This window comes from Gastrolobium bilobum, unplaced genomic scaffold (genome assembly GCF_033153095.1).
Source record: "Gastrolobium bilobum isolate Gb01-03AN ecotype WA unplaced genomic scaffold, APGP_CSIRO_Gbil_v1 utg14709, whole genome shotgun sequence".
Lineage (NCBI taxonomy): Eukaryota > Viridiplantae > Streptophyta > Magnoliopsida > Fabales > Fabaceae > Gastrolobium > Gastrolobium bilobum.
Genome location: NW_026897963.1, coordinates 4315 through 66599, shown reverse-complemented (window position 1 = coordinate 66599; position 62285 = coordinate 4315). Strand labels below are relative to the sequence as shown.

The window sequence follows — 62285 nt, the reverse complement described above, 5'->3', positions numbered from 1 at the left end:
TATGGTTAATCTTTTTATGATTTAGCAGCTTTGTTTCTAGTAAGAAGCTGAATGCATTCTTGGGGAGGGGATGAACCTTTAGCCATCATTGTTCCCCCGCACTCCGGATTAGTCCCATAGCCGGCTAAAAGAGTCGAAGCTCGTGGGGATACCGGAGAGAGCCAACTCGTCTCAAAGAGATAATTAGGATTGGATAACTTAAAAAAAAAAAAAAAAAGCTTTTTTTATTATTGAAAAAAAAAATTAACAAAGATGAATCTAAGAGTGTGCCAGACCACGTAGAAATCGGCACGTCTAATATTCAATTTTCTGATTCCTGGGGGTGTTGTCTGCTGATCGAATATTGAGAATTTAAAAAACAAAATAAAATAAGCACTTGCGAGCAAACAGAGAATACAAAAGCAGGAGCGTAACTAAAAAATGTAGTACAACGTAGTAAACCCATAACACTTGTCCATTCAGAGACAATCTCGATTTGTGTTCTGTATGTTTTTATTTTTTAATTTAACAAAAAATGATTATCAATTGTTGTTTAAAAATTAACCTGCATCTCGATATTCATAAGTTAACGGCATTGAATAGACATCTTATGTAAACATTAAGAAAGATATCAATGGCATCTTATGTAAAGGTTATTTTGCAACTCTTCTTGTTACTGCAAAATATTAGAGTTTGCAGCTGACCCAAAAATTTAGTGGGTTTCACCATTTTAAAAAAATAAAATAAAGATAAAATATCAATGAGTGTGTGGCAGAAGAAAATCACTTCTGCATTCACAGCAGAAGTGATTTTGCCTTTTAACTTATCACTGATTTTGAGTTCCAGTTGTGTTAAAAGTTTGATAAAAGAATTTTATCATTTTTTTTTATTCTTTTTCAATTCAAATTGGATTAGTGAAGAAATAAAAAACGACACCAAATTAACAAACAGTAATGCTATGTCCATCAATGTAATTTGCAGTATCACTTATCAGTTTCCTTTTTATGAAATTTTCTCTTAATAATGTGGCTTGATTTTGATATTCGATTTTGACCGAAAATAAAACTCACCCCCTCCTTTTTATTATTATATGAATAGAATTAGAGGGGCGTGAACAGATCGTTTAATGATATTTGATACAGATTATATAAAGATTAGCTTTATTTCATCAGCATCTAATTTAAATTTCTAACTTACGGTGCTTATAGTGATGCAATTCTTTAATATTTTGTGTAATTTTGAACAATTATAACACGCTATTATAAGTGCTTGATTGAATCATTTATGAAAATATGACTACAAGCTAAAATTAAAAAATAATATTTAAGTCAAATTAAACTATTTGTTTTTACAATATGTCCCCATCCCCGCTCTAAATGGGAAGAAATATTCTTCAGTTTTGGTCTTCCTCGGCTGGCGAAATTCTAGTCTAAGATGTCTGACTTTTATGTAAAGTAACAAACCAAACATAATTTAATATTTGATTAAAAAAACTTTATACTACTGAATTAATTTTAAGAATAATTTGAAATGTAGGCTGCATTATACCCGTAATACAGAAGAATTTTCACTTGAAAAGTGTCTTGCTCTAACTCTCTTGCACCTGAATTAGTTTGAAGCTATTTTAAAATAAGGGACAGATACAATGGTTAAGGAGATATGTTCTTCATTTTAACTATTTTTATTTGAACTTTGAATACCCAAATGCATTATACTAATGCAAAATATGTGTCATTAAAATTGCTTAAAATGATTCAGTATCACTTAACACAAAAAATAGCCAATGCTTAAAATATGATTCTGTAACACTTTTAACACCAAAAAAATAGCCAAAAAATTTTGCTCTAAAAATGGATTGATTTGGCAAGATATTTGATTGTCATTACACACGTTACATGGAAATTGAATTTAATAAATATATTAATAACTTGAATTTAATAAATACAACTAATGATTATTTAACTAATCAATTTATATATAAATATATTTATTTTTGTTCTGGTTTATGTAAAGAAAATAAAACGTTGAGTAGGTCTAAGTGTGACGGTCTTCACCAGGATTGCTCTCTAGGCTAGACAATCTTGAAAATTTTAAATACGTGAAGAGAGGGGTGAGTTAAAATTAGAAGAGTTCTATTGAATTTAAATTACAATGTATTCAGTTGAAGTTAAAAGTTTGAACAAATAATACATGTTTGATCATTTGCCTTAGCACAATAACAAATTGAGTTTCCTGCTTAATTAAAACAATAAAAAATAGCCAACCAATACTGATAAGTCAGCACATTCTTATTTTTAACTTGTGCATTAGGCAAGTGACTGTGGCCAGATTTATCATTACAACAAACAAACAAATGGATGAACATGATATTGCTGAGTTCGAAGTTGCAAGCAATGTTATGTACAAATTTCGAAGTATAAAGATAACAAAGTAATCCTGTTGGACTTCAATCACTTTCATAGTCTTCATCATCTCCGAATGTAAAAACAGAAGCATCTGCAGCCATGGCCTTAAACTCACTTTCTGAGCTGGGCACCTCGAGACTGGACACTGTTCTTCCATCAGCATCCCTTTTTGGCTCAACTGCACTTTGAATTGTTGTAGAGCTCTTATTTCCCAAAGAAACTTGTTCTGTTGCATGTGTTAAATTTGAGATTTGGTTTGAAATTTTGTTTGACTCGGACTCTCTGGTGGCATTTGTAACTGTTTCAACTGCTTCAGAAGGTGCTTTTGTTTGCTTGCTACTTGAAGAAGCAGGATGCTCTGTCTCACCATCTGAAAACACATCGTCTTTATCACGACCCCCTGACTCTTTGTCAGGGTTCGGGGCAGGGGTGCTCACTTCAACTGGGGTGGGGCTAGTGCTGGTGAGACTGTTACTTGGACTCTCATCTGATTTCTTTGTAGTAGTTTCAGGTTTGGTAGTTACAACGTCACCATTATAATCCACTAGCACAACCTCAACCAAGAATCCTGGAGAAGGCAATTTTCTCTGCCAGAAGACCATTCCAACAAAAATATAGCTAATTACAAGATCCAATTATGAATGACAAACAGGGAAACACTATACTGAACAGAAGGCAGACCATGCTCTATTGTTACCAATAATGTCACCAAGTCTTTATGCTAAAAGAGTGTTACAACAAAAAGATTTAATCGTGAGATAGTAGTAGTATCATCAAAGAACCACAACAGTTTACCTTGTCAAAGCCATCGAGATCACTGGTATTCAATATTTTCCTATTTTCTGTCATAGTTGTGTTCAACCAACTAAAAGGGAAAATAGCTAGATATTTTAGTTCAACATAAGGAGGGCAGCATAAGCAATTGATCTTTGATGAAAAAATTAATTAATACCAGTAAAAATCTCCTTGGCGATCATGAAAATGGATTTTGAAGTCCCCAGCCAACTCTGTAAGACCAGGCTCTCCTGGCAAAGCAAAGACCATCACTCCCTTCTTTGGCGCACTAAACCAAAAATCTTCTGGCTGCAAATAAAGAGAGCTCATATCACACAGAAATCCCCACTCTCAGAAAAAAGGAACAAAAGACGTAACTTTGGCACAACAATTCAATCAATATTCTATATGACACCATGTTACTAATTAGACGCACCAAAAGTTCCTTGGTTCGCGGATGCTTTTTGGTTGAGAACAACACACCTACACATTAGGAAAGGGTTAGAGTCAACAGCAAATTAAGCAGTCTTTCACAGACTAAGATCTTACACTTCAACCTTTCAAAGTGATCATTTGTCAGCCTGTCAGTCAATTCTTGACACACAAAGCAGATCATATACTAAATATATATCCAGTTATCACTACAAATAACCAGTAATGCGCACAATTCCTTCACATTGTAGCATGAAAGAACATGAACAAAAGAACAGCGCAAATGGTAGAGATTCTCCCAGCTATTCTATCACTCGGGTCTCTCCCCTAGAAACTCCTGAGTTAAAACGTAGCTATCAAGTTTGGAAGGAGATCTTAACAAGGACATGCCTTCACAGTACACTGAAAGATCTGAGTGCATACCACCATATAGCTAAACCAAATATAAAACAGACCAAGATAGAAATAAGGAAAAATTAATTGTCTAGCGGAAGAGAGGAACCATAAACAATGTAAATATTAGCAAATTAGTCAAGAAACAGAATAAATTTTTCAACACTTGAACTTGAAGTAACAATAACAAGACATTATAAATCTACAAACAGAATGGTCATGGGCTATCAACAGCAGGGGGAAATTTAGTACAAGAATGTAAAGCATACCCCTATGATCTGAAACAGTTATGGAGGGCCTGATCCAGTAAGGGCATCTGTGAAGCCGGAATCCCCTAAGCATGCACCTGCACAGAATATGATGTCAGCACATAAAGACAGGTAAATATTAAAGTCACATCTTGGCTAGTATATACCTCCGGGCAGGTGGGATTTCGCCATTGAAGTAAGTCAAAATCCGTTCAAAATATTTGACATACCTCTGGAAAACAGAAAGTAAAAACATATGACAATAAGAAGCTAGAGGGAAGTAGTAACTCCATAATATCCAATTTTCCAAATAGTTAACACATTGCAAAGCTGAACTTACAATCTGACTAGGCAGAACAAGTCCTTTTCCATCAACACATCTTTTCTGATTATAGTAATCCATAGACTCCTCAGCAGTTGGGAAGAACTGCAGTAATTTAAGTCACCTAATCTTAAAAAAACTGAGAAAAATAACAAGATAGATAGTGAAATATCAAGCACAGTCATCATATTTTCAAGAGAATATTTAGAAACTATTCACCTTTAAGAATAAGAGTAGACTAGAAATCATCAACCCGGTCCTTGCCATTCCAGCCTTACAGTGGACAACCACGACATTCTCGATGTCTTCTTTCAACCATGAGTACGCACTTTGGCAAAATGATATAATTAGTTGAATTGGTGGGCAATTATGATCATCAAATGGGAAGCTAGCTACCTGAATAAGGAATTTGATATTTCAGATACAAGAAGCTGTTCATACAAATTCCATAGAAATACAATGTGGTGTAAAATCGTAGAACTCAAGTTAAAAGAAACATGACACAAGCAGTCTAGGCTGTCTAGCATCATGATCAAAAGTAGGAACAGATGGCAAGAATAATTTTAAATTGAAGAATAGATAATTTGAATAGAATACTATAGATAAATTCGATGGTTAAAACCAAAGCAATATATCCATATTAAAAGAATTTGTTTAGGCATTCATTATAGACAGACTTAAAATTTATAGCGCATAAATGAAATTTCAACCCTTAAACAGTTCTACCACATTTGTCCCCTCCAAGACGAGAATGAAAATTTAGAAATCACCTTCCCCTCAAACAATGATGCATCATACAGCCGCTCAGAACAAAGATTATATACTTTGTATTTCCCCTGCATATAAAAAATAAGTCAAATACAAAACTAGACAAGAAAATGATAAGTCAGGACAAATACTTAATGAGTTTCAAAGTTTAAGGCACTGTAAGAAAAGAAACATCACAAAGTCATGTAAGAAGCCTCCATACAATGAAACCTGTTATCGAACTACAGAATATGGAGGAGAGTAGGGAAGACAGAATATATGAAGCATTTGCTCATCACACAGAAAACATTTAATGATAAGTAAGGAAATGATAATAGCCAAGAAATCTTAAAATTAGTCTGCAGTTCAATATTTCCTTGACCAAATTAAACAAGGGTTCAAAATAAATACAAATGTTTTATAGTATAGACATTCTTAAATGAAATAAAAACAACATTCCATACTTTAGAACATTGATTTGTACAATCAATCAACTACAAAAAAAAAAAAAGACATAAGCATAAGAACTTGTAACTTCAGGTGTCAGAGTATGTGTTACGACCTTATGGTGAGTCTCAAAAAACTTAATCACTTCTTCCATATGATTTCTGTAAAAACCCTGCATTGCATATATAGATAGTCGGACTACAGGTAAGTGTTTAAGATGAAAACAGCAACCAAAACAAACTGCATACAAAATTCAATTACTTCGACATAACCAAAAAACCCAGAGCTCATGTCGCCAGCAGGAAACCCCATTGCAATGATGTTTTCTGTGATATATGTCATATCTAAATCAAAACCTCCTTCCTGAAAAAAGCATATAAAAGTAGAGAATAGTACATATAAGCCAAAAAGTTTGTTGAGAAGAGAACATAGTCATATACTCATACAACTCAGTATAAAACAAAGAAATATGAAAATCAAATTCAATCTACTCGCGAGTCACATTAATAATTATGAAATGAAATTTCTAATAGCTTTTCTCAACTGAAGAGGCTAGAAAGCTAATCATGCAGAGCACTAAATTATATGACGTGATTTAACAGGGAGTAGGAAAATGTCTGCAAACTTCAGGGCTTTATAAACTCAATACCAGCTATGAGGTCTAATCTAGAGAGCCAGAAAACAAAAAATATTGCTTAGTCCAACTTTTTTTCTGCATTAGCTAATAATTGTCGCATCACAAAAGTTATCTGTGAATTGCCTCCAAAGATAAGCTTCACCCACTTGTTAAGGAAAGGGAAGGCAACAAAAAACCAGGGATTAAAGCAATCATCCCAATAGAAGAGACAAAAAATTGTTCAAATGAGTAAGACTTTATAATTGGCAGCATTACAAGAATAACACAAAGTAAATCAGATTGAACAAGAACAACACCTGGTATCTGCGTTTATTCTGAGAAACAACATGTCGTGCCTTAACCTGCACAGCTTTCACCGCATTCTTAGAAGAGTCAACCAGGCCTTTTGTAATACTTCCAAACAAATTAGATTGTACTGCTGTTTCACTGGAACTGTCATCCACCACAGGAGATTTTGGAGACAACCGCAACCCTAAATTACTAGTGATGCGTGCAAAAGTTGATTTCCCAACATTACCATTTGATGCGTCATCTTGGGAACCAGAAAATGGCTGAGGAATTTTCAAGTTTTTGGCCCAAGATGATATGCCAGTGGAAGATAGTCTAGATGGCACTTCTTGAGCAGAATTATCTTGCCCAGAGGCTACAGCAGCAGAAGCTTGTCCATCTGTCTCTTTAACAGGAGTTAAAGTAGATGGATCTTTAATAGGAGGTGAATTAGAGACATCAGCGGGCACTGAATCCATTTGATTAAAAAAGTATCAATGGCAACTTATGTAGAAGTTGGAAGTCTTATCATTAGGTGGCCCTACAGTATCTTTCTGGTTGAGGCTGCAAATACAGACATGATGTTAATTGAACACGGGGACAACAATGCAAATAATATATCTTTTTTATATTTTCCCGATTCATTTAATAGTTCTTAAATACCCAACTAAAAAATAAGTCACAACAATATACTCTGTGGAAGAGAAAAAGTATGCCTATGCACTACTGGTATGTACAATTGAGATCGTAACTAAATTGTCTCTTATTATGTACGAATTACTTATAGTTTCTTTTACGTTAGATTTTGTCGTTCATTGTTAGCAGGCAATCTGTTTTATTATATCTATGATGACTCAAATTTATTTCATTTGCCCAAAGAAAAATGTAGTAAGTCCTTAAAAAGTTAAACCAAGAAAGCCATTACAATTACAACCCCCAAATCAATTCACAAATAGATATTACATCTTCAGCTATTAAAAAGTTTCAGAAATGATTTGAAAATACATAAATAAATAAATTGCAAGATTTAAAGGAATGACAAAAAAATAACAGCAATACCATATGCCATTTCTTCACATATACATAGCCCCATACCTTCCCTTCCCCCGGAAGCAATAACGGAGAAAATCAAATCCATACAGATATGCCATAATAGTTTTCTGGCACTTCACTTCCACATTGAAATAGCCGAAAAAATTACCTCGGAAACAAATAGAAACACTTGCAACACTTGTCAACAATTCAAAAACTATAAGTTTTTATTAGTCTCGTCCCCCTATTAAGCATCTCAGCTAAAAACATTGCAGGATAATTGATTTCAGTTAATTGAACCGCGTGATTCTCAACTTACAATCAAAGCAGAAAACCGAAATCACTTAATCACAAATTTGCACAGATAGGAACTCGAAAATGGAGCGCAATATGCTTAGGAAACGTAAAATCCCATTAACAATGGGGAAAGAAAAGGACAAAACAAGTAATTTCAGATCTGAAGATAGCAGCTTATCTTACCGTTACCGAAAGTGGAATCAAAAGGGAAAGGGGCAAGTGACGGAGCTGGTTAGGGTTTCGAAGACGAAAACGAAGACGAAGAGAACGGAGTGAGTTGAATTTTGTATGGTGACACATACTGATTCAAATGCACGAATGATGATGTGATGTCATAGACTAATGATCGGACGGTTGCCGTGAGCCGAGGGGTTATCCTCTCTTGTTTTGTGTGGCCGATTCTATTTTAATTTATTATTGATGTGTATTGTGCACAATTGCCTTGAATTTGGAGTTGGAGGTGCCAAAACGAATTAAAATTAATTTTTTGACGACTTCAGATACATAAATTAATTTGCTAAATTTGATAACTCTTACAGAAATAAATGAATTAAAATAAGTTGGATGAAGTGGAATGGGTTGATTTAGTTTTTTATTTATTTTTTAACTAATTTATAACTTCACGACTAATTATTTTTTTATCTCCTAAAATTTAATATTTTTTAACTATTAGATCAGATCCCAATTAACTGCTCTAAAACAAAAAAATAAAACTTTAAAAGAAATAAAAAATGTAACACTCTTGTTTCACATCCTCATCTCTTACTTGTTCATTTTCTGCTATGTTTTCTCTTCTCATTCTCTCACTTATGTCTTAGTTTAAGCTGGAGGATAAAAAACAATATCTTCGTTGTATTGTATCTTAGAGAACCTCATAGGTTATCAATTCATTTGAGAAAAAAGAAAAAAAAAATGCTCCTTTTTATTTTATTTTCTGTTTTTCAGCTAATCGTTTCATGCTTTGAATAATGATTCGATTCCCTTCGCAACGAGAATCAAAAGTTGAAGTACTGTGAGCACGAGCATGCAAAGTACAAACAGGCCCAGGTAAGTTTACACCAGAAAGAGGAATATAATCGAATATGGTACAGAAATCGAATGTTGCATCTCTATCTGCTGCTGCATATACATACAACCAGTTTTAATTATTGTGTTTCAGAGATGTAACGGTTAAATTGTGTGGGAATATATCTCTTTGGAATATTGAAGCAAACACAAAATAAATTCGGAGAGAATGAAGAATTTGTAGAGAGCTGTTAAAAGCCTCAATATCCGAAATGCATAATGCATGACTCGTGAGCAGTTGTAGAGCTATTTACAACAATCAGTTTGAACATAGAAATGCTCTGATTAATTTTACATGTGGATATTAAAGGAGACTAACACCAATACAAACTAATTAATAAGTTCAACAAGATGTCAGTCTCTCCCAAAGTCGGAGTTACAACGCCTAAACCACCCCACCCGTACTTCTTTCACACATAATTACTTTTCATGGCAGCTTTCCTTTGGGTCCAAGTACTTGTAGCAGGTGTTCTTCTCAAGGCTTTTACTCCAAATGGGTTGTCTTTACTCTGTTGAATGGAACAACAACATTAGCAGCAAAAAAAATAAAAAAACATAAGTCACAATAGAGATTGATGAGAGGATTTATATAGCAAAAACTAATGAAAGAGGATAACTACCAATCGGCAAGTTCCGGCTTGAGTATCACAGACAGGGTAATCAGGAGGGCAACAGCTGGAGCGATCATCACAGTATGTTGCAGACTCAATGGGGCAGCATCCCCATCCAAAGCAGAAGCTTCCATACTCAAAAATGCAGCAACATGTGGTTCCAGTAGAGCAAGAGTAGTACTCATCACATACAGTTGAAGGACTTGTAGGAGTTGGAGGGGAAGGACTAGGTTTTGGGGGGTTCTGACCCTTCTTGATGGGATAAGATGGCTCCATTGCTATCCCACACTTACCAGTCTCGGTTTTTAACACATTCCTCTCCATCTTAATGTAACCATCCTCACCCCATCCTGAACCCCAAGAGTTCCTTACTAACCAATAATCAGTACCATTCTCTGTTCCATATCCAACTACTGCAACACCATGGTCAAGTTCCGTTCCACAGAGGCCGGTAAAAACACCCTGCGTCAACAGCAAGAATCAAACTTCGAAAAATTATATACATTTGAGACAGCAGTCAGATAATGGTAAATGTTTTTTCTATCCTTCCTTCAAGATTGATGCTTTCCTTATATTCTTCAATTTTTATTTGGTTTATAACTTTTGTAGTAGTAAACTTTCTTGTGAATTAAAACTTCCTATTTGAATATTTCCTTTTACATCATGGAATTGGGTCAATTACAACAAATCTCGGTAGTTCTAAGAATTGGGTGACTTTAGTTGGTGCATAATGCGTTAATGCTATGCACATGTAGTCTTCAGTTCCATAATGTACTGTTCGATTATTTTCATCCCTGATCTTTCAATTGTCATGGCAGTTCATAGTTTAGGTAGACTTAAAGGACTAACTACTTCATTTGCTTGCAGGAAACAATCAAAAACCAAATTGTGAGCCTCTATCCCTGGCCTCAAACCCTGGAAATTACTACTCTTGATGAATCAACGTAAGTTTGTATAAAATGTAAAAATGCTACAGTTCTATGTGCTCACAGTCAAGAAGTCAGTCATTTTTAATGGTCTGTAAGCTTAATAAATATTTATCCTGCACATTTTTTCACAAATATATATATATAAACAAATAATGCTAACTGCTCCTTATCTAAAGAAGTTGCCATAGTTGAGTCAAGTTAAAACAAAAAATGCAGGGACAATTCATTGGCGGAGTCATTCACACCATTGGACCCACCGATTCTAATTACTAATTAACACATTTAAATAGTTAATATTAGACAATCTTATCCTACCAAAACAAATAATTGGAACAATAACTTGTACCTAAAATCTACTTACGGTAATATAACTTACCCTTGCATTATCTACGTTAAAATCATTGCGAACATGGGTAAGACAGATACATTACCGATTGATAAAGTTGAAATGCCCTGCCACCAGCTTCAATGGCAACACTAATTGGTTGGTGTGCAACAGCCTTCTTCATGGATTTCTCATCATTTTCCGGGACATCTTCGTATCCATCAATGGAGACTACCCGAGCATTTCTCTGAAGGATAAAAAAAGAAAAAAAGCTTATAATCAGATTAAGATACGTTCATAATGAAATATATATAATTTTAGTTGTCAATTGGATTTGGTTAAATTCTATGGAATAATCTTTTTTTTATTTATTCATTTAAGGACAAACCAATCCAAACACAAAGTTATCTCAAAGAGAAGAGATCAAACGATGGAATAAACGAGACATACTCTGGTAGGATCACATGTATTATCACGAGCACGATAAGGGTAATCTTCTTCTGTATCAATGCCTCCATTTTTTACAATAAAATCGAAAGCATAGTCCATCAAACCACCGTTGCATCCCATGTTATAACCTTTGTCACAATCCACCAACTCTTGTTCTGATAGAGAGATGAGGTCACCCGTTACAATTTGACTGATCCCTTCCACAGCAGCAACAGTAGAGAATGCCCAGCAACTCCCTTCATGAAAAATAGTCAATTCATCTCAATCAGCAAACATAGCTCAGACAAGAATTACATCTCAAATAGAAGATGATTTATCTAAACAAGGAAAGCTATAACCTTTATTAAACAAAAACAAAACAATACACGTGCTAAAGTTCGTTAAGGGATGGAAAATCAATGAATCAAATGAACAATTCATTAAATGAAAAAAAAAAAAAAAAAAATTGTTTGCAATAACATGCTCCATTCCCATCTCCATGCACAACAAAACCAACACAAATTCTATGAACAAAAACTCACCACATTGGCCTTGATCTTTAACAGGAGTAACTGCACCCTTCTCCCTCCAATCTACCATAGCAGGCAATTCCTCGCCATCTTTATAAACATAACGATCACTCTTCTTGGAGCCAGATAGAAGCCCTTGGGATCTGCGCATTCTGGTACCCAAAAACATGGCACGGTACTCCTCATTGGTGAGATCAGCAAACTTGTTGAGACCCAGTTTGAAGGTTGGGTTCCCTGCCCTGTTGTGCTCGTCAATGAATCGTAGGTTATCCTTGAAAATCTCAAACCTACGTTCTTTCTCCCCCAAGGCATTGTAGGCCTTACCATGTTTCACCAGCCACGCCTGATACATGTTCATGAGGTGATTCTCATTCTGGGACTCAAGCTTTGCATCGTAGTCGATGATGGACATGTCTAGGGCGAACCCAAGAGCCAAAAACGATAGAGAAAGCACGAGTGCAATCGAAAGATGCGATCTTTGAAAGAGACCCATGATTGTTTTCTTGAATTGTTATATGGAACTGAATGAAAAGCTAAGGTGGGGTTGGGTGGGGGAGAATATATATATAAAAAAAAAAAAAAGAGAGACACAGAGAGGGAACGCAAATTAGGATTGGTTTGTGGGAGAGGTTATATATGATAAGAAGAAAGGGAACGCGAAGATGGGATTGGTTCAGAAAACAGAAGCTGCGTTGAAATAGGAGTCGCTGTTCTTTCAATGTCTCTCAAACACCATGCGATGGAAAACGCTACTATGGTTGGCTTGGCTCTAACTTTAGGATTTCATTTAACCTCAATTGATTTTGTTTTGACGAGGAAGCTGTACTTCTTATCTTAATAAGCGTTTGGTACAAGAGAAATTTTTATTTGTCCGGGAATCTCAATTTTTAAAAATATGATTTTTGCATTCAGTTTACGATAATATCTGAAAATTTAAAATTTAGAAAAATTCAATTTCCCGGGAATCCCTCAAAATCCCGCGTACCAAACGCCCCCCGGTATTCTTTTGAATCATTTATATTATTTTTTTTTTAATGAAAAATTATTTTCTCATATTATTGTAGATTTTTTTGTCATGTTATGATAATCGAAATTTGTGATTTTTTTTTTTTAACAAGTTGTGGGACATATTACTTATTGTGTATATAATATGAACCATTATTATTTTATATGACATGAAAAAAGAGAAATCTTTTTTAATTATTTAATTTGTGATTTTTTCATTCATATTTTTTTAATACTGTTAAAAAATTAACTAAATATATTTATTCGATCTTTCTTAAAAGAAAACAATAAAGTGATAAAAAAAATAAGACAAAATATTATAAAATTTTATAACACTTAATAAAAGACTAAAGGAAAAATAGTAATAAAAAAACAAATAGAATAAGAAGAAAAATAGAAGAAAAATACTTAAAAATCTTTAGTAGATGGGGTAGCACAAACTAAAAAAAATAAAAATCAGAATAAGATAAACCAAAAAAAAAAATCAAATAATCTAAATAAAAAAGAATAAAATAGACCAAGAACAATAAAAAAATAAAAAATAAAATATTGGAAACTCGTAACTGTGATTTCTTTTTATTCTATTTTTATTTTATTTTATTTTTTATCTTAATTTTTTCTTCTTGTTTTTTGTCTTCAGTATATATAAATATTTTTTTTGTTTTAATTTTAATTTTAGTCTTTTTCTATTACTGTTGTAATTTTAATATATTTGATTTACTTTTTTTGAATAAACAATAGATATCCTCCACGAGAGAGGCAATACTGTTCGGGACAGATCCAGGATTAAAGTTATAAACTCTTTTCAAATATGGTACTGCGGAGGATCAAACAGGTACTCTCATCTCCATCTACTTAGCTTCCATACGCCAACGCAGGTATCATGATTTGGTTTCTTCTTCTTTTTTTGTTCTTATTCTATTTTCTTTTTTTGATTTTGACACATTTGATTTTTTTTTACTATTTTTTCTTTTAATCTTTTATTAAGTGTTCTATATTTTTATAACATTTGGTCTTACTTTTATTTTATCACTTTATTGTTTTTTTCTAAGAAGGATAAAATAGGTGTACTTAATTAATTTTTCAATAGTGTTAAGAAACGGTGTAGATGAAAATAATCATAGGAGATTAAGTAATTAAAAAAGATACAGGGTGTAAATAATTCAAAACAATAACATAGTGGGTTTTTTAACTTTTCCTTTTTTTAATATATGTTTTGTTTTCCTTCTCTGTTTTATTTTTTTTTTTCTAAATAAATTTTGATCCCGTACAAACGTGAAATTCTCATCTTATTTGGACATTGTAAAATGCAACAAAATAAATTAATTACTAACTCAATGTTTGTTAAAATATCCTGGTCATAAACAAATTTTTTATAGATCAATTGAAAATGACAGTTTGATAATACGCACACGCTGCTTACCTATTTCTTCCTACTCGTGTTGACTATAGCTCCTTTTTAATATTTATCACATTCTTCAGACGCAAAAAGTTGTAATTCCATTTTATTTAAAATTTGTGATTGGTCAACGAGAGAGGATACAATTGCTTGAAAATACTTCATTGATATAACCCGTTTTAGAAATCTTCAAAGAAAATGAAGGTATGCCTCAATCTTGGAAAGATAGCCCCATTTAATTTCATCTAAACTTTTATCTACTTTAAAAAGTGTATAACTTCAAAATTGTTAAAAGATGTGTTTGAACTTTGAAATTATAAAATAAAGACATGCGATCGAGTTTACAAGTAGGGATGGCAATGTGAGCTAACCAATTCCGTTTGTCTCTAGCTCATCACAAAGCATATCAACTTGGCACATTTTTAAAGTGAAATAAAAATTCAACTCATTCAATTTTAGTGTGAGCCGACGGATCAATCCGTTATTGGCTCCGTCACCCTTTGTTTTGTTCCTTTTTTTAGTTTGTTGGGTCATGGCTAACTTATGTTTAGCTGCTCTATTTTTAACACACACACAATGCCTTCTTGGTAAAGAACCATTTTGGTGAGGATTTTTTTTTTATGATTTATATTATTCTCTGACACACCTTTTACGAGAACAGTTAGCTCCTAAGGGATTGCTTGGTGCAGGGATCAAACTCTGCCTCAAGCAGTTTCTTGAAAAAAATTTGGGGGCCAGAGGATAAGCCAAAAAATCTTCGGTTGGGGGATTAGTCTCGTCCTTTCTCCGGTTGCGAAGCTTAGTGCACCCACTGTTACAATGAGGGGCTAGCCCAAACGGGCCGTACCCCGAGGGAATGGTACCCGGAAAAGGTTGAATGGGGATACCTCCTGGCAATGTACCAAAAAAAAAAAAAAAAAAGAATCAAATTGGTCAGTTTCTAGTTAATTAGTGGAGAAATAATAATAATAATAATAATAATAATAATAAATTTTGTAAAATAATAATTAAGTTATTGTTTAATAACATTTCGATACATACGTCATACACATTCATGCCCAAGAACTACAGGATTGAAAACACAGCTTTAAATTGCTTATACTGTATGAATAACAATTTATTATTTTGTAAGTTTTACTAAATTTGTGAATTTATATTTTTAAATGGGTCAGTGCATTAAATCAAAGTAAGTACTGCAGCGGGAACAAAAGTATTTTATAACTTTTTAATACTTGTACTATATACTTTTTTAAATAAAAAAATATTCGTCATTTTAAGACATATTTTTATATTATTTTAAGTGAAACTAACATATTTAGATGTTAAGTTCTTGGGTTTTTTACAATTTTTTCTCTACAACACTCTTTTTTTCTCACTCCTTCTAATTTTATGAAGGAAGAAAAATATAAAAAGCCAATAAATATATATATTATATATTAAAATATAATTATTTTATTTAAAATGATAATGACAAACATTTTTTACTTTTTAAAAATGGATCATCATTATTTAAGAAATAGTGATTGGATATTTATATTTTAAAAAAATGAAATAAGTCTACTCCTTAATAATTTATTGAGATTACCTTAACGTTGTTATAAGCAGATAATGACAGAATTATAAATTTTAAAATTATAGTAAAATATTTAAAAACAACACACACACAAAGTACTGCAGCGGTTTGTACTAAAAAGAATGTACTGCAGCGGTAAAAATGGGTTTTATAATTTTTTACAGTTGTGCTTTATATTTTGTAAAAATGGGTCACCATGTATGCTAGGGATATTCGCAATTTGCGTTGGGTCGGTTTTGAAACAACAATTATATGATCTATTTCTTTCAATTTGATCATCTAATCATTTATTTAGTTTAAAATTTTATTTTAAATACAATCCAATCTAATCTAATTTTATTCGATTTGGATTGAATCGATTTTCAATTTTTGAAAAGCCTAAAATTTCAGTCATACAAATCACTAGATGTATCAAAATAAAGTCGTTTAAAAGTTAGAAACCATTGAAAAATTCAAATCTTTAAACTAAAACAAATTTTAAAACTTATAAAGAGTTAAAATAGATTGATAGACAATAAAAAAATTAAACAAAATAATATACTGTCAATAACATTCAAGATTCCAAGTCATCATCTTTAACAAATAATAAACATATAATACTCATAATCAGTTCGAATTAGATTGATTTTCATCAATCAAATCAAAAACTAATTCAACTCAATTAAAATATATATTTTTTCAATTATTAATTTTCCTATTATTAATTAATTCAATTTTTAATTTTTCGATTCGGTGACCACTTTAAAAAAAAAAATGCTGCTATGTTGAAGTCACAATTATCACCCTTGGAAACATATCTTGGCGGTATTATCGAGTGATGAACACCCAAAATATATGCACCCAAACTTTTACCGAGTCATATGCTAGTTTTGAAATTGGAGCTCTCTACAAATCCACATCTCAACTTCCAATTCGCTAACCAAAATGTTGTTGTCAGTAACGAAATATAAATAAAACGGAGGCTATATCTATCAGTAACCAAATAAAAATTTACTCGGTTCGCATCCACAAATTCTAATAATTATCAGCCAAAGAACTATCTGTATTATCAGTTAAACTATATAACATGTTCAAGCCTTTGGTTCAATAGTCTCCGCCAGTATAATAAAGGCGGCACAATTCGTTCAAATAAGGCAACGAAACAAATCAAATGTTTTTCTTTGATATTGTTTATGAAAAAGAAAATATACAGTTTTTGGCAAATTATAAATTATTGTTGCATCTACATCTACTTATTTTTTTTTTCTTTATGAATTACCGAAGAACTGTCTAACATCTGAAGTGCCCTCCAAGAAAGTGAAAACATAACTACCTTCCTCATCACGTATATCATTTTCCTCCAATACAAATTCAACTCACGTGTCCCTGCATTCATTATAGGATTAATAAAGCATAAAAAACAAGCAGTATAGTTAAGGAATATGAAAAAAAAAAAATATAAATCCATGCTTCCGTTAATCTCTGTTACAGTTGTTTTGAAATGTTAGTAAACCAATATTAATTGAGTTATAAAATCTTATTTTTCATTAGCTAAATTTTCTATAATCTAATTTTACCTCATTAGGAATTTGAGGTTTAGAAAAACAACAGAGCTCAGAATAAAGCAATATATATATTATTGCATATGTCACCATTCTTTGCTGTCCTTGAGAAACCTCACTTGATGACTTTCAAGGGTCTCATCATAGCATTGTCTTCATGATCCAATATCTGCAAAAAAAATGGTATGTACCCATGTCACATCACATTATAAGAATAATTTTTTTCTTAAAAATATAGAGAATAATTTATTTATAAATTTTTTTTACAAATATTTATAAATTACATTATGTACCGAAATGTATTTGCCTTGAATGTGTGTTTCTATACATGTCTCATTTATTTTTATTTTCTAAACTTAAATTTCGAATCATTCTTTATTTTATATTCTTATTCAAATGTCTTTTATTAATAATCTCCTAAAAAAATATGAGCAGGCTTTAGTGTTGTTACATGCATAATAAATCTTAATCAAATTTTATTTATTCTGTAAAACTCCTATTTGTGATGCATGTGCTAATATAATGATAAAATATAAAACAGAAATAAGATTAAATAGAAAACCAAAAGAAACATTTTCATTGTATACGTGAACCAAAAGTTTTTGCTTTAGTAGTTAGAAATGATAAGCACTCACATGGCAATGATACACGTAGCCAGGCTTTGCGGTTGCATCAAATCCATACGATGCATTGGTGTGTATGTAAGAAAACCTCACCACAATCTTCGTCACACACCCGGGTCTTACCTTGAACACATTCTTCCACCCTTTCTCATGATCTGGCACCTCTATTTTATTGCCACGTGCATATTTGTCCACGTGGCACTTGATTGCATCGTTAAGTTTCATCATGCATTCCTTGAATTTATCTGTTTTCACCAGCTCTATCTGATCCAATACCTTGAACAAACCCAAATGAATGTGAAGCGGGTGATTATCATCCGTCAAGTTGATCACATACCACACTTCTGTGGACCCCTCCTTCGGCGTTTCTGTAGTCGGTGCTTCATACGGTTTACCATTTAGATACAAGTGGGTTGGCTCATCAGCGTCGCTCGTGTACTCATACATGGCAATGTATCGTGTTTGCGATACACTGGATAAATCTGCAATAGGGTATCCTATCAACCTTTTAGGGATCCGTGACGTGTCAACTTCTCGATCAGGTAGGATTAAGAATTTCATAACCTTGCTGTTAGCCTCATTGACAGGGTCACCAGATGGGTAAGGATACGCTGCATCGTTAGCTAGAATAGCAACGTTGCTCCTTGACTCAGAGAAGTCAACAATGATGACTGTGATCTCAGATGGCCCCACCAGAGTTTCATTGGTCATGACAGGCTTTTCAATGTAAGCAGAATCTGCTGCCACGTGTACGAATCTTAAGCCATTGGTGAAGAAAAACCTAAAGAATCTAGCATTGCTGGCATTGATTATGCGAAATCTATACCTACGACGTCGTACTGTGAGGCGTGGCCATGCTTTGCCGTTCACAATGATAGCATCACCAAAATACTCGGGCTGCCACTGTGGGTGTATGGAAGGATTGTTTCCAGTGGAATTCATGTAGATCGAACCATCCGTGCGAAAGCTACGATCAAACACGATCAACGGTCGATCGAGTTCATCACCGTGCGGTAGTCCAAGTGGGCCCTCGATCGAAGGGTGGCGAATGATGTAGGCCCCAATCAAGCCAGCAAGAAGATTGACTCTAGTCAAACCCATAGCATGGTCGTGGTACCAAAGATTCCCTGGTTGTTGATTATTTACATAGTGATATGTCTTCTTTGTCCAAGTGGGTCCCTTCTTTTTGTATTTAGCGGTGAACCATGAATTTGGGTTTCCATCACTCTCGGGCTCGTGAATCCCACCGTGGAGATGAACCACTGTGGGGACACCCCTCGTGGTGTTGGTCAATGCAGTGGGGATAGTTGGGTCCCACGGAAGTATGTGCTTTGGAGGGAGGTGATTCTGCCACGTCACATAAGTGTCAACACCATAAACGGCCTCAATGGTTGGACCAGGAACTGTTGCCGTGTGACTCGTTAATCCGTAAGCATAAACAGTTGTTGGGGGTAGGTCCCTGTGGAATTTCTGCAAAATGAAAAGACACGTTTTAGATAAACATGATAGCAAAGAAATGTAAAAAGGGTGCACATCTCATTCAATGTCCACATTTATCAAACTAAATAAAATATTTTAAGGGAGCGTTTGGTGGAGGAGAAATTTTTTTTGGTCCGAAAATTTTAATTTTCAAAAATATGATTTTTACATTCAGATTATGATAATATTCAAAAATTTAAAATTTAAAAAAATTCAATTTCCTGAAAATCTTAAAAAAACTAGAGTACCAAACGCGCTAAGATTTATATTTTTCTGCTGTTCTGCAGAGAATATTCTTAACTATTGCTATATATGAAATGTAATAAATTCAGATGAGTATTGTAGAGTGTTGAGCATCATAATTAAGACAATGAAAATTATGTCGGTTATAGTGGATAATGTGTTGTCGTGGCCAGACTGGATGGCACTTTGAGAAGTTCAGAGAACCAAATTCTTTGCGTAATTATCTAATGATCTAATCGTCAGAGCCTGTGGTCCACGAAAAGTCGAAAAATCAATGTCAATTAAAGAACATAAAAAGCTTTAACTTTTGGGCGAGACAGGGAGTCAGACTATAATACTGGGCAATTCCTGGTTTGAAGAAACAATTATGTTATATACACCAACAAGTTAAGTTTTTTTAATGAGTATTCTAACCGTACATTAAAAAGTGGAATTTTTTTTAATAAAGAGGAACTTTTGGGGGGTATCATAAATGTTTCATATTTTATTCAAAATCTTCCACTTTAATTCCTTAATTTATAAATTATTCTTAAAGTACTCGTTAACTAATTTTATAGTTATTGACATGTTATTTTACAATATTATTCATTTTTTTTATTAAGTATCTTTGTGTCCATCACGCCCAATAACTCGAGAGATTTATGCGCCAATAATTACTATACATGCATCATTTCTATTGAATAAAAAATTGGGACCCTGGAAAAATTGGCCATTAGTGAACATCACGATAAGACTAGTGCATCCTTTACAAACTGGGATTGGGTAGGTGGTAAAACCACTGTCACAGTGTCACATGCATATATATGCAGACAGTTTAAGTAAATTTACTGAATAAAAAAGGGTAAAAATTTATAGCATTTGGTGGGAAAGGCAAGGAGAGAAAGAAGAAATTCAAGAAAGAAAACAAATGGCAATTTTTTTTTTATCAAATTTTGTTGCCGTCGATGAGTGTCATTGGTGGACTTACATCTGGATCGTGATCATTGGACAAGATTACGAGAAACACCAGTATAAAAGAAAAATCATTTATGAAAAAAAAAAAAAAAAGCCATTTAAAACTAGTAAAGTTAGATCTACAATAGCAAAATATATTACACCGAGAATTTCAATTTTCATACTATCTTAAACTCTTCAGCTCATAAAAGTATAAGAATAACTTTTATATCTAACAAAATATATCTATTACGCAAAAAGGGCTTCTAGCTTTAAGCTAATCATCGAGTCAAGGACAAGGAGCAACTCATGTAAGCATGATTCTAAGTTCGGTAAGTAAGGTAAGGGATCATTGTTTGGGAATCAGTATGCTCTGCTGAAATCTGAATTGGGAAAACGTATGTGAAAAAGATATTATATATGTAGATTTCTTATTAGAAAGTGTGAAAAGTTGTAAAAACATCTTTGAATTAATTGCTCACTGAAATGAAATAAACTATTAATTTAACCTTCATGTTTATTTGATTAGAAACAATTTTATAATATCAAAACTCAAGTATTACCAACCATCAGTTGATCCACGTCAAATCACATCAAATAATTATCTAGAAGTATCACAATCATACAGTCCCGAAGAAAAGAAAAAATGACAGTAATCTAGAATTATGCAATTGATACGTTAGCTTGAGGACTATTTTAAATTTAATCTAAAAAAAATTCCACTTAAAAATTTTAAAAAGCAATTATGGAAACCAGCAAAGAAAGAATTCGGCATGGCACAGTTCAGAGTTCAGACAAAGGATACAAAATGAACAAAAATATTCACATTCATTAAAACAAGAAGGTTAATTTGAAGAAAAAAAGAGAGAGGCACATACCCATTTCTTCTTGAACATGCCAATATTGAGAGACTTAGATTTGGGGACGCCATTCAAAACCTGGTAGCCTAGGATTCTGGGCATATCAGGAAGTTCATCCACAAACATCTCCAACTTGGATGCATCGACCAGATAATTATCTGAAAACGATGAGGAGGTAACAGCACCTAAAAGAGCTAAAAGAGTGAGTAGTTTAAGGAGGAGTAACTTTATCTCCATGGCTAGCTTCTGTTCTCTGTTCACGGACGTTCACGCAGAGAAATAGACAAATATATATAGAGCTGACAACAAGGGAGAGGGAAAAGGGGTACTTGTAGGACCAAGATTGGTCGATATTGGACTATTGTCTAATGGTGTAGATTCTGCGTTGTGTGTGCAACTATTTAATATTTGGGGCCACGGGTGGGAAATTTCTTCAACACTAGGAAAGTACAACTATTTAATATTTGTAGGAAACTACTAAACTCGGTATTCCTTTCTAGTTTCTATGAATACATATTTTCTCCCACAAATACATATTTTTTTATAATTTCCTTTAAATCTCCAAAAAAAAAAAAATAAGGATGTACCTACATCAGTTATAACAAAGGTTTTCTCCCACAAATAAACTCCATGACAAAAAAAACAAAACAAAAACAAACAAACAAAATCGCCTTTTTTGTTTCCGGGGAAAGAATAATGAGGGGAAGTAAAAAATAAACAGAAAGTAGATGGGAAGGTCATTGTAAGAGATGTTCCTTTATCAGACTTTGATAATGAATGTTCTTTTCCCACTTAGCTTACATATATTCTTTTGCTACTAGCCCTATTTTTTTAGCTTTTTTATTTTAAAAAAAAAACTCTTTCATCAAGTGTTCTCATATATCAAATATATTTTTTGTTTAATTTTTTTTATATGAATTTGAGACACTCCTTATCAATTTTATTTAAGGAAAAATTCACCAATGCTCCTGTGGTTTACTTTAAAATCACTTATGTCTCTGTGATTTTTTTTATCACATATGTTCCTGTGATTTTTTATTTTTACAAAGCACAGGTGCATATGTGATAAAAAAAATCACAAGGACATAGATGATTATGAAATAAATCATAGGGACATTGGTGAATTTTTCTCTTTTATTAATTAATTATTGATTTGTTTTTTTGTTTTTCTTATTTGTTTTTTATAAATAGTTGATAATCTCCTTAGATACATTGCGAGATTTTGGCAATTAAAAACATCTGATTAAAATGTTCACTATTATTGTATCTTTTTAAGGTATATATATGTAATAACTTATACTGAAAGTTATGATTAATTTATAGCGTCATTTGGTATTTTGGTATAATGGAAAATGAAAAAGGTTCTAGTTATTATAATTTTTTTTTACTACGTGTTACTATCAAATCTTAATCGTTAATTTCCGTCAATTTAAAGGTTATAATTTATTGGGTCATATTTATTAATTAATTATTAATTCTAATAAATTATAACCGTTAGATTGATGAAAATCAACAATTAAGATTTGGTAGTAACAAGTGGCTTTTTTATCTTTTTGCCCTTTATTAATTATTTAATAACTATTTTGCCCCTTATTGCAAACTATCTACCAATTTGTCCCTCTTTAATCGATTAAATCAAAAATTTAATCAATTAAATGGTCAAATGAAGATTTAATCGATTAAATCTTCAACTTAATCGATTAAATCTTCCTCTTTATCAGAAGAACAACCTTATGTATGGGAGATTGAGTCGATTAAATAGGGAGATTTAATCGACTGAATCTTCAAGTCAACGATTTTTGCCTATTTTGATCATTTAATCGATTAAATTTTTGATTAAATCGATTAAAGAGGGATAGATTGTAGATAGTTCTGAATAAGGGGCAAAATGGTTATTAAATAATTAATGAGAGGCAAAAGGATGAAAAAAGCCAGTAACAAGTAGTAAGAAAAAAAAGATAATAACTATGTAAAATTATTGGGTAATTTATTAAAGTGAATAACATCTATCATTTTAAAGGATATAAGCTTATATCATTTTAGATCCTAACCGTTAATTTTCGTCCATCAACGGTTATAATTTATTGGATCAAAATTATTAATTAATTAATAATAAATTTGGCCCATTAAATTTGACCCAATAGATTATAACAATTGATGGACAGAAATCAACGGTTAGAATCTAAAATGATATAAATTTATATCTTTTAAAATGATAGATATTTTTCGGCTTTTTGACCCTTTTGCCCCTCATTAATTAATTAATAACCAATTTGCCCCTGATCAAGAACTATCCACCAACCTGCCCCCGTTTAGTCGACTACCTTGCTGTTTTAGTCGAGCAAATGGTCAATCTTCAGAAAGTGGACTACCGCAAATTTAGTCGACTAAAAAATCATCTTAATCGACTACATTTTTGGGATATTTAGTCGACTAAGTATCGATATTTAGTCGACTAAATATCGACGGATTTGTTTTTTAAAAACCCCCCATTCGGCAGAGGGGGAGTAGGATGACCTAATCGACTAAGGATTCGGCCCAAACCCCAAATCCGCAGGAGCAGCTGAAGAACGGTTCAAACCCTTCCTTTAGGCGTGTGGATTGCCCCCAAATTTGGTCCAAATCGTGAAATCTGAAGGATAGGTAAGGTTTCTTAACTTGCATTGTGTTTTAGGTTTAGGAATTTTTTGTATTTGTTTGTTGTCCGAATTTGTGAATTGTGTGAATTTACTAAGGTTTATTTTTTTGCATTGTGTGAATTTTTTGTAGGTTTGTTGTAGGTTTTGTAACCGTAATCTACTAAGGTTTATTTTTTTGCATTGTGTGAATTTTTTTGTTTGAAAAGTTTGTATGGGGCAAAAGTTTGCTTTTGGTTTACAGCGCTTATGTTGCAAGTTTTCATTACCATCATGACATGTTTCATATAGTTAAATGCTGACATGTTTCATTGTAGGTACCCTAAACAAATGACGAGCCGCAGAAGACCAAGCGATGAGGGCAATGAGTCACTTGAGAGACGCACCAAGCATAGGCAAGAGCGGCCTTCTTCGTCAAGGCGACAAGACGAAGAGCCTGATACTGTTGACCTCCCGTATGGGTATCTGTTTGAGGACGACCCTGCCGTCCACGCTTCATTCGTACGTGACCATTTGAACCGGCCGTTATGTGCTCCAAAATCTTTGGATACAGCCTTTTTTGATAAGGAGGGATTTGAAATTGTGGGGGTGTTGGAGGCGGCACATCTGAGGGTGTTGGCCGAGACCCTATGTCCGTATTCAGAGCTTATGGTGCGGGCCTTCTACCATAACCTCAGCTACGTACAGGGCAATCAAGGCGGCACATCTGAGGGTGTTGGCCGAGACCCTATGTCTTGTATGCATGGGTGCAGATGAAGATTGACCACAATCTAATTCAACATATATCTCAATAAAATTTTGAAATTTTCGGTCAACAATTGCATCTATGACACATTCGACATCTTCATCATCACATATATCGTTACCAATGTAGTAAATAGCATCCTTACCAACTGTTGTCTCTACCCTGGCAATCATCCGTTGAACGCATTGGCTGCCTTGCAAACCCAATTTTTGCTGAATTCTCTCCTTTAACTCATTGTATGTAGTGCCCCGTTTGATTATCAACATTTTCGTTTTTCTTCAAATTGAACACCATTGGGGCCTTCATAATGCTTTCCATCATAGTAGATCATTGTCACATACATGTTTGGACTTGTGCTCATCTTCCTCACGAAATTGGGACTTGGGTTCTGAAATTGGGGGTTTGGGTTCGGATTTTGGGGTTTGGAATTGGGCAATGACAATGATTTCACAATATTAGGTCTGTAGAGATTGTGGGATGAAATACAATCGGATTGAGAGGATTACACATGAACAAAGGGAGCTATTTAGGTTTACACAACAACAACAATCGAAATGAGACCGAAAACATGGAAAATATAGGGTTTCAGTCGACATTTAGTCGACTAAATATCGATACTTAGTCGACTAAATATCCCAAAAATGTAGTCGATTAAGATGATTTTTTAGTCGACTAAATTTGCGGTAGTCCACTTTTTGAAGATTGACCATTTGCTCGACTAAAACAGCAAGGTAGTCGACTAAACGGGGGCAGGTTGGTGGATAGTTCTTGATCAGGGGCAAATTGGTTATTAATTAATTAATGAGGGGCAAAAGGGTCAAAAAGCCGATATTTTTCCTTTATTAAATTCGTTTTCCACAAATAGCATATTAGTTCTGGAGAGGGGGAAAGAAATCGTCACGTGACTCGGTTCCTAATATTTCCTAACGTTCATTTAGTTTCTCGGTTAGCATGCCATTAGGGTGTGTTTGATACAGGAGAAAATTTTTGGTGACCGGGAATCATGATTAATGGGAATTCAGTAGAAATTGAGTTTACTTAGAATCTTACGAAAGATGTGTTTGGTTCGCCAAAATATTACCGGGAATACTGGGTAAAAATTATTGATTCCATATTTGGTTTAGAACGAAATATGACTTGGAATATGAGGTTATTTTACAAAAATAACCCCAAACTATTTTTACTTTTGTAATTGATAGATTGGGTCTAGATTTTTATGTGTATTGGGGTATTTTTGTCTCAAAATTTATTGTTGTGCTTTCCCTTTACTTGGTATTCTGATTGGTATTCCGAATTACCATATTATTTTTGGTAATCTGAATAGTGACTTTTCTTTATAAATCAAATTACCGGTAATCCTTGGATATTCGGGAATCGTAATTTATTCCTTCTACCAAACGTGGTAATTACATTTACCAAAGAAGGATTACCGGTAATCTCTCCAAAAACTTGAACCAAACACCCCTTAGAGTAAACAGAATAATTCATGCCACACTTTAAGTTTCTTAATTGACATTTACACTTTTCACATTAATTTTTGTGGTACACATTGCCCATATTCGCAAAGTGGTCGAAACTTCTGGATTAGTTGAAACTACAGTGCAACCACCGATTGAGCGGGCAAACTTGGTGGGTTGATATTGATACAGGTGGCTGAGAAGTGAAGTTGATTACTGGTTGGGTAGACCGAGATTGTCGAAGGAATTGATTCTCTCGTGTTTTGATTATGTAAAATTTTTGTATCTATTTTTTTTATTAATGATAATTAGATTACACTTATTTAATGAATATGAAAAAAATATAAACATAAAAATTTCACATAATCAAATTACATCAAATTTTAACATGAAAGAATCCGTTATCGTTTTACAGACTTGCAATTTGAGAAAAATGACATGACCTATTTAAATTGATTATATGAAAACTTAATCCAACGTATACATTTATTTATGAATTGATATGCATATTATTGATAAACATAAAAGAAAAATTAAAATAACTTGTCTTATTTAACTATTTTTAGGTTATTTTATCATTTAATGATTTTAAATTTCTTTAATTATTTTCTTTTTCTTTTTCTTTTTCTTTTTAACTTGCCATCTTACCCTTATTTATCTACTTATCTAAAATTTTGATTTTCTGTTCTCAACTATGAAACTCGTTTTAATTATATTTTTAATCCAAAAGGGACTAGTCTGCTACTGAAGACAAGAAAAAAGAAAAAAGAAAAAACACTATAGCTCTAATAAAGATTAGCCAACTAACAGAGAACACAATTATGAGATTAGGTATAGTGCTAAATGACTAAAGTTATAAAGAAAATAAAAAAGAAAAAAGAAAAACTTGACCCATTGTTAAGTGTTATAACGTGTTTGGAAAGGCGTTTACAATTTGATTAAATCGGGTGGTTTAAAATTTATGTCAACATATTTGGCAAACTACAATTTTGATGTCCAACCAATGTTGCTTTTGCAGTGAAAAGAAAAAGAAGAAGAAGAGGAATATTATTGACAAAAATGATTTCAAAATTTAATATTATGTTATTATTTATATATCAATATTAATAATTATATATCTAAGTGCATATATATTCATAGGGATAAGATCTTTGACACAAATTTACATTAATTATTGACCGTTGATTTTTGTCAATTTATGGTTATAATTTATTGAGAATTACTAATTAATTAATAATTTTAACTTAATAAATTATAACTATCAAATTAATAAAAAATCAACGATTAAGATTTAATGTCAAATTTAAAAGTTTGATATCAATGTTAAAAGATCCTATCCCATATTCATAATTTAATATTATATTATTATTTTGACAATATTTATATGTCATTATTAATAATTATACATCTATAGAGTAGTGCACTGTAACAACCCGTTTGTGATCGGTAATCATCAATTATGATATTAAGCATAGTTATAATCACAATAGTTCATTTAAAAACATGGTAAAATTATTTCTTTTTAATACCACTTACAAAATCTTTACGTTTATAAAATGTATGTATTCAATATTTTTCAAAAATATGATTGTAACTCAAAATTATTGCAGAACCATAAACACTATTGTTTAACATCATACAATATCCATTTAAAGTTTCTAAGTGGTTCCATAAACCAACGAAGCACAAATACACAATTTGACGTTTTACCAACTTAAGATACATTTAGTTTTCTTAAAACTGCAACTGGACTATTTGTCCATAAATCTCCATCTTTTGATATGTTATTTTACACCCTTGGATCTCCTCATACTTTCACATTCTCAAGAAATTCTTTTAGGATTTCTGATCACCAATAGATTTCGGGTATTTTTAATGTTGTAACTTTCTTGATTCGGTGTAAAAATAAAAAAGTTGCAAATCAAGCTCTTCCTACAATGGTGGTTCGGCCATTACACTTAAAAGAAAGGAAGAAGACAAGCTTTTAAGGCTAATTTCAAGACCAATCAGAAATAGCTATTTTTTTTGACTTTTTATAAAAGTTTCTAAAATTTCTAAATTCAATTTATTTATTAATTTTCTTGAAACCTAAATTAATTTCAAGACTTAGTATTTTCATAAATTCACGTTGCACAATTTTAGTTTAATAATATCACAATACAATGTATTTTCATAATTTCAAGCAATTTTTGCATAATTTCACTTTTGTCCCTATTCACAAACTCACTGTTTTTTTTCAAAAAATCAAAATTTATCAAATAATTATTTCTCTTGGTTCTAAACACTTCTTTCAACATATATCCATTCCTAGAATATTTATATACTTTTTGAGTCTCTCTGTAAAATTATACTGCGGTATTTCATCCGCTAAAAATCACAATATATCAATTTTCCATAAAAAGCCTATATACTTCCAAATTTCATTCTGAATCTAAATTCAACATTATTTTTCGCTAAATAATATTTAATTATACCATTTCATGATTTTAAGGTTCAGTAATCGTCAAATTACCATTTTGTGCTTCGAGAGTATTTTCACCCGAAACTTGGGATTTTCACCAATTAAGTCCTCTAATCCACAATTAAATCATAATAATGCATTTTTAATTATTTGAGGTGTTATATGCACCACCCAAAAAGACCAAAACCCATTGCATTCATTTTCAATGAATAAATAAGTGATTCTTTGCATCATATTATATTTTTTAAAAATTATTTATTTATTTTATTTGGATTCATCTATCATCTACATCAACTAATTTGAGATATAAGGTGTTGTTTGATGTTGATATTGATGTTTCTAGGGGTGTTCATTAACTGATCCAAACCGATTCAGACCGCGGTGATCGAGCCGAAAAATCGAAAATCGAATAAATTGAAAACTGAAAAAAAACCCGCAAATTTTAATTGGATTGGATCGATTTTTGGATGGGTTGATGAAAATCGATTCAATATTGAGTTCGGTATTTATTTAAAAAAAAAAACATAAAATTGTGTCATTTTAAGTAAAAAGATATACAATGAAAATCATGAGAAGAGAAAGTACATTTTTTAATTTAAATTTTAAATAAAAATACTAATTTTAATTAAAATAACTATCATTTAAAAGGATAAATATTTTTTCCTTTTCATATACAAATAAATCATAACTTAAAATAGGGACAATTATATTGTCTACATATTTAATCTTTCTATCTTTACTACTATTAGATTATATTTAAATCAACGGTGATAAATAATTAGTGTAATTAGTTGAGAAAAATAAGTGAGAGATATATAACGAAAAAATATTATTATATTGGAAACCGTTGATTTATATATAATAATAAAATAATAAGAATAAAAAAATTAAATTAATAAACAATATAACCCTCCCTTAAAATATGTATTGCCATTTTAAATACAAATTTATATATGTTTTACCGGATCTATGAAGTGAGAGTGAGTTTAAAATATATTATATTGCCTTATTAATTTTTTTTTTAAAAAAATATTTGGACAATAAAATGGATAAATCTGATCCATTAAAAAAATTAAAAAATTTAGGAATGGGAACTATGGAAGTGGAACATCATTGATAGAAAAAATGGAAAATGTGAGTGGCGACTAGAGAGCAGAAGATTCCGTTTTGTTACCCGCCAACTTGTTCAAAACGTCGTCCTCCATTCCCGGACTTACTTTCTCTCTCTTCCTCCTTTCTCTCTCTATAACTCACACCACAAAAATGTGCAGAGAGCAAAGCACTGAACTCCAAATCCACAATGGCGACCCTCTCAGAGACCTACGCGTGTGTACCCTCCACCGAGCGTGGCCGTGGCATTCTCATCTCCGGCGACCCCAAATCCAACAACATTCTCTACTGCACCGCTCGATCCGTCATCATCCGCAACCTCGACAACCCCCTTCAGGTCTCCGTGTACGGCGAGCACGCCTACCCCGTCACGGTGGCACGCTACTCCCCCAACGGCGAGTGGATCGCCTCCGCCGACGTCTCCGGCACGGTTCGCATCTGGGGGACCCACAACGATTATGTTCTGAAGAACGAGTTCCGGGTCCTCTCGGGTCGGATCGATGACCTTCAGTGGTCCTCCGATTGCTTGAGGATCGTCGCATGTGGAGAAGGCAAGGGCACGTCATTTGTTCGCGCCTTTATGTAACAATCTTTTCTTACTTTTTTCCTCTCTTTTTTATTTTATTTTATTAATCATACTCTAAATTGCACTTTTGTAATTCTATCATTTTTGAATTGAGATGAATTTTGTATAGGATGATCCTGTCACAGTCACTGGAAACTCAATTTTCAATATCGTTATTTTAGTGTGGTGGAAAAGTGGATATTAACAAGTAACAACATTGGCCAGAACCTTTTTATTTTTTAAATATTAAGCACATTTCTTCGTGACATAAGCACTTGCTACACGTGTTGTGAATATGACCATGCCTAGTAGAGTATCCAAACTAATATTATTGTTCTCACAAGACCAAGGAAATAGTATAAAAATTCTTTTCATAACAATTGTTTTTATTATAATTTTATGACTCAACTAGTGATTTTCTCATATTGCATTATTGTTGTGACTCAATTAACGGTGGACTTCACACTTATTTAAAAAGAAAAAGAAAAATTTGCACACAAATCGAAGGATCAAAAATGAGTGTTTTTCCTTGTTTGATGGCAGTTAATTACATTTTCAACTACACTGTGGCATCTATGGTCTATACGACCTAGTCAGGGCTAAAGTTCCATGCATTTCAGAGTATTTAAATTTTATTTCCTATGACCCTGCATGATTTGGAGGGATGTTACTATGTCATTCCCTAACTTTGAAATGATATTAATTTGTTTGAATTTGTGTACATCATTTTCGTTTTTTTTTAGTTATGACTTAATTCGTAAATTATACAAGGATACCAACTAATAATGCTTGAATTTGAATTAGCACGTTGTGAGCTTCGTTCCTCTTTTCTTAGAAGAATTGGCTATTGCATGCATGTGCAAATGTGCTTCCGTCTTTTCAACACCTGACCCCTCTTTGCATCTTTCATATATTTTGCATTTTAAGGTGGGATTCAGGTTCCACTGTTGGTGATTTTGATGGCCATTCGCGGCGGGTTTTAAGTTGTGCGTTCAAACCAACAAGGCCTTTCCGCATTGTCACATGTGGAGAAGATTTTTTAGCCAATTTTTATGATGGTCCACCGTTCAAGTTCAATATGTCCATCAGGTAAGTATTATTATCTGGGGTTGTATATATCTCTCTCTGATTTCATGGTGGATAAATACTTCAATATATTTTTCATTTTGTTTTCCCTTGTCTTCTTTTTTAAGGGGGTAGTGTATTATCATTTTCTATGAAAGGCGTTTCTGTTAGAGTTGGCATCTCTATTTTATTGGTAAAGGTATTAATTATACTTGCTGATTCTTTCTTCTTAGTTTCTCTCTCTCTCTCTCTCTTAAGCACACATACCCACACAAAAATGAATGTATGTCTTTTACTAGGCAGTTGACACATCAAGAAATTATATAAATAGACATGAACTCCACTCATGTCAAGATGAAGGCCAAGAATCAGAGCGGTGTTGTTTCCATTTCATAATTTAGTATATTGCAGGAAATCTTCCTTATCTTTAGGAAGCATGCATTGATGTCAATTCTGTATGATCATAAAACGGAAAGACACTATGGTATGCATGAAGATAACTTCATTGTAGTTTTATATTGTATGACCAAGACTCCAAGAGTATTATACCATGGCGTTACCAAATCTTTACATTTGAAAATAAGATCGAGTTTTAGCATGAAAGAAATGTTTTGGGTTGAGTTGGTTTTCATTTCCTTATTCAGGTTGTCATAGAAGACATTCTGTATATGCAGGGACCATTCGAATTTCATCAACTGTGTTAGATTTTCTCCAGATGGGAGCAAATTTATTACTGTTAGCTCAGATAAGAAAGGTATTATATATGATGGAAAGACAGGGAATAAACTTGGAGAGTTGTCCGCAGAGGATGGTCACAAAGGTAGCATATATGCTGTTAGCTGGAGTCCTGACAGTAAACAGGTGAGCTCCTGCTTGCATTTGAATCTTACCGTTTCAGGTAGACTTCCATGAAGGGGGAGGGGGGGTAGGTACATTACAGCGGTGACTGATGATATTTATATTTTTGAAAGTATAATAACTTATGAGCAAATACAAATCTCATCATGTAAGGAGGAAATTGTTTTGATCTTATGATACGAAGAGGTCTTCAAAGTTGAGAAGTGCTCCCTCTTGGAGCAAGGATTTCATTACTGCCTAAATGGCTTAGTTGCCTTACTGTCATTGCATTCTTGTAGTTGTTCTTATAGTGTAATATTCGGTTACTTGTTACTCATGTAAAGGTGAGGTGGCTAGTTAGTTAGTCTTAGGTGGCATTGTTTGTTACAAACAAGTGGTTGTATAAAGCTAGGACACATGGCTCATATGTGTCTTCATCTGAATAATAAACAAAATTGGTATTCTGTTCGTCGTGTCATTTCTTAAGAGTGTTGCACTCTTAACATTGGTGCTTTCATCTTCTTCTTGAATCTCACGTTGCATATGCGACTTCAAGAGGTAGCGGAGGAAGTAGGTTCCTTTCAGCAACGTATCGATAGCAGTCTAGAGGAGATCCAGCAAAAGTTTTCCGATCATCAAAGTCAGTTTCTGTCTATCAATACCCAATTACAACAGATACATGCAGCCATCGTTGGAGGAGATAATCGAACGGGGGAACAAGTACATGCAAGAGTTCAATCAGGTTCTTCGAGCATTGAGAATGTTGGAGTAGTGCATGCAAGGTACGATCCTAGTGATCCACGAAACATCATGAAGTCCATTAAAATGGAATTACCCTCATTTATGGGTACTGACCCAGTGGGTTGGATCTTCAAAACAGAGATGTATTTCGGTTTGCAACATATTCCAGAGTCCTTGAAGGTTCGTTTGGCTGGTATGAAGATGGAAGGCATGGCAGGACCGTGGTTCCAATGGTTATTCAATGGAGGTACCATTCAATCGTGGGACGATTTGAAGGTTGCTGTGAAACACAGGTTTGGAGGAACTGCTTACACGGATTTGCGTGGAGTTCTATCCAAGCTAATTCAGGAAGGAGCTCTTAATGAGTACATTCGTGACTTTGAAGCCCTGATCAATCAAGTGACTGATTTTTCAGATGAGGTCTTGATGAGTTTTTTCGTTTCTGGTTTACAACCAGATTTGAAAAGAGCAATTCAGCTGCATCGACCAACCTCCTTACACCAAGCTATGCAATTGACTCTTACGTATGAGGCTCACTTTGCTGAGTTAAGAGGTTTTTTTACTGCTTACAGTAATAAGAAGTACTCTCCTAAACCAATTTCTATCGTGGAGCAACAACATTCTTCTTCCAATTCAGTGAAACAGGTACTACCTAACTTACCCTTTCTTCCAGCTTTACCGTCTAATGTTCCATACAAGAGGGTGTCTCAAGAATACTTGCAAAAACGAAGAGATATGGGCCTTTGTTACACTTGTGATGACAAGTGGACTTCCAAACATCGTTGCAAAGCTAAGATGCTTATGTTGGTGGGTGATTGTGATGATGGGGACTTAGATGCAGAGGAGCAAATTGTATGGCAGCCTGATCAAGCTCATCAGGACTCCCAAGATGCAGCTCTTCATTCCATGGAAAATGAACTGAATCCTCGAGCTTTGAAGTTCCAAGTTCTGTTAGGGAAGAGGTTAGTTTCCATCCTCATTGACTCAGGGAGCACTCATAATTTTGTCCAAAGGAGCATTGCTGAAGAATTGAACCTCCATATGGTTAAGATACCCAGGATGAGAGTATTTTTAGGCAATGGAGAATTTCTCACTTGTGACAAGAAGTGCCCAGCAGTCTCTTTGTCTATACAAGGACAAGTTTTTGTGGTGGATTTGTGGGTGATTGAACTTACTAATCTTGGAATCATCTTGGGAATCATCTGGCTGAGTTCCTTAGGCAGGGTAATCCATGATTATAGTGACATGTCCATGGAATTTGTTTGGAATCATAACAGGGTTATTTTATCTGGTGACAATAAAAAAAAGGACACTGCACAGTCAATTGGGGAATGTTCTTATTTAGCAGCAAGTGAACCTGTTACTGAGGCAGATAAAATGCTACCTGACTTGCTGTCATTACAGAACCAAGTGCCTTCTGAGGTGTGGGATATTTTGGTGAAATACCAAGCTGTTTTCAGGTTGCCACAGGGTCTTCCTCCTTCGAGAGAGTGTGACCATGCTATTCATTTAGTTGAAGGAGCACAACCAGTTAGTGTCAAACCTTATAGGTATGCACATCATCAAAAAACAAAAATTGAAAAGCAAGTGGCTGAACTTTTGGCTTCAGGATTCATTAAAGCAAGTCACAGCCCCTTTTCTTCACCTGTTTTATTGGTAAGGAAGCAAGACAACTCTTGGAGATTATGCATTGATTATAGAGCACTCAACAACATCACTGTCAAGGACCGATTCCCAATCCCCACAATTGATGAGCTATTGGATGAATTGAAAGGTGCTGAATTCTTTTCCAAATTGGATTTAAGGAGTGGTTATCACCAAATTCGATTGATTCCCCATGATACTCCTAAAACAGCATTTAGAACCCATGAAGGACATTATGAGTTCTTGGTGCTCCTTTTTGGATTAACCAATGCACCATCTACTTTCCAATCAGCCATGAATCAAATGTTCAAGCCATATTTGAGGAAGTTCATCATAGTTTTCTTTGATGACATCCTGATTTATAGTCCTTCTCTTCGGGATCATTTAGGGCATTTACAAGTTTCTATGGAATGTTTACAACAAAACCAGTTTATGGTTAAGCTGAGCAAATGTGCATTTGCTTTATCTGAGATTGATTATTTGGGGCACATAGTGTCTAAATGGGGAGTGAAGGCTGACCCTAAGAAAATTTCAGCTATGTTACAATGGCCACAACCAAGGACTGTTAAGCAGCTTAGAGGATTTATTGGCCTCACTGGATATTATAGGAGGTTTATCAAGCATTATGCAGCCTTGGCAGCCCCACTCACTGATCTGTTGAAGGCTGATTCATTTGCTTGGAATGAGTGTGCTAATGAAGCTTTCATTTTCTTAAAACAAGCTATGACTTTCACTCCCATTTTGGCATTGCCTGATTTTTCCTTGCCATTTATCATTGAGACAGATGCTTCGGCAACAGGTATTGGAGCAGTTTTACTCCAATTGAACAAGCCAATTGCTTACTTTAGCAAAAAGCTTGGGGTAAGAATGAGATTAGCTTCCAACTATGTAAGGGAGCTGTATGCAGTGACTGAAGCTGTGAAGAAGTGGAGACACTATTTGTTGGGGTCCAAGTTTGTAATCAAAAATGATCATAGAAGCTTGAAGGAGTTGCTTTCTCAAACCATTCAAACTTTGGAACAACAAAAAAACATGTGTAAGTTGATGGGATGTGACTTCACAATCGAATACAAGCCAGGAGCTTCTAATATTGTAGCTGATTCCTTAACTAGAAGGGATGAGGAGGAGGACAATACAGGTAACATCTTATCCCTTTTGTCTTAGGTCACTTTTGATGTTGTCAATCAAATTAAGGAGGAGAATGTTTCTGATATTGAGTTATTAGAAATACACTCGAAAATCAGAAATGGAAATCACAATGATCCTAATATTACAGTAAGAGAAGGTATCTTGTATCATAAACATAGATTTTTGTTGAGATCCAAATCTCAAATCTGTCAATTGTTAATTAATGAGGCTCATGCTACACCTCTTGGGGGACATGCTGGTATCACTAGAACCTTTTTGAGATTGTCTGCATCCTTTCATTGGTCCAGTATGAGAAAAGATGTTACTATACAATGTGCAGTTTGCCAAGTTATTAAAACAGCTACCACACCTCCATTGGGATTGTTACAACCTCTTTCCATACCAGAAGGAGTGTTTGAGGATTTAAGCATGGACTTTATTACAGGGTTGCCACTCTCTAAGGGATTTTCAGTGATTTTAGTTGTGGTGGATCGGTTAACTAAGTTTTCACATTTTGGAGCCTTGGCTAATCCTTATACAGCAGCTAAAGTGGCTACATTATTCTGTGATATTGTAGTGAAACTTCATGGATTTCCTAAAACTATAGTTTCGGACAGGGACAGCATTTTTATCAGTCAATTCTGGTCATTACTCTTCAAGAATAGTGGTACAACTCTAAGAACTAGTACTTCATATCACCCCCAATCTGATGGGCAAACAGAGGTCACAAACAGATACTTGGAGCAGTATATTCGAGCCTTCTGCCATGATGAGAATCATAGATGGTCTTTCTATCTGAGTTGGGCAGAATTGCACTATAACACTGTTGTGCATTCTTCTATTGGCATCACTCCTTTCCAGGCCTTATATGGGAAGCTTCCAACCATGATTCCTCACTATCCTCAAGGATCAGTTCGGGTGGAGGCAGTAGATGTCACACTGTCACATAGGAATGAGTTGTTGACTAACTTGAAGAAGCATTTACAAGGAGCTCAAAACAGAATGAAGATCCAAGTTGATAGACATCGAAAGGATATTGTTCTGAAGGTTGGTGATTTGGTTTTGGTTAAACTGCAGCCATATAGACAGATTTCTTTGGCTAAAAGAAGTAACCAGAAATTGGCCAAGAGGTAGTTTGGATCTTTTCCTATTACTCGAGTGTTGAGTCCAGTTTCATACCAATTGCAACTACCAGATGGTTGCAAGATTCATCCTTCCTTTCACGTTTTTGTTTTGAAACCTTTTCTGGAGATCATAAGGACCTAGTCCCAACTTTTCCTATACTCATTCATAACAACTTACCAGTGCAGCAACCATTAGCTGTTTTGATGTCTAGGACTGTCAGCACCAAGACTGGACAGCAGCGACAATGGCTGGTTCAATGGTCTGATGCCTTACCCGAAGATGCTACTTGGGAAGAGGAATCAGAATTAAAACAGCTTTATCCAGGATTGAACCTTGAGGACAAGGTTCCTTTACAAGCAGAGGCGAATGATACGAAGAGGTCTTCAAGGTTGAGAAGTGCTTCCTCTTGGAGCAAGGATTTCATTACTGCCTAAAAGGCTTAGTTGCCTTACTGTCATTGCATTCTTGTAGTTGTTCTTATAGTGTAATATTCGGTTACTTGTTACTCATGTAAAGGTGAGATGGCTAGTTAGTTAGTCTTAGGTGGCATTGTTTGTTACAAACAAGTGGTTGTATAAAGCTAGGACACATGGCTCATATGTGTCTTCATCTGAATAATAAACAAAATTGGTATTCTGTTCTTCGTGTCATTTCTTAAGAGTGTTGCACTCTTAACATCTTACTTGTGCGCTTTTCGATGTTCAGGGCTGCTATTTTCATTCTTGTTTAAATTACATATCAATCAATTCCAGGTTCTTACGGTGTCTGCTGACAAATCTGCGAAAGTATGGAATATTCTTGAGGACGGTAGTGGAACAGTAAATAAGACTTTGGCATGTACTGAATCTGGGGGTGTGGAAGACATGCTTGTTGGTTGTCTTTGGCAGAATGATCATCTGCTTACTGTCTCTCTTGGTGGCGCGATTAATTTATATTCTGCTAAGGATTTAGATAAAAGCCCATTGTCATTATCTGGTCACATGAAGAATGTCACCGTTTTGACTCTGCTCAACCGAAGTGAAAAGATGCTTTTGTCCAGCAGCTATGATGGAGTGATCATTAGATGGATTCCAGGCATTGGGTACAGTGGTAAGTTTGAGAGTAAACAATTTGGATTTATCCACTTATTAGCAGCTGGCGAAGAAGAAGTCATTACTGCTGGGTTTGACAACAAGGTAACTGATAAATTTGCATGCATAAAAAATAACATGTAGATACATCTTCTGTCCATCTGTTTCGTCATTGATGCCCATATAAAAGACTGAAGCTTCACTTCTAATTTCACTGTGATTGCTGAATTATTTTTAGATGTGGTAAATATTTCTGATTGCATTTGAATTACATTTGGTAATAGCCAAACCTGGAATCTGTTATTTTTATGTATCATCCTGAAAGTACATGCAAAATCAATTACGTTGGTTCCGGTATTAGAGGTTGAACTTGTTTATATCTGATGTGAATCTAGGTCTAGGCCTCTGATTTTTGCAACTGTTATAATGGTGTTTAATGAATATTTGTGAAGCAATGCTCACTAGTGCATTTCACTGCAGGTTCAACATGAATTAGATGTAGTCTTCAATCATTATTACCAAATCATAATTTTGACTTCCAAATTGGAATTAAAAGAAGTTTTGTTCTTCTTAAATAGCTGTTAGAAGTCCATTTCTTTTTTGAAATGGGAATTTATAAGATGGAGATATTTCAAAATATGTGACTATTATTTTCGGATCAAGTTTTTTAAACACAGTTCTGAATGCTGAATTGTTTCTTAATGCTTCTTGTTTTGCTTTCTTTGATGTTTTAAACTACTGTTTGGATCATACATCCACAGTCAGGACATCTTTCAAATGAATTCTTTACTCAACGCCGAGCTATTACTCAATCTAAAGGAACTTCCCGCATATTGTGCATATTCCTTTGACGTTTAGAAACAATTATTATGTCTTTCTATCTCACAATAAATCTATGCATGTGGAGAAAATTTGATACTCTCAAAGAACAGTAGCAGTTTAAACTATCACCATTTTTGCACAATTGTTTTGTTGAAAGATTCGAGACACCTATACATTTTTTTTTATTTTTTTTTTTGGTACAGAAGACACCTATACATTACATGCGATACACTACAATATGTTTAACTTTGTCAAAAAAATAAATAAATGAGAGTCTAATTTTTATAAATTAGAAGTTGTCCTATACAATGCATTCAATTTATGGATTTTAATACTATAGTTAAAGAATATATAGATTTAATGGAGTGGGATATAGATTGGCGGACAGTATGTCTTAGAACGGAATGGAGAAAAGCTATAAGTATGGTGGAGGGTTAGACCCGTTGTTATTCCTATGTTCCAGATGGTCCCTTTTTAGTCCTTTTCTCCCACTTCTTCTTGTCCCTTTCTTTTTTACTTTTATTTATTTATATATACATATATTGTTATTTTATTTTATCTTATTTTATATTTTTATTTTATTTGTTAATTTTTATTTATTTATTTATTTATTTTTTTTATTTTTTATTTTTTAAACTTTTTTCAACCGTTTTGTATCTTTCATGTGGGTTCATCTACCACCGACCCCAATTAATTTGGGATAAAGGTGTTGTTGATGTTGATGTTGATGTTGAGTTAAAGAATATATATACATGTAACCAAAATACGCACACTAATGATTAGAAGTAGTCGAGATCTTCAAGGAGTTCCGTGACTACAATAAATGGTAAGAACTAAAAGAAGATATTAATAATTCTGGTGTTAACAAATATTCAAATGCTAACTGTAAAATTCATCTTTTTACTGTTATTTCCTTGATCTTTTACTTACAAGTAGTTGAAGTAAACTTGTTGATTTCTTGATTTTATAATTTAATCCGTCGAGGAGCAAATTATTATTGGGCTGTCAATCTTGTCACAAGTCAATTGTTTGTATAGTTATTTCTTTTACTTCTTCATAAGCATTAATGAAAGTTGAGCTTTCTTTTCATTCTAAACACTGATGATTATTACCTTGAATTGACAGTATTTAAATTTGAATGTATTAAATGAAGGTATACAGAGTTCCTCTTGATGGGGATAATTTTGGTCCTGCTCAGCATGTTGATGTTGGAAGTCAACCTAAGGATTTGAGCCTTGCACTAAATTCCCCTAAACTTGCTCTCATTGCAATTGAATCTGGGATTGTCTTACTTAACGGTTCAAACATTGTCTCTACTATAAACCTGGGCTTTGTTGTGACTGCATCTGCTATTTCACCTGATGGTAGTGAAGCAATTGTAGGTGGGCAAGATGGTAAGTTGCACGTATATTCTGTCTCAGGAGATACACTTACAGAACAGATCGTCCTTGAGAAGCACCGAGGTGCCATCAGTGTAATCAGATATTCTCCAGACGTTTCCATGTTTGCTTCAGCTGATTTGAATCGTGAAGCTGTTGTGTGGGACCGTGATTCCAAAGAGGTAACTTGAGCCCGAAATGATTGTTACATGAAGTTCAAGTGTTTCATGCCTGAATATTTTGGTTTGTCCTATACCAATATTTCCTATTTGAAATAAGATATATCTGTTTTTCTCTTCTTGATTGTAGTATTCTTGCTTGAGCCATCATGATGTGTGCGTCTAATTTTCAAGTATGTTAGCAACTTAGCTTTATGATTTTGTTCTAACTTGCTTACATAATGAGCGAATTCATTTGGGTGGCCACAATTCTTTATTTATTTAAGGGGGGATTGCAATAACTTCCACCAAGCTATGGCCAAATATCAAAAACCTTCCCCCTAGTTTTGAATATTACATGCGGCTTTCTTACTGATTATAACCATATTATAGAAACCTACCTCCCCTTTCGTCAAAAAGCATTAATTTTACTATATAGGCGTATCTTGAAACTTAATGTTCCCAATTTTGAGGATATAGGAGACATTATGAGGGGCATTACATTTCTAACCTTCCTTGTAAAGGTGGCACTTACACTTCCACTTGCTCGGGGGAAGGGTGATATGTGTTTTTAAATAAACTCTGATGAAAAGAAATAGATAAGGGAAAGACGCTGTATATTTCCCCCTTTTCTTATAGGTTAGCTTAATCTATAACATCACAAAAGTGCTATACCCATTTCTGACCTTTGTTGACAAGGCTTGATAAATAGACCATGTTACATGTGAGGAATGGTGGTATTCAGTGTTGTTAATGCTAAGTTACATATACCAGAAATCCATATATATGTAAGGGACATAATTTATTGTTGTGAGGATAATTGCAAGAAAGTTTAGCGTTTAAATGTTGACTATTTACGTAAGGGACACGCCGGATATGTCTAAACACACAATTAAAGATCTCTTACAAGACAGGTTTTTAATAACAGTGCTTCATCCCCTACAAAAACACAACAGAATTTGAGTTGTCAACTTGTTTTACATCGTGTTGGAAATGAATCCATCACAAAGTGTCCAACATAGACACGGATTATTTCTTCAAGTTCATGTACTTCATAGATGATAGTTGCTGAAATTCTTAGCTATTTTGACTGAGAATAAATTCTTCCTTTCTTGAGCGGGCATTTGACTGAAAATTTTCTCTTTCAGGTGAAGCTTAATAACATGTTGTTTAACACAGCACGTATTAATTGCCTGGCTTGGTCACCTGATAGCAGCCTGGTAGCTACCGGTTCACTTGATACATGTGTCATTATATATGAAATTGGAAAGCCAGCATCAAGCCGCAGAACCATAAAAGGTGCTCATTTAGGTGGAGTTTATGGTTTGACTTTTATTGATCAGGAAAGAGTGGTCAGTTCAGGAGAGGATGGTTGTGTTCGTGTTTGGAGTTTAATCTCAGAATAAACTTAGCATCAGAATCTCCCATTGGATGATGTAGTTTTGTGATAAGAAATTGATAGTTGTGCTGTATCATATGATGATCTTCAATGTTCTGCAATGGTTATGTAGGGGGAAAGAAAGTCAAGACTACAGTAGTTTTCTGTTGTCAACTCTTGATAGGTTTTTCATAGTACCGATAATCTTGATACTTTATCCGAGCTGGATTTAGATCTGCAGTGGTGGGGAAGTCTTAGTTATTTCCAAAGAAATTGGCAATAACTTGTCTTTGTCTAAGCAAAATATCAATGCAAGTAATGAAATAGCAATTTTGGTCCCTTTATTTTGCCCATCCAAGTAATTTACTCCATTTAGTTTCAATTAGGTCCATTAGGTCAATCTTTGTTCCTCTAGGCAGTTGATTATAGAGCAATTAAGTGCAATTCCTAACCTCTGCTATTTACTTAATGAAGAAGCATGGATTGTGACTGAGTCCACTCTGTATTAGTGGGGTTAGTAAAGGATTTCACCTGATAAAATAAAGTGTCAAAAATTTTCTTGTAAAGGGGAATGAGTTTATGTTGCTGGAGAAATCATTCTCCTCTTGCACTCAGATTGAAAATTCCGCCTCTTATTTTTTTTAAACAGTGGGCCTCATATATTTTGTCTCTGCAACATGAGATAATATGTCTCATGGAATAAGAGATTTGTATTTTCCTATAAAAAAACTCTTAACCATTGAGATAATATGTCTCGTGCAATAGGAGATTTGTTTTCCTTATAGAAAAACTCTTAACCATTGTACTTAATTTCTATAATAAAAACAGAGGCATATGCACTCAAAAAACTCACACTAGAGGGACCAAATTCCTAGATAAACAAGAAAGGATAATGGTTCCGAAGATTTTTTTCTCCCGATGACACAACAAACAGATGGGTTCCACATGTTTTTAGTGGGTCTCAACTACTGCTTGTGTTAGCAGGAAAAAGAAAATCTTCTTCGTGCCAAGAAGAAATCATTAACCCAAACAAAAATAGAGGGACAAAAGTTGAAATCAAGCGTAAATACTGAGTAGGGGAAAGCACGGGAATGAACGTAGCAAAGCCACAATTGCCTGCATCAAGGCACAAAATCCTAGAAGATATCTAGTTTCAATCTTGACTTCACAAAAACAAATAAGTTAAAAGATGGTCTTTTTTATACCAAAAAAAAACAAAAGAGAATATAGTTTATCATGTTGCATGAAATAAAATTGTTTCGTACACATGCACACACAAAAAAAAAATATGTGTAATCTATTAAGGATAAGAGAGAGAAATAAAATAAGTGAATTCAACCCACTTTATTGGATGTATATGAGATAATTTTGTCTCATTCAATATTAGAAACTATATTAAAAAAAACATATGATTTTTGGTGATCGGTGAAGAGAAAAGAGGAAAAGAGATTGTAAACTTTCGTATTAAATATGAGTAAAGGAACAATAAATATTGTTTTTGAATGATTCTTGGCATTTTAGTTGACTTCATCAACCTTGTCTTTCGTATTCAGCTGCCATGTCATCCAGCATGTGATGGGAGCATATCATTTGCTACATACTATGAAAGATGTGCTATCATTTAAATAATGTTTTATCTTGGCTGAGTCCTGTGGCAATGCTTCAAAACCAGAATGCAGAAACTATAGTAGAGGATTAGTACATGGAAATTAGCCACGTATGCTGTCGTCTTATCTTTGTTTCTTCACTCTGTTTTCTTCATAAGCCAATGAAATGGCTTGATAAGTTTCCATCAGTCTTGTAATTTACTAAGAGAGCTGCAGAAAATATATTATAGACAATTAGACAAGCATTGTTATGATGTAGAGGTGAATTTCATTTTGGTTTATTTACTGTAGCTATTTGGTGTCTTATTCGGATAAGGATCTTTCTTTGGCGTCGCAAGTGGCATCCATGCCACAAGCTCGTGGCATGTATCTGCACTTCTCAACTTTCAATGTAAAATACTCATCTAAACGGTTAAGATGATTTGAAGGAAAACTGGAACTCTTAGAGCGTGTTTGGATTGGATTCTAAAAAAAGTTACTTTTATACTCTGCTTATTTTAAAAGTGCTTTTTATAAAAGTTAAAACTATTTAAATTTTTTATAAAAATTATTTTTTGAAAAAAAAAATTGGTTTTTAACTTTTGCTTTTTTGAGAAGCTAAAATTTTTAGCTTTTGAGAAAAGGAGATTTTTGGCTTTTTTATGACTTTTGCTTTTTTTAAAAGTAGCATCCAAATGCACTTAAAAAAAAGTTCTTTTTTTGGGAAGAAAAAATAATTTCTGACTGAAAAAAAGCTCATCCAAAAGGGCCCAATCTAGCATACCCCTCTTTGTTTTTTTTTAGTTTGATTTCTGAAATCTTTTGAATTTTGAGTGGTAAATGTTTTATTTTATTTTTTATTACACATGCCAGAAAGGAAAATAGATAAATGCAGAATTTGTTTCCAAATCGTTATGATAATTGCACGAAATTTATAAGTTGAAGGCACATTTTCAAGATACTGACTGACTGACCCCAATAAATATATATATATGGGTTAGGATTATTTTACACCAGTGTAAGTTACACTCTTAATCTTATCCGTTAATCACATTTATATCTAAGGGCTCAAATTTTTTAGTAATGTGAGTCATTGGATACAAGTGGATCAATGATCAAGATTGAGTGTAAGACTTCTAACTCTTACACCAGTGTAAGAATATTCTGCCCCTATATATATATATATATATATTAAAATGAGCTCACTTTAAAATATTCCAAAATCTACAAAGTTAATTTTTCTCTAAGTTTTACTTTCCTTTTAACGAAAAGATCATATAAAAATATAGGAAAATGTTATATTTATAAGTTTTTTTTTACAAATTACACTAAGTATGACCAATCATACTTCAATCAAGAGTATATAACCGATCATATTTAATATAATTTATATAAAAAAATTATAAACGGATTTTTCTCAAAAAAAACATATTAAAACACACTGTCAATCTATTACGTTGTCACATTCCCAGAACGCAATTTTCTCTTTTTAAAGCACCTATCTTCGAAAACACGTATTCTCTCTCTCTCTCCTCTGTCCTTTAAGTCAATTATAGGTTTTTTTGTGTAATATCATTTTGAAAGACATTTTCAGCTGGATCACTGTTCGATATTTATCATTTTCGCTGGCTCAAATCTCTGTAATGTGAGTTAAGTAACAATGCACTCTTCTTAATTGAGAGTGATTCCTCTCTTATTAAAAAATGACTGCGTAGAGGAAAGATAGAGCAAAAATAAATAAATTTATATGATGCATGCGTGGTCATTTATGAAGTAGTTTGCGTAGTTGATATATTAATTAGCCGGACTACCAATAAATAAGCATAAGGATTTGAATAAGGTAGGTATTTTATCTATATGACAATATTCAAATGTTTGGAGGTTATGAACAGTTCTGCCGAGAATGGAAAAAGTGTATTCTTCCCATGACATTATTGTCCTTCGGCTCCTGAATAAGGCTTGAATAGTAAAAAATAAATAAGGGTATGTGAGTGTGTGTTTGACTGTCTGTGAGCCTCTATCTACTCGACTTTATACCTGTTAAGTTGAATTTGCTGGCAACCACATTTGTAGACATAACATTCTATTCATTATTTATTGCTCCTAGATTCTGTTTGTCTTGGCGCTTGTGTTTTGCTTACAAGACAAGATGGCCCTTGTGCCCTTTGTCCCTTTTAGTTTTTTTTTTTTTTCCAATAATAATTATACTCATCACATCATAATGAGATTTAAGTGTTTGTAATATGTTTCGATAAAGATTAGAAAAGAAAAAGGTTTCGTTTTTAAATTAAGAAATTTCATATTTATAAAACATATGTAAGAGTATTCATAATTATTACGGACCTATATAAAGCTCATATATCTAAAAGTCCAACAAACACCAATTGCAAGAAGATATTTGAGCTTATGAATAGATGACCCATAATTCATATATCCACGGGTAAAACTCTATAAATAAAGGGTTTTATAAGAGTTATGTTGTAGAAAAAGTGATTGTGTAATGTTATAGAGATTCGTTTTGCGTGCCTTAATTTTTTATTTATTTTTTTGTTTTAAAAAGTGTGGGCCCCACAAAATGTTGTGAGTGTAGGAAAGTTTGTTGTGTTATGTTAAAGGATAAAACGAAAACCCATAAATAAAAGGTAAAACTATGACCTAATATCTCTCGAACATATATACTGTCACTGTGCAGCCCCTTTGGCTAATGTCGTTATCAGTTGTGTACAGTGATCTGTCATCTCATGGTATTTACTATATAGATACCTTAAAAAAGGAACTCGATCCAATATCGATCTATTAGCTTTGGACTAGACATCTTTATCATCTAGAATGAACAATAATGAAGGTATTAAACGCTCAATGATCATCTTAAAAGTTACACAGCCTTCATTTCTTTGCCTTTTTATATACGCAGTTTGCTCCAAAGACGCACACATAATTTAAAAGGTACTTTCACAAAGATAATTATAGGTGAATGTTATTTTAATTTATGAATATGAATAAAACTGCTTATTTTTCATTTAGATGAATGGCTATCTCCTTCGAAAAAAGTTTAAACTTAAAAACATAATCAATTTTCCCTTAGAATTGATGAGAACGAGGTATATAAATGAAAGCATAGGCCATAGGGAGTGCTAAAAAGTAGCAGTTCTAAATAGTCTGCTTCAACCTTTCTGAGTTCCTTTTCCTTATTAGAAAAAGCCTACAATGTTCAGTTTTTAAATTTCTCTTTGGATAAGAACCATAAACATAGTGCATGTGCTTTGTGACAACTATAATATACTGGCTGGCGGGGCTATCAGCATCATATGTGTATAATTAGCATACTAGTACATATATTATATATCACCAGCTTCAAGTTGCAATGTGGTCCTGTCGGTTACAGCACTGCAGGAATACACACGTGACATACGCGTGCGTATCCACCTAACCTGCATAATAATACAATATTCACAGCGATGCACATTGTCAACCCAACTGTTCCTAGACACACAGAGTCATCATGTCTCTGTGCACAGAAAACAGCAACTTGTGTCACCTTCTCTATTTCGAGAATGTCCTATATCCAATATAAATAACAGGACACCCATCCATTATGTCCCTCAAACCCTAAAAGTTAGGTTTGAATAATATATATATTTTCTTAGATGCATGATACTTTATTCAGCCAGAAAAAAGTTAGGAAATAGGATTAATACATAAATCATATACTACTACACACATGAAGCCAGTTATGAGACAGAAGAACAAACAAAGACATTTTTTTTAAAACAAAGGCATACATCATCTCAACCACTACACAGTACACTGATATGATTCACTCACACACCCATCCCTAACACATTCATCTTCCCCCACCAAATTACAGTCAAACGCTATACTAGCTTGGTAAATGGGACTACTTTTAAGGTCAAACCAACATGCTTTGTTCCTTTCTTGCTTTTTTTTTTTTCACATTTTAGCTCTACAATCTATTGTTACATTATAGAACAGCTGCTGCTAGTATTGTCATCACTGAACATGTGTGCAGCAGAGTGATCATCCCCGGGATAACTAGGGTAGGCGTAAGAGTAATTTGCAGGGCTATAGTTATGACTGTGGTAATAGCCAGTATTAGGAGGAATAAAAGGGGACCTGTGATACATCATCTGGGGTTGTTGTTGCTGCATGGCTTGCCTTGCCTGCATGTTCATGTTCATCATATATGGTGATGGGGATGGATGGTTGTTGAAGCCATTCATGTTCATTGGCATAGATGATGGATATTGGCCTGTAGCAAAACCACCATTTGATGATCCAGGAATCATATTGTTGGACTGAACAGGAAAACCTCCGAAACCATTGGAATTTCCCCCAAGAACAGTAGCACTACCTACATTAGCACCATTCCCATTAAACCCAGCTAAACTCATCATAGCTCCAATGTCATTTGCCCTTTTGGCTTCTCCAAGATTGAGGGTTTCACCACCCAAGTGGGCATTGTTCAATTTCAAAGCTGCTAAGGTTTTCTGATCAAGCCCACCAGGGATGTCCTTCATTCCCATATTCTGATTTGGGCCTCCTTTCTTGCCACCATTGGCATTGCCAGCATTGTTGTTCATCTTACCATTGTTGGAAACTGCAGAAATGGCTCCAATACCTTTTTTCACATTATTTGCCTCAGCAGCTGCTTGCTGCCTGAGCAAGTGCAGTTGATTGGCTTTCTCCCTGATGAACCGCATCTCTTCATCTTCATCATCTTCGTCATCATCATAGTCGTAGTAGTCATCATCCTCTTCAGAACTAACAGCAGGAAATTTCTGCTGATTTTTGAAAGCCTCAAGCCCCTTCACCAGTCCTTGCTTTTGCCCTTTGTTCTTGTCATCTTTGGCACTGTTGTTCTTCTGCTTTTGGTTCTGATTTGATTTCTGAGACCAGAGCTCAGCATATTTACCAGCTCTGACCAGTTTCTTGATCAAAGTTGCAGAATCCACACTACCTGAAACTGTTACTTTCTGCTGTTCTGCATCTATTTGAACTTGGTAAACACCTAAAGAACAAGTGACCAAAAATATCAACTCCAAGCATGGCAATAAATTAATAGATAAACTCGAGAATCTTATATCCACCTTCCAGGAAGTAGAAATATGTTATGCTTCCCACTTCAAAGAGCACTCCAAAGTGATATTTTCTTCCATGGGGAAAATTACTTGGAAGCCTAATTGTTGTTGTTATATCTCTTATCTGACAAAGTCTCCTCAATATTTTTTATGAATTACTTCACATTATCCATATGGTACATTAGAAGTCAAACAAGGACATTTATTAAGAAAACTGCTACAAGTTCCAAATACCAAACTAAAAGCCTAACTTCCCATTCATGCGCTCTGTCTGCTTAAAGAAGCAAATCAGTTCTGAATAGGCAATATAGTTTTTTTTAATTTTTTTCATTCAACTCCCATAACTTACGAAAGGAAACCTTTTTAATGTGAGTAAATAATGTTACCACACTAAATTTGAGTATGATTCTTATATCATGAATGTACTATACTTTGATTTCCATCTAAGAAAAATTTACCCAATCTTTTCTCTTCCGTACATTTACTCCTCATGAAAACATGGCAAGGTAAAGATAATGTAGACAAGAATGAGTATAATGAGAGCAAAGTGAGTGAATAGTGAGGACAAGACAGGAAATGGTAAACGAGAGATATGAAAAGAAAGTGAGGACCTTCAATTCTCTGAAGGAGTTTCTTCACTTTCTGCTTACACCCATCACAGTGAATGTTCACTTTGAGAACACAAGTCTGTAAGATGAAAATGAGAAGAAACAAAGCAAACAACAAAAGAAAACAGAAAGATTCTTCAGGAAAAGACCAATACCCAACTTTGCTGTGTTCAAAGAAAACAAAATTAAAATAAAACCATAAACGAAAAGAAAGGTTCTTAAAAGACAGAAAGCAGCATGTGATGGATGGATAAGGGTAGAAAGACCTGGATTTTAAGGAGCTTAAAGTCTTCTTCTTTAGTCATTTCTTCAGTGCTGTTTGGAACGAAACAGGCTCCCTCTTTTCTCTCTCACTCTGTTTGCAACACGAAAAAATAAGCTCAAGCAAGTGGTAAAAGAAAGGTGCATGTGAGTTTCTATATAACTTATAGATTCTACTTTCTCTCTCTATGTTTGTGCTAGCTAGTAAGTAGTAAGTAACTAGTAACTACTCTTCTTACATACTCTCTCAAGTCTCAACCAGTTCTCAAAAGCAAACAAAAAAAAGGCACATGGGGCTTGAACATAATTTAAAATAATAAAAGGGAACATCAAGAATGCAAGCTAAACGCCAAGAAAAACTGTAGAAAGCACCCATTATAGAATATAACAAAAAAAATTCAGCGAGAGAGAGAGAAGGAGATATAAAAAAGTCAGACAGAAAATTGAAAGAGTAAAAAGGTAAAGAGAGAGAAATGCGGGATTGCTCTGAATTCTGAAATGATGTGATTTAACGTTAAATATTGAGGGAAAACAATAAAAGAAAAACAGCGACTTGACATGCCGAATTCATACTCTGTACCATTTGTCACATCTCAATGTACTCTTTTTTACCATTTCTCGTGATATTTCAAACTATCATTTTACTGGTTCATTTTTTAAACTTTTATTTATGTATTTTTATATAAAATATCCACATGGTTCATGGCTGCTTGTGAGACCATATGTAATATGAGATCAACCATGTAATTTCGAAGCAAAAATAGTAAACTGGTTGTAAGCATGAGGATTTGAAACTAACTTTTTAAACTAAGGTTGAGTATGACTTTTGGAGTGGCATTTTTTCTCAACTATAACCCTTCATTTTTAGGATAAGTTTTTTTGTGGCCATGATACATGATAGTCTTTTCCCAAAATAAAAATAAAAAAATAATTGAGGAGGAAAAAAAAAAAGATAGAAATGAAAAAAAGTGACCAACCTTAAAATTTTTTTCACTTTTAGAAACGAAATCATCTTTAAATTTTTCAAAAACCATAAAAAATATGAGATTTTCTTACGTTGCATAAAAATAGAATTTTTTCCTATACACTCAATACAGGTGGGACCCGCTAGGAGAGATGGAAAAAAAAGAGAAGGAAAAGTGGCCGTGGGAATTATGATGTATGTGCAGGAGAACAAAATCTTACTGTGTTGCATAAGGAGAATAAATTCAAAAAAATGTTAAATAAGTTTAAAAATCATTATTAAAAAATGGGTTTTATTAATCTCCTTCCACATAAGATAATTATCTTATGTGGTAGAGAGAAAATAGGTGGGTCCCACAATTACAAGAAAAAAGAAAAAGAAGAAAAAAGTGGGGTGCGAAAATCGATGTGAGAGAAAATGAGATAAGTTACCTCATGTAAAAGGAGAATAATATTTCCCTTAAAAAATTGTGGTAAGGCAATGTACAGTTTTCTTAGCACAAAAATCTCCATTTTTTTTTAAGCAATGGGATTGAAAATTTTAGGAGAAATTGTATTTATTATATATACATATATATATATATATATATATATATATATACATATAAAGGGTTTCGGAGGTAGGAGGAAATTTTCTCATGTTGTAGACACATCTTATATAGGCCACATCTATTAAAAAAATAAAAAAGCAAAATAAAATATTATACGAAAATCGAAGGGTCACTAGTAGGAGAAAACAACTCTCCTACGACATGAGAAAATGTTTTCCCATATATAAATGATAAAATCATTTCTGCAGCCGCTTTACGTACAACAACGACATGTGTAGTGTTATGATTCCCTAATTTTAAATATATATATATATATATATATATATATATATATATATATGACAGGTATCCGATTGTTGCACGTACAACAACTGCGGAAATATAAATTCCTATATATATATATATATATATATATATATATATATATATATATATGGGCTTATCATTTCTCAAGTTGCCGGAGATAAAGTTATCTCCTGCTACTAAATCATAACCGTATAAAGATGGATTTATCTCCTGCTACTAAATCATAACCGTATAAAGATGGATCAGTGGTGATAAAGAAAGAGAGAGAAAATAGGAATCATAATCATTCAAAGGTGAATCAATATATATAAGAAAATAAATAATCAAAACGACGTAATTTTGGGGTGGCCGGAGATATATTTGTTTCAAGCAGCTTGAAAAATGTTTTTTCCTATATATATATATATATGAGAAAAGTGTTTATCCTTTTAAATTACACAACTTATATCATTTCACTCTCACAAAGAGGTGAGACCCACACTTTTTATTTTTTTTGTCAACTCTCTCTCCTCCTTTATCTATCTCTTTCTCCCTCTCTTAAAATGACACAACTTTACATCCTTTAAAATGACACACACTTTACCCTATGTATATATATAAGTTTACTGTTTCTTATATTGTAGAAGATAAATTTGTCTCCTATACTCAAAGAAGAGAGAAAAAAAGAAAATATGACTCCACTTATTTTTATATATGTGTAAGAGATAAAATTATCTTATGAGAAACATCAAACTCTATATATATAGGGCTCATATAATCTCATGAAGTATGAGATAAGATCTCTCATGTTACATACATATGTGATAGGCCCGTCATTTACAAAAAAGTGTCACGAATTTTTATGGGTCGGTTGGAGATAAAAACACTCTCATATTACATGAGAGTAGTTTTTCATACACACATATATATAGGGGCAGATTATTCATATACTGGTGTAAGTTGATCATATCTCTACGTGGATGTGATCTTTAAGGAATATGTTATATTTACTACCTCTCTTTTTTATTGTCAAATTATAATCGCTGTCAATCTAACGATTATAATTTTTTGAAAATTATAATTTATTGAATTATATTATATAATTCAATAAATTATTATCGTTAAATTACAAAAATCAATCGCTAAAATTTGATAATAAGAAATAGTAAGTATAACTTTAAATAAAATGTTGAAAATGTGTCCACCGAATTGACGTGTCTTTTCAAATTGTTCATTTCACGTATTTATAGATATAAAGGATAAAAGGATTTCAGAATTTTTTTCCAATTTTCCGGTAATTTTTTTTCGATTTTACTTTCTATACATATTATATTAAATCATATCACTCCGTAACAATTATTCTGTCATTTTATGAAGTTTGAAAGGTTTATTTATGTTTGTATCACCAATTGTAAAAGATGTAATTCTATTTATTCCCTAATACAATTGTCCATTATTCTTAAACACCGATCGAGCGAACAAATTGTTTTAAAGAAATGTGGACAAAACTTGGGCTCAGAATGGAATTTACAGACTTTAGGAGATATTGCAGATTAATCAATTAGCGATATGCGCCACCTCTGAATGGAATCCATGAATCTCGAACTAGTTGGTCTTGTCCCTACTAAAATTGAGTTTTATTAATCATTTGCCTTGTGGATCATGACTACACTCGTTTCGATACTACAAACAAAAGTAATGAATGATCAATGAAGAGCTTCGCTGTACCTTTGTCGCAGTTGACAATCCTTGCTTTGCTACCATTGTCTGAGGCAAATTATTCGCTATGAATGCTAGCGTTGTCACGACTTGTTTGTCATTTGATTGGAGCACTCGGGGTAATGATATTTACAAATGATTTTCTACAAGAATATGATTGAGGAATGTAGTTGAAACATCATAGCCAGTTACTTTGGATGTGGTGACCAACAAATGAATCCCATGTAACATGAAATTAATGACTTGCTAGTATACATCAACGCAGTAAAATTGAATTTTCTCCAATGAGAGTGGAATTGCTACTTTGTGTGACAAGATTTGATAGATGAACTTATTGTCTGAATGAGACGAGATGTAAAAGGAAGGAAGGCGAGGTAATCGGTGAATTGGATTATGATTTAAATAATCAAGATAACCTTAAAATAATGGAAATTAGGTCTTTTGTTTTTCCAATATGTACTTTGCCAGTCAAAATAGATTTCACGTCGAATTTTAATTTAATCAATGCAATGAACATTTAAGGACTAATTTAATTGAAAGAATATATGTTTATAAACTTTGAATGTAACTGATATTATATCTTTCCCAATTAGTTTGATTATTTACTCAGATTAGTTTTGTTAAATTAGACAATAGTGAAATGATTGGAACAACTTAATAAAATATATGATTTAAGTTACTAAAATCATAGTAAAAAAAATCAGGTGACATAATTTATGTTGATATGACCCAACTTTAACAACACGATCTAATTTATAAGTTGGAACTGTTATAATAATTTTATGATTATTAATTTTTAAAATTTTAATTTTGCTTAAATATCATTTTAAGATAAACATTAATGAATTGTAAATAAAATTAATTTTCTTGAATAATTGATGATAAAGATAATGTTAATTAAATAATTTATTTCAAATTTCTATTTTTAACTCTAGATACATAATTAAAAAAAATATTTACTAATGAAAAAATTTAAATGTCGAACACCCCCCCCCCCCCCCCCACAAAATTAAGTTAAATTAATAATATATTAATTCAAATTAAACTTAAATCCTTATGACCAAATTCATTTTAACTAACCAAGCTGGTCAGCCGAAAGGTGCAGTTCAGCCAAGAGATCCGATCCCACAAAAATTATGGTATTTTGGTTGTTTCAAATATATATATATATATATATATATTTGGTATATATATATATATATATATATATATATATATATATATATATGTGTGTGTGGTTAGTAACAAGAGACACTAACTATTTGAAAAAAATAAAAATAAATTAGTAGTTATTAGTTAAAAAGAATTTAACCATTACTTTAGACAGTACAGAATTTTTCCATCTTCTGTTGGTCTGTTTTTTATTTTTATTTTTTATTTTTACTGTTTTTGTCATCCAACATATATAACTTTCTTAAAAGGAATTTTTTGCATTAACAGGATCAAGCATATTCTTCCAAATCCATGATCTGTTTTGTGAAGATAATCCTTATAAAGGAGATAAGTATTTTCACATTTAGAAATTGGAAATAAAGTTTTTAATTAGCATGAAACAATCTCTATCATTGCTTAGATTTAATTGCTAATTAATTGCGGAAACATCCTTATATTTCTCACTATTAGAACTAAAAGTTTCAAATTACAAACAAAATTTATTCATATAAAAGTTTTTTTTAATATCACTACTCCCTCAATATTAAAATAGATAGTATTAAATGTAAATTAAAGTATTTTTATCATGTAACTGATTAGTTATATATCTTTAAATGAATATTTCAAAATTTAATTATTTAAAAATGTTAAAATATTTATAATTTCTATGATATTAAATACTTTTTTTGATACTCATTATTTTAGATAATCAAAAGGTATATTTTTCAAAAATATGCAAAAAAATATACTAAATCATATAACATCATTTTTTATGAATTTAATCTGCTATACACACGTAAAAGTGTGTGGGGCTCATGCGGAGCCATGGAAGAGAATAGAAAGAAAGAAAAAAGTTAGGCCTCATATACTTAAAAGTGCGTGTAAGATATAATTTTATTTCATACAACATACATGATAAATTTTAAATTTTAATTATAAAGCATATAGGTCATCCAACACGATAGACAAGTTCGATAGGGTGGAAATGGAATGTTGGCTTGCAAAATTGAAAAAACGATCAATGTGAAATATGGGTGTAAATGGGTTAAGCTGGCCTGATCTAGCCTAACCTTTTTAAAAATTGAAATAGGCTTAGATTTGTAGAAAAATTTATTTAACAAATAGGCTATAGGCCAACTATGAAAAGCCTAGCCTACAAGTTTGTAGGCTGGCCTATTAAATTTTTTAAATAAAATAATATATTATCTTAACTATTATTCAGTTATCCCAAGTCTCAACTCTAACACTAATTCCTTCACTTGGGTGCTGCTTCTCAGTTCTCACTCTAAGAGCAATCGTTCATTGGAAATTCTAGTTAGAAATAAAAGAATTTTTGGCCATGTTTTCACCCTAATTTATTGGTTTCATGTGAGTTTATTTGTGTCATATTTTTTTTTATAAATATATCATAATTGGTCAAATAAATTCAACATATTTTTACATAAATCCTAAGTTATGAAAGCCAAAAGCTAATATAGCCTCACTCATTTACATCCAACACTACGAGAGAGGGTGAGTGTTAACTAAGCAAACTAGAAATGAATCCTCTCATGTGTAATTTAACATGATTATGTTATGTGGAAAGATTTTAATCATTAATAATTAAATCAACGACGATGATTATGTAACTTACTATCTTTATATTTGTTTTTCTCTCATCTCTTATGATCATTAACTCATCTATATATGATTATACTTGTCTCAAATGACATGGTCATATTAATTAGCACACGAGAGAATTAACTCCTAAAATAGACTCAGGACTAAAATGGGTGAACAAGACCATGGATAAAATTCACTTTTTAACCTATTATAGCCCCAGTTCCCAAACACACTTCCTCGTTTAAAAGCCCTTTATGGTGGAGATACACACACAGAGCAAATTGGGAGGGAGAAACGACTTTTGGTTTGGGCCTCGTCGTTACATATTTCACAGGCATATAGGTCTATTACCACAGGGACAGGGTGCACGCAATCACACAAAGGCTGTAAAAAAGTGGAACAAGTGTGTAAGTGTAAGGAGTGGACTTGGGGAATAGGGAAGGTAAGGTGGGGGTTCAGTCACCAGTGTGAGCCCTTGTTAGGTCATCATTACTTGCTAGTCCCAAGCACCTGCATGCTGTCTCAACAAAAAGACCTTTTTCTCTTCTTTTTTGTCTTTGCTTCTCAATGAAGTGTCTCTCTGATTTTTCTCTGATATATAATATTAGCTTTTACTGCCACCAACCCTGTTATTATTATCTAAATAAATGCACAGCAGCATAGGCCATGCCTCATCTCTAGAGGTGGGAGTGAAATAAACTCTCTGAGATGATCAGCATCATCTGCCAATACCAATACTTGTGAGAGAGAAAGGAAAGGAGTGTGTGTGTGTGTGTGTCTTGGTAACAAGTACAGTTTAAAAAATGAAGTGAGGATTTGGATCTTCAAGAGGAGATAGATAGCACATCCGCATCTGGTTGGTTTAATTTTTTTGATATCCAAAAGTCATAAAATGGGAACAGTAGGAATCACAAGTATGGGGTCCCCATTGCCATTTGCCAGGTTTGAATGCGATGTGTCCATTTGTTTTGCTGGGCTGGGACACTGTTTCATCAGTTTTAGCATCTTTTCATGGGAAAAGAGAAGCTCAATTTTACGGACGACAACCCAACATGATCCTAGGCTAGTGAGATTTGGTGATTTCACTATCATTTGAATGACAAGGCTAACCATTTTGATTTTATAACCTCTTTGTTTTAAATTCAGAATATTTTTTTTGTTTGTCAATGTTGCTTCTGCCTCAAAAGCATTTTTGTTGGTCTAGAGTTTTAGACACAAACCATATTATAGCGCTAATTTTTTATTTTATTTTTTATAAGAGAAAAGTCTATGACATGTACAGAAACTACAACACTCCGTGAGTACCACTAAAATTATAACAAAACAAAATAATATAATGTTCTGAGTTATTATGATGCATAGATCTCATACGCATTCATTCAAAATTATCAATAAACTTTCTTTGCCACAATTACTATAAAGAAGAGAAACTCAAGCTATATTTAGGGGAGTCTAAAAGTAATTTTTTGGTACTCTTATAATACATATCTTTTCATTAAAATAAAAAAATACATGGGATCGATTCATTTGTGAAATAAATATATTTAGGGGAGTCAAATGATTCAAATTTCAATAGGTGGATCACTTTACAAGAATCCTAAATATATTTTTTGAAGCTTAGAGAAAAACAGTTATGATACAATTTACCTAAAAAAACAAAAATAAAAAGACACGTAACATTTCTTAGAAGAAGGTAATTAATTTGATTTATGGGTGTGAACATCAATTACCTGATGCAAATGGGCAAAACTTGTTATAGCCAACTATTAGAGAGGAAAGCAAAAATCAGCGAAGGAAGAAAGAGAAACTATAAGCCCAAACTCCAACTTCATCACAATTTTTGACCCATTTGGCTCTAACTCCAACACATGTTTTTGGTCCCTCCCAACCATTACTAAAAAAATAAAAAGCTTCACTAACAGACGAAATCATAAGCAACCCGTGGCCAAGAGATGTCCCAAAAACAGAAACTGTAAATTTGTAGGTACCAACTCCACAGAAACTTTCAAACTATTGTTTCTGCATTAATCCATTTTTTGTTATCATACACAATTGCACTAGTTTGTCCTTGTTCTACCAAAAGAGACATGTATGTTAATTTCTACTCCAAACTCGAACGGTTAGCAGAAGCAAAGCCACATAACACTGGCTCTGCTATTTCGACCCAACACATACTGATACCGACTCAGCCATTGACAATACCTTGAAGAGAAGGAACAGAGAATTCCCCGAAAACGAGGATGATTATTTGTTTTATGTTATTCAAACATTACAATGTATGTGCTCGCCTAAAAGTATAACTCAATTTACTAAATTAATCACACCTATAACAATATAATAATGTTACTAACATATAAAAAGTTTATCACGTAATAACTCATATAATTCTAAACTAATTCTCTTTTTCACACTTTCTATTTTATTTTTTATTCATCAACAACACAATCCCTTTTGCAAACTATGCACGTTATTTACAAATAACATTACTCATTCAAATATTTGCATTTAGATGCTTCTTTGATTTGCTTGTGTTAATAGAATAGATTTTTGGTACTACTGTTGTATCAAAGATTCAATGCATCCCACCGATAAAAATATTACATGTCAGCTAAAATACATTTTTTTTTGTCAAATTTTTTTTCTCTCATCTGATGTGTAAGGCTCTCATTCATGGGATGCACTGAATCTCTGAATCTAGGTACAACAGTAGTACCAAAGATTTATTCATGTTAATAACATTACTCAATTCACTCCATAAAACAGATACCACCTCTGGATCCATGATATGGACCCAGTTTTGAAGATTGGAGAATCTGTCCTTTTGCATAAGCCCGTGATGCTAATGTAGTCCTCAACACAGCCCATGTTGCTATTTTCATTTGGTTTGCTTGTTAAAAGGCCGATGAGTAGCCTTGGGTCTTATCCAGGCCTCTTCTTGTATTTCCAGTGCTCTCTCGCTTTCCAAGTTAGAAAGAGGAGACATAAATTGAGACTCTTGTTGAAAGCTCATCACTTATAAGTTTAAGATTAAGATCTTGAGTTAAATTGATGCTTATCATGATATAAGAACTAAGGTGCTTACGAAATTCCGAGTTTGATTCTCACTATCTCTCAATTTTTAGTGGAATTAAGTGAGCATAAAGTTAAACAAAAAAATGAGCTTATATAATATCCACACTTCAAGTCCAAAGAACTCTTGTGTGAGAGGATATGTTAGATATATATATATATATATATATATATATATATATATATATATATATTAAAAGTCCATTAATTATAAACTTAAGCTGTTAGGTGATATAGTTGTTTTACAACTTCCTTGCAAACTATGTCAATGAAATCCCATGAAATCTTCAATATCATATTCATTAATAAAATATGGGTTATATTACTCTTATGTAATAGGAGATATGTTGACGTATGTTGTATATACAATCATGTGATGGACCATATTATTTATTAAAAAAGACACAAGAATCAATGGATCTGTAAGAAGTTATATTACTCTCATACAATATATGAGAGTAATATAACCCATAAAATATTTTTTATTTTAAAATGTAACAATCATTGAATTGTAATGATATTTCCTTAAGAGAGAGTAACATAAGTGTGTACTATTTTAGTGTCACGTTTTTTACGTTATCTATCGAGATTGGTTTTGACTTACTAATTTTTGTACTAAAATCAAAATTTGTTATTTTACACATATCTTCTTTAGTTAATTAGAGATTATGCAATGATTAGTTTATTTTGTAAATTACATTCCACCAATCGTAATGAATTAACTCAGACTTATAAAAAAAATGAGTAAATATCATTTTTGATCCTCAGCAAATTTTGCGATGCCCGCTTTAGTCTCTAGCAAATAAAAAGGCACATCGTGGTCCTTAAAAAATTCAAAATGAACCCAATTTAGTCCTTTTAGGGACTAATATGAGTCTTTTTTGAATTTGTGAGAGACCATAATTTCAACTAAATGAGTTCATTTTGAATTTCTTAGGGACCACGATGGGCCTTTTTATTTGCTAGGGACTAAAACAGACATCGTAAAATTTGCTGACAACCAAAAAAGTATTTACTCAAAAATAAAATAAAATTAATACTCGAGACCATTGTTTTATATTATTTTTATTGTACTTCTTAAGATAGTGCGACTATGTAATTATCACTACTCTAATAACAATACCTGTTCAAATAAATATTGGAGAAAGAAAGAGTGCGAAGATAGGACAGTAGTCAGTAGCAATAATCAATATTATAATCACACGGCAAGGTTCAGTTATCCTCATCAGAATATTGGACCAAACAATAAATGGAATCTCCCTTTGACCAATCTACCCTTAATATGAATACCAAAGAAAGGTAGAATTTAAAAAAGGAAACCACTTTAAGAATGGGGCTATTTACTTTTAGAAGACCCTATTGATCTACGTCTACCCATACCAACAAAGCTTTGACAATTGGAATCAAAGCATCTAAAATGCTTCGTATTGCTTTCTGAAATTCTAAAGTTGAAAACTTCCAACGCAAAAGCCCAAGTCCTCTGGAACTAGAAATTCGTTGAACCCCCCTTTTTCCTTTCGGCTTGATTGCTAATTGTTTTCTTTATACCTCTTCTGGTGCTCTCTTTTGGCGGAAGAATCACTTAGAAGTCACGTAACTGGAAGACCGGAAGAAAGCAAAGAGTGTGGAGCTTTTGAGGGCTTGATGTTGGGTAAAAAAAAAAAAAAAGAGTATTAATAAAATCAATTACTAATGAGAAAATGAAAATAATTGGTCTCCCCATAATTATGTAATAATTAAGCATACGCAGAAATTCATTTAATATTATCAGGCAATATTTTCTTAGTTTAGATTTGATTCATTACAAGTTTTAAAAAAAAATTATATTGCCATCCAATGGTATTTTATCATTCATCATTAAAAGATTTTAACCATCATATTCTATTAATTATATGAGAGCACATTCTTACATAATAGAATAAATTTTTTCAAATATGCAATAAATGAAAAATAAACTCTTTTTAAAAGTATACTTCATAAGCTTTATCGTAAATAAATCTTCTTTCTATTTAATATCGACAAAAAAATAGATAGATATAAAAAGTTTAAAGGAAATATAAGAATCATGTTGCAGGAATGGCACTGTTCATTCCTGCAACAAGGATCCGCTTCCTATCTTAAGGATACGACGTCGTATCCTGATTTTGGTCTGACTTTTTTTTTTAAGCGTGGGACCCACACTTGATTTGTGTGTGCAGGAAAGTGCTCTAGTCATGTCACATGACACAAAGCGAATCCAAATTTTAAATAACAAAGTTATATGAAATTTTGACACATGGGAAGCCACCCCTTGTTTGCCAAATCTGACGGTGCTAAGAGAGATAATGTAATAATAATCTAATTGCTTATATATAGATATTGTGACATGTTTAGTGTCTATTTGGATCCTCTCTCTTTTTAAGCTAAAAGCTACTTAGAAGCATAAGTTAGGCCAAACAAGTTTTGAGAAAGGCTCTTATAATAAAAAGCTCTTCTTTTTATATTGAAGAAAAAAGCTGAAAACTAAGGGTGCGTTTGTATTGGCTTTTTAAGAAAGCCTTTTTTATCACTTCCTTATTTTAAAAGTACTTTCTATAAAAGTTACAGCAATTTAGATTTTTAAAAAAATATTTGGTTTTTGACTTCTGCTTTTTTTAAAAGTTAAAATTTTTAGCTTTCGAAAAAAGTAGGTTTTTGGCTTTTTTTTATGATTTTTTCTTTTTTTAAAAGCTGGCATCCAAACAGACTTTTTTCGAGAAGTGTTTTTTTCCTTAAAAAAAGCAGTTTTTGAAGAAAAAAAAGCTCATCCAAACAGGCTCTAAAAGCTCCTAGGAAGAGCTTTTTTTAAGCTCTTATATGTTTTTCTTGAATTATGTGCTTTTTTTAAATGAAGAGTGATAAAGATGGAGAGAGAGATAATTTTCTTGAAATATGTGCTTTTAAGTAATTTTTAAATTAAATTTTTTATGTAATTTCCAAACAGCTTTTAGCTTCTTTTTTTAGCTTTAGCTTACAAATAACTTCTAACTTAAAAATAAGAAGATCCAAACAGGCTCTTAATCTTTACTAAAATATTAAAAAAAAATTAATTAGGGTAATCTTTTATTACTTAGACACATTAAATGTCCTTAATATTAGTAAAGCCGACGATGTTTACTCACATTCTCGTCTATATCCAATTATGTGAGATATAGTCCTAATACGAGCAAAGGAAACAAAGGAGTTGGTTAGTTAAGTGGTCAGAAATTAGTTGTTCTATTAGACTTTTTTGTTACTATGCAAAGAATCAATTCAATTCTATTAAGTGAGGTTACATTAATGATTTTATACTTCTCTAATGCGTCCCCTCATACGATATCGCACTGAGCTTGAAAGTTGGATAATGCACAATCCTACCTATCTATGCTAAAAACTCCAAAAGACTTAATTAATCAAGAGACTTTTGATTCAAAGTTTGAGAGGCAATCAGAGTACGCATTAAGGACATTGCCTATGGATATTTGATTCTTCACTCCCTCGTTTGAACCTCGAGGACAAAGTCCCTTTGGAGGGATAGACAGTTGAT

At 33.0% G+C, this 62285-nt stretch overlaps 5 protein-coding genes across 7 annotated transcripts; 1 reads left to right on the top strand and 4 right to left on the bottom strand.

The window, feature by feature from the left end:
- Positions 1 to 2195: 2195 nt before the first annotated feature.
- Positions 2196 to 8292, bottom strand: LOC133311794 (phosphatidylinositol 3,4,5-trisphosphate 3-phosphatase and protein-tyrosine-phosphatase PTEN2A). The gene is made up of 13 exons (XM_061512896.1): positions 8164 to 8292; positions 6681 to 7215; positions 6009 to 6110; positions 5863 to 5919; positions 5324 to 5389; positions 4773 to 4949; positions 4572 to 4658; positions 4399 to 4463; positions 4253 to 4329; positions 3595 to 3641; positions 3337 to 3467; positions 3180 to 3249; positions 2196 to 2971 (listed from the first exon to the last, which is right to left on the bottom strand). The coding sequence occupies exons 2-13, from the start codon at positions 7128 to 7130 to the stop codon at positions 2426 to 2428; spliced, it is 1875 nt and encodes a 624-aa protein (XP_061368880.1). The 5' UTR covers positions 7131 to 7215; positions 8164 to 8292; the 3' UTR covers positions 2196 to 2425.
- Positions 8293 to 9249: 957 nt separating this feature from the next.
- On the bottom strand, positions 9250 to 12565 carry LOC133311811 (cysteine proteinase mucunain-like). Its single transcript, XM_061512917.1, has 5 exons — positions 11882 to 12565; positions 11361 to 11596; positions 11017 to 11157; positions 9666 to 10118; positions 9250 to 9554 (listed from the first exon to the last, which is right to left on the bottom strand). Exons 1-5 carry the CDS (start codon positions 12360 to 12362, stop codon positions 9456 to 9458), a joined length of 1410 nt encoding a protein of 469 aa, XP_061368901.1. The 5' UTR covers positions 12363 to 12565; the 3' UTR covers positions 9250 to 9455.
- Positions 12566 to 16867: 4302 nt separating this feature from the next.
- Positions 16868 to 21798, bottom strand: LOC133311810 (multicopper oxidase LPR2-like). Of its 3 annotated transcripts, none has more exons than XR_009751592.1 (4): positions 21544 to 21798; positions 18023 to 19480; positions 17403 to 17556; positions 16868 to 17211 (listed from the first exon to the last, which is right to left on the bottom strand). XR_009751592.1 is itself a non-coding variant. In XM_061512916.1 (4 exons), exons 1-3 carry the CDS (start codon positions 21760 to 21762, stop codon positions 17503 to 17505), a joined length of 1731 nt encoding a protein of 576 aa, XP_061368900.1. In that variant the 5' UTR covers positions 21763 to 21798; the 3' UTR covers positions 16868 to 17211; positions 17478 to 17502. The 3 variants fall into 3 exon arrangements, 2 of the variants coding, with proteins under 2 accessions (XP_061368900.1, XP_061368899.1); XM_061512916.1 differs by having other exon boundaries at positions 17478 to 17556; XM_061512915.1 differs by having other exon boundaries at positions 16868 to 17556.
- Positions 21799 to 29985: 8187 nt separating this feature from the next.
- LOC133311816 (actin-interacting protein 1-2-like) lies at positions 29986 to 42139 on the top strand. The gene is made up of 6 exons (XM_061512924.1): positions 29986 to 30516; positions 31427 to 31588; positions 32239 to 32425; positions 37792 to 38214; positions 40085 to 40492; positions 41617 to 42139. The coding sequence occupies exons 1-6, from the start codon at positions 30125 to 30127 to the stop codon at positions 41872 to 41874; spliced, it is 1830 nt and encodes a 609-aa protein (XP_061368908.1). The 5' UTR covers positions 29986 to 30124; the 3' UTR covers positions 41875 to 42139.
- Positions 42140 to 47270: 5131 nt separating this feature from the next.
- Positions 47271 to 49499, bottom strand: LOC133311820 (heavy metal-associated isoprenylated plant protein 37). Its single transcript, XM_061512928.1, has 3 exons — positions 49406 to 49499; positions 49143 to 49218; positions 47271 to 48461 (listed from the first exon to the last, which is right to left on the bottom strand). The coding sequence occupies exons 1-3, from the start codon at positions 49442 to 49444 to the stop codon at positions 47410 to 47412; spliced, it is 1167 nt and encodes a 388-aa protein (XP_061368912.1). The 5' UTR covers positions 49445 to 49499; the 3' UTR covers positions 47271 to 47409.
- Positions 49500 to 62285: the final 12786 nt, after the last annotated feature.

Bases quoted from the DNA above. Each gene is read 5' to 3' on its own strand.
- LOC133311794 (XM_061512896.1), bottom strand. From the start codon at position 7,130: ATGGATTCAGTGCCCGCTGATGTCTCTAATTCACCTCCTATTAAAGAT. The intron at 4,330-4,398 runs GTATATACTAGC...TATTCTGTGCAG, and splicing joins GAAATCCCACCTGCCCGGAG to GTGCATGCTTAGGGGATTCC. The intron at 3,642-4,252 runs GTATGCTTTACA...CCTAATGTGTAG, and splicing joins AACTGTTTCAGATCATAGGG to GTGTGTTGTTCTCAACCAAA.
- LOC133311811 (XM_061512917.1), bottom strand. From the start codon at position 12,362: ATGGGTCTCTTTCAAAGATCGCATCTTTCGATTGCACTCGTGCTTTCT. The intron at 11,597-11,881 runs GTGAGTTTTTGT...TTTTTCATGAAG, and splicing joins TAAAGATCAAGGCCAATGTG to GGAGTTGCTGGGCATTCTCT. The intron at 9,555-9,665 runs GTAGTTATCCTC...TCCATTCAACAG, and splicing joins AAGCCGGAACTTGCCGATTG to AGTAAAGACAACCCATTTGG.
- LOC133311810 (XM_061512915.1), bottom strand. From the start codon at position 21,762: ATGGAGATAAAGTTACTCCTCCTTAAACTACTCACTCTTTTAGCTCTT. The intron at 19,481-21,543 runs GTATGTGCCTCT...TTCATTTTGCAG, and splicing joins GCATGTTCAAGAAGAAATGG to AAATTCCACAGGGACCTACC. The intron at 17,557-18,022 runs GTGAGTGCTTAT...TTTTTTTTGCAG, and splicing joins GCTACGTGTATCATTGCCAT to ATATTGGATCATGAAGACAA.
- LOC133311816 (XM_061512924.1), top strand. From the start codon at position 30,125: ATGGCGACCCTCTCAGAGACCTACGCGTGTGTACCCTCCACCGAGCGT. The intron at 31,589-32,238 runs GTAAGTATTATT...CTGTATATGCAG, and splicing joins AAGTTCAATATGTCCATCAG to GGACCATTCGAATTTCATCA. The intron at 32,426-37,791 runs GTGAGCTCCTGC...AATCAATTCCAG, and splicing joins GGAGTCCTGACAGTAAACAG to GTTCTTACGGTGTCTGCTGA.
- LOC133311820 (XM_061512928.1), bottom strand. From the start codon at position 49,444: ATGACTAAAGAAGAAGACTTTAAGCTCCTTAAAATCCAG. The intron at 49,219-49,405 runs GTCTTTCTACCC...TTCATCTTACAG, and splicing joins TTAAGCTCCTTAAAATCCAG to ACTTGTGTTCTCAAAGTGAA. The intron at 48,462-49,142 runs GTCCTCACTTTC...CTTGTTCTTTAG, and splicing joins ACTCCTTCAGAGAATTGAAG to GTGTTTACCAAGTTCAAATA.